At 34.9% G+C, this 72,089-nt stretch overlaps 2 protein-coding genes across 9 annotated transcripts; one reads left to right on the top strand and one right to left on the bottom strand.

The window, feature by feature from the left end:
• Positions 1 to 29,699: 29,699 nt before the first annotated feature.
• On the top strand, positions 29,700 to 52,078 carry LOC114318905 (putative UDP-N-acetylglucosamine--peptide N-acetylglucosaminyltransferase SEC). 8 transcript variants are annotated; one of them, XR_014335375.1, is made up of 30 exons: positions 29,700 to 30,373; positions 34,783 to 34,928; positions 35,051 to 35,149; positions 35,247 to 35,297; positions 39,087 to 39,203; positions 39,284 to 39,340; positions 40,395 to 40,514; positions 40,641 to 40,703; positions 40,799 to 40,877; positions 41,343 to 41,452; positions 41,552 to 41,605; positions 41,693 to 41,760; positions 41,906 to 42,008; positions 42,275 to 42,477; positions 42,588 to 42,684; positions 44,011 to 44,082; positions 44,176 to 44,252; positions 44,333 to 44,443; positions 48,240 to 48,324; positions 48,434 to 48,601; positions 48,825 to 48,935; positions 49,030 to 49,116; positions 49,213 to 49,340; positions 49,430 to 49,512; positions 49,693 to 49,798; positions 49,955 to 50,101; positions 50,457 to 50,577; positions 50,913 to 51,192; positions 51,551 to 51,783; positions 51,906 to 52,078. XR_014335375.1 is itself a non-coding variant. In XM_028265885.2 (28 exons), the coding sequence occupies exons 1-28, from the start codon at positions 30,178 to 30,180 to the stop codon at positions 51,015 to 51,017; spliced, it is 2,964 nt and encodes a 987-aa protein (XP_028121686.2). In that variant the 5' UTR covers positions 29,841 to 30,177; the 3' UTR covers positions 51,018 to 51,215. The 8 variants fall into 8 exon arrangements, 1 of the variants encoding a protein (XP_028121686.2); XR_014335374.1 differs by having other exon boundaries at positions 51,366 to 51,783; XR_014335373.1 differs by having other exon boundaries at positions 51,551 to 52,078.
• A 12,312-nt stretch (positions 52,079 to 64,390) lies between these two features.
• Positions 64,391 to 66,474, bottom strand: LOC114311554 (protein FAR1-RELATED SEQUENCE 5-like). Its single transcript, XM_082880765.1, has 4 exons — positions 66,342 to 66,474; positions 64,871 to 66,221; positions 64,542 to 64,788; positions 64,391 to 64,465 (listed from the first exon to the last, which is right to left on the bottom strand). Exons 1-4 carry the CDS (start codon positions 66,472 to 66,474, stop codon positions 64,391 to 64,393), a joined length of 1,806 nt encoding a protein of 601 aa, XP_082736891.1.
• Between the last annotated feature and the right edge of the window lie 5,615 nt (positions 66,475 to 72,089).

The following is a 72,089-nucleotide window of genomic DNA, read 5'->3' as shown; positions in this document are numbered from 1 at the left end:
GAGCAAATCATCAACTCACGCAACCGGAGAAAAACATCTCAGTTTAAGCTGAGTAAATCATCAACTCATTCAACCGGAATAAAACATCTCGGTCTAAGTTGAGTAAATCATCAACACATTTAACCAGAGCAAAATCATCTCGGTCTAAAATACAGAGTTGAGCAAATCATCAACTCGTTCAACCGGAGTAAAACATCTCGGTTGAAATCACAAAGTAAATCAACTTGTTCAACCGGAGTAAAGCATCTCGGTAGAAATCACAAAGTTGAGTAAAATCATCAACTCGTTCAACCGAAATAAGACATCTCGATTAAAATCACAAAATAAGCATCGAAAACAACAGAATGCTTCAGCAAGAATAAGTCACTTCTATTATATTGACAAAAAGGGTATTACATTTTAAAATGTAAGGCAAACAACTCCTTGCTCAAAAGAATAACATAAAAACTATGAAAAACTGTAAAAATAGTACAGTTTGAGGTTGGTTGCATTCCATGGCCGGGGTATGCCTTTGCCATCCAAATCTTCCAAGTAGTATGCCCCCTTGCCCGCCAGACCGGTTATCCTGTAGGGTCCTTCCCAGTTTGCCCTTAGCTTGCCTTCGCCTGGCACCAGGTGTTGCCCATGACCTTCCTTAAAACCTAGTCGCCTACTTTAAACGGTCTGGGGTGCACGTTTTTGTTGTATTTCCTGGATAATTCTTGTTGGTACGCAGCCACATGAATCAAAGCTTTTTCTCGGCGCTCTTCAGCAAGGTCCAATTCCAGGGCTACTGCTTCAGAGTTCAGCTCCGGCTCAAAATTTACACTGTGGATGGTGGGCATGCCGATTTCCAACGGGATGACCGCCTCTATGCCGTATGCCAGGGCAAAAGGAGTTTCCCCGGTAGATCGCCGTGGGGTCGTCCAGTATGCCCAAAGGACACTTGGGAGTTCCTCGGCCCATTTTCCTTTGGCTTTCTCAAGTTTTTTCTTCAACCCATCAAGAATGGTCTTGTTTGATACTTCGGCTTGGCCGTTGGACTACGGGTAAGCCGGGGTGGAGTTGTAGAATTCGATCTTCAATTCTTCACAAAATCCTCAGAATAGGTGCCCGTCAAATTAGATGCCATTGTTAGAGATCAGAATTTTAGGGACGCCAAACCGCATTACCACATTCTGCCAAACAAATCGTTTGACGTCTTTCTCTTTGATAGTTGCTAAGGGCTCAGCTTCAACCCATTTGGTGAAGTAGTCCGTAGCCGCGATGAAGAACTTCTGGTTGCCTGGTACCGTTGGGAGTGGTCCCACTATGTCCAGCCCCCACATCGCAAAAGGCCAAGGGCTTGTAAGGGGAAAAAGTTCTCTGGCTAGCTAGTGAATTTGGCGGGCGAACTTCTGGCACTTCTCACATTTGCGAACATATTTCTGAGCGTCCGCTTGCATGCACAGCCACCAATACCCTTGCGAGATAGCTCGGTAGGCCAAAGATCTGCCCCCGATGTGACTGCCGCATATGCCTTCATGAATTTCGTACAGGAAACTTCCATGCTATTTGGGTGTACACACTTGAGATAAGGGCCGGTGAAAGACTTCTTGTATAAAGCGCCAGATGGAGAGAACCAAAACCGCTCTGACTTCACCCGGACTTTATGCGCTTCCTTTTTATCAACTAGAAGGGTCCGCTCCTTAAGGAAGAGGATAATAGCGTCCATCCAAGAAAAACCTAGCTCGGTGCAAAGTACCTCTGTCTGCTCGGTTTCCTCGATGCTAGGCCGAGGAAGAAACTCAATCAATAGAGGGCTGGGAGATGTTTTATCGACCATGGAAGCTAAACCGGCTAACTCATTCGCACGGCCGTTGTCTTCCTGGCCAATTTATTGGACCCTAATTGCCTGGAATCGCTTGATGTGTTCTCTCACAAGAGCTTGGTACTTCGCCATTCTGTCATCTTTAGCTTCGTAAACCCAAGACACTTAGTTGACAATGAGTTGGGAATCGCTATAAACCATCAGCTCGGATGCATGCACCTGAAGGGCACTTTTGAGCCCGGCCAACAGCGCCTCGTATTCAACCTCGTTGTTTGATGCAGGAAACCCGAGGGTGATGGAGTGTTCAATGGTCAGAACATCTGGTGAAATCAGAACTATGCCCAGCCCGGCACTGTGACGGTTCGAGGCTCCATCTACAAAGAGTTTTCACATTTCGCCGACAAAGAGCTTCCAACACTCTGAGGGGTCCTAGGAGGCTTGAAGGTTGATGGGATCTCGGTCACTCGGTTGTTCGGCTTCAGGTTCAATGCTAATCAGTTCAAATTCCTCCCCCCTCGGCGATGCGGCACCGGACCCAACAGGTTGGTCTATTATGCCCAAGTCCGTCGCCACATCGCCGGTCTGTAGTATCATGCCGGCTGGATGTTCTACAGCGAGGCGCGCAGGTTCCGCGTTGCCAACATCGCCCTGCTGTGTAATTTCGGTTGAGCCTACATTCACCTCCTCAATTGCCGTGGCAAGATCCACCGGGCATACCGGATGAATGTCAGGTGAGAATTCAGCAACGAAATCAGCCAAGATCTGTGCTTTTATAGCAGTTCGTGGTTGGAACTTGACGTCAAATTGTCCCAATTTGACCGCCCACTTGAGGATTCGATCGGAGAAATCTGCCCGTTCGAACAAGGCTTTGAGGGGGAACTCGGTCAAAACGATGATTGTGTGAACATGAAAGTAGTGCGCCAATTTCCTTGAGGCCATCATCAACGCCAAGGCAAGTTTTTCCAGTGGCAAGTATCTCGACTCTGCTGGTAGCATGGTTTTGCTGACGTAAAAAATAGGGAAATGCTGGATGCCTTCTGACCGGACAAGCACCGCGCTAACAGCATGCTGAGAGACGGCTAGATAAAGGTAGAGTTCTTCACCGGGCTTTGGTGTCACCAATAATGGAGCAGAAGACAGATATGCCTTTAGCTCGGCCAAAGCCTTGTCGCATTCCTCGTCCCATGGAAACTTGGATTTTAAGGCTCGAAAGAAAGGGCGACAGCGATCTGATGACCGACTTATGAATCTGTTAATCGCGGTTGCCATACCGGCAAGATGCTGCACGTCCTTCGCCGAGTTTGGCTGCTTTAACTCTTGTACGACTCTAATTTGTGTGGGGTCAGCCTCGATGCCTCGGTTTGTGACTAGGAAGCCCAAGAATTTTCTGGATCCCACACCAAAGGCACACTTGGACACATTCAGGCGTAGCTTGTGCTGTTTGAGAATGGCGAACATCTCGGCTAGGTCGGGCAAGTGGTCTGCTTGATGCCGGCTTTTGACCACCATGTCATCGATATAAGCCTCCATCGTCCGGCCTAGCAGAGGAGCGAACATTTTGGTCACCATCTTTTGGAAAGTCGCCCCGGCGTTCTTCAAACCAAAAGGCATGACTCGGTAGCAGAAGAGTCCCCTTGGAGTAGTAAAGGAGGTGATTTCACGATCGGGGCCATGCATGGCAATCTGATGATAACTGCGGTAGGCATCCAAGAAACTAAGCCTGTTATGTCCGGCCGTTAGATCCACCAGCTGGTCTATTCGGGGCAGGGAAAAGCTGTCTTTAGGGCAAGCTCGGTTGACGGTCTTGTAGTCGACACAAACTCGCCACTTCCCATTCTTCTTGGGCACTACGAGCGTGTTTGAAATCCACCGAGGGTAGTGCACTTCCTGAATAGCCCGTGCCTCAAGTAAGTTCTTTACCTCCTCCGCGACTACCTCGGCGTAGTGCAACGCCGATCTTCTCGTTCTCTGAATGACCGGCCGTGCACCGGGGAAAACATTGAGGTGATGACAAATAAAGCTTGGATAGATGCTAGGCATGTCGTAGGGCGACCATGCGAAGAATTCGATATTTGCCATCAAGAACTCTACCATCTCGGTTCTTTCTTGGGCGGTAAGGCTTGATCCGAGCAAAAACAACTTGTTCGAACTTTCCGTGTTAATCCGCACTTCTACCAACTCTTCAATAGCTTTGTCCTCAGCCTTGGCGCCCACATCTTCAAGGACTCCCTAGTCCTCCGGTCTTTCGATCATCTGGACGAAGCCTTTGGCAGCCTGGCTCCCGTTCACTGCCACGAAGCATTGCTTCGACATGACTTAATCGCCCCAAATTTCCTCAATTTCCCCCAAAGCCGAGGGGAATCTCATAACCTGGTGGTAGGTCGACGCTACAGCTTGCATAGCGTGAAGCCATCCCCTACCGAGGATCAGATTGTACGTAGATGGCACCTGCAGCACCCAGAACTCCACCTGCTTGACCATGGTTCCGACTTTTACTGGTAAAATTATCTTTCCCAAAGGCCATTCCGGTTGCGAGTTGAAACCTACCAGTGGCGAAGTCATCGGAGCCAAGTCTGTATCACGGAGTTTGAGTTGCTTGAATGCATCGTAGTACATAATCTCAACCGAACTTCCCTGGTCAATTAAGATGCGCTTGACATCGAACTCTTTGACGCGAAGAGTGACCACTAGGGCGTCATTGTATGGCATTTGAATGCGCTCCAGGTCCTTGTTAGAGAAACTAATCACGTCTTTTTGCTCAATCTTCCCCCTTTTGATCGCGGGCTGGACTGACAAAACTTCCCTCATGTGTTCAGCCTTTTTGATCATTCCTCGGAGCTCGCATACACACGCCGGCTCCACTATGCCGTAGATCACATTAACCACTCCTTGAGGGGGCACCTCCAAGTCAACCGGTCCATGCGGATCAACCGGGGCAGAATGTGCGGCCGTAACACCCCCATCAATGTAAAGATCCAAGTGTCCGGTTGCGACTAACTCCTCCAAGTGTTGCTTCAGAGGCAAACAGTCCTCTGTCCGGTATCCTCGCTCCCTGTGATATGTACAATGGTACCGTGGATTGAAGCCCTTTTGCGCGTCGCCTAACTTAACAGGAAACCAGACGTAATCCTCGTCACGGATTTCACTAAGTATGCGATAGATTGGAATTTTAAAGACCGTGGTGATGCCCGTCCGAGCTTTCAACCTTCTGTTTGCATCAGCTATGTCATCGCACGGGTATTCAGCTTGGTCATTCCGACAGCCCCTTCTCCAATTTCGATGATTTGACCCATGGTCAGATTCCTCGGCGCGATCATTTGGACGGTTTGACTCCTATCCGACCGCATGTACCTTACCAGCCGACCTCTTGTCTGTTACCACCGGAGTTATTCTCACGGTGGATGCCGTCGCATCATCCTCTATCCGGATGTTCTCATTGATGCGCTGCATTAGTTGGCCCATGGTTGTCTGGTTCATGGTAAGCGAGTTCCGCAGCCTATGTCCGACCGGGAGACCGCCCTTATATTGGGTGATTGCCAGGTTGATCGGGCAATCTAAAATCTCGTTGAAGGTTTCCCAGTATCTAGAGTTGTATGCCTTGAGTGTGTCGCTCGACTCCATTTTGACACTGAGAAGGTGGTCCACATCCTTCGGTGTTTTGGTGTTGGCCTTGAAACGAGTCACAAATGCTTCCGCCAACTGTTGCCACCTTTGGATGCTTCCCTCCGACAGCCTCTCAAACCATTTCAAGCCCAGCTCACCCAAACTTGACGGGAAGATAAGGCACATAAGAGCGTCATTTGCGCCTATGTCCGGCCATGACTTGCCGGAAGTGGCTTACATGCATATATGGATCGGTCTTTCCGTCGTAGAGCGTAAACTTGGGCTGGTGAAAGCCCGTGGGGAGAGGAGTGGTTTCTATCTCAAGGGAGAAGGGAGTGGCGCTCAGCCGCGCCAAATCTGTGTCTAGATGGAGAGGCACAGCTGGGCAGAGTGGTGGCATTATGACCTCTTCACTAACGCGACCCCCGTAAGATAGCCGCTGGAGCGCCGGCACCCTTTGAGTCTCCCCCCGGTGAGCCCGCTCCTTCAAGACTGCCCGAAAGTCCTCTGAGCGAGCGGAATAGGAATACCTCGACGTCGTTGCCGGACGTGAGGGTTGATAGGTACTATCTTGCGCGCTAGACTTCTCTACAGGCGCGTCGGATTCTCCAACCCTGTAGCTTCTGGTGATAAAAAGGGAGGGAGTGTGCCACTACCTCTGACTGCCTGAACGACGTGGTTGGGTGCGCTCACTGTGGTCTCCCACTCCAGCAACACCCTTCCCTTTGACATGCCATTTGAGATCTTCCATCTCCGCCGCCATTCTCCGGATAACAGCGTCTTGGTCCCTTAACTTGTGCTCCAGACGCCTAGTGTGCGATTCTCGTCGCCTCTGGTGCCCGTCTGGGCTCCGAGAGTTACTAAAACTTCTACCGCGCTTATCCCGCGCGGCTCTTGAATGTCCTCCTGGTGAAGTCTCCAGGCCCACCATGTTTGGAACGGTGGGGAGTCTGTCTCTCCGTCTGGCTGACTCCGGGGTAACACCATCGATGGCGGATAACGGTATCTCGTCGTTGTTCGCCATGGAAGGTGATCAGATGAGCTTGGAAGACAAGGTTTTGTCTATCAAACTTCCTACAGACGGCGCCAATTGTACGGGGAGCAAATATTCGTCGCTGTCCGTACTCCTTTCGTCCAAGCTCCGTGTCTATCCGATCAACCTGAAAGCACAACGACAGTGAGCTACCCAGCGGTGTGTTGCCGGAAACCCCTCCGACGGTCAAGTTAGCACACACTCAGAGAGAGAGAGAGAAAGAGAAAAACTCAATGAATGTAAATCTATCTCACCAAATGATGTTCCATTGACAGCATGGGGGGCGCAGTCATGCTTGTATACTTTCTGCGCTCAAATCTGCTCCCATTAGCCTCTTGACACGTAAAGCTGCTCTCCCATCTGTCAGCACAAATCCCACAATCACCACCTAACCATACCGGCAGACTACATTAGTGGGAGCTCAGCAGCCCGGCGGCATCACCTCGGCCTCACACAACCGTACTGGATAACGAGTCCGAGTACTCCACTCGTCGAGCTCCATAACGACCATACTCGGTTGCATTCCGGCATAACCGAGCTCAAGACAGGTCGAGCTTGTAAACCGAAGCCCTTCCTACCGAGCTAAATGCGCGAACCGTGGAATCTCGAATGGCAAGGATCATCTCGGCCGAGTAGCTCAAGTAGCTCAGTTCCCACATGGACAAGCCCAAGTAGCTCGGTCCCAACATAGCCCTGTGCCTCAACCGAGCAGAACCATCTCCGGACAGGCCCAAGCTATCACGGCCCAAATGCGCTCGGCCCTCAATTTGCCTGGCCTTTACCATGGCCCATTCCAGCTAATAAATCTCCCTCTCAGCTACTAATTAAACATATTTTTAGTCTCATTTATAATAAGCAAATTAAAGCAAAAAATAAGTAGATCATCTACACATAGGCTAATACTCACATGTATATTCTCACAAGTTTTATAATATATACACTTATCACATTCATTAGTCTTATAGCCATTCTCAAGCATGTGGGAATCAAATTTTTCATGCCATTGTTTAGGAGCTTATTTTAAACCATAAAGGGATTTAGTTAGCTCACACACCTTGCTTTCTTGGCCAGGCTCCACAAAGCGCTCAAGTTGGTCCATGTAAATCTCCTCATCTAAAACTCCATTTAATAATGTTGTTTTCATATCCATTTGATGAATTTAAATCATGAATTGCAATCACTGCTATCAACAATCTAATGGATGTAACTCTAGTAACCGGAGAAAAGTATCAAAGAAATCAAGATCAACTTGCTGCTTAAAACCTTTAGCAACGAGCCTCGCTTTACATTTATCTATGGTTCTATCCAGTTTAAGTTTTTTATGGAGGGCCCATTTACACCCAATATTGTTACAATCAAGAGATAAATCCACTAGCTTCCATGTTTTATTTGAAAGTAGTAAATACATTTCATCATTTACAGCCTCTCTCCAGAAAATAGTATCAGGTGATGATAAACCTTCTTGCACCGTAAGAGGAATTTTCTTCCACATTGTAAAGAAAATAGTTAGAGCCAAAATCTTTTTTAACTCTAACTTGTTCACTCCTTCTTGGTTGGATTAGAGAATATTCTTGTTTTTTAAAAACTTGAGATGAAGTAAAAGAGCTAGGCATGGATAAAATATTTTCAGAAAATATTTGACCCTTACTATTTCTAAATTTAAAAGGAAATTTATTTTCATGAAAAATAGCATCACTTGATTCAAAAATAATATTGTTTTCCATATTAAAAAATCTATAAGTTGTACTATGCAACGCATACTGAAGAAAAGTACAAGTGGTAGCTCGTTCACTCAATTTAGGTCGTTCAGGATCTGTAAGCCTCACAAAAGCTAAATAGCCCAAACCCTCAAATAACCTAGTTTTGCTTTATACCCCTTCCACAACTCATAAGGTACAAGTTTAGTCCTTTTGTATGGCACTCTATTTATCACATGGCAAGCTGTCAAAATAGCCTCGTCCCAAAGATTTGAGGAAGCACCTTAATCAATAAGCATAGCATTTGTCAAATCAATTAATGTTCTATTGCTTTTTTCAGCTATGCTATTAGATAAAGGTGAATATGGTGGAGTAGTCTCATGAATAATTCCCAATGACTGAACAAAAGAGTTGAATCCAAGAGATTCATACTCCCGACCTCTATCACTTCTAATTCTCTTAATCTTTTTACCGAATTAATTTTCAACTTCAAGAAGGAATTCTTTAAATTCCTTAAAAGCATCACTTTTATTTTTTAATAAATATACATTTGTGTATTTTGAAAAATCATCAATAAAAGTGATAAAATATCGATTACCACCACGGGTTAAAATTCCTTCACACTCACACAAATCAGTATGAAATAATCCTAGCAATTCAGTAATTTTCTCAACACTTTTATGAGGCCTCTTCATAATTTTTGCTTTACTACAAATTTCACATTTCTCAAAATTTTTTGTCAATTTAGGAATTAATCCTAAACAAGTCATGATTCTCACATATTTACTGCTAATATGACACAACCGAGCATGCCAAAAATTAATAGATGACAACATATAAACCTAATTAGTAGATGGTTTATTAGTCTCAACATTCAGTTTGAACATTCCATCACAAGCATAACCCTTATCCACAAAAATACCCTTCTTAATAATCACATATTGATCAGATTCCATAATTTGCTTAAAGCCAGCCTTATTCAACAAATAACTTGACATCAAATTCTTCCTCATAGACGGTGTATAAGCACATCTTTTAAAGTAAGCACACGTCCAAAGGTGAACTTAAGGTCAACCTCACCACTCCTAAGTATTTTGGTTTAATTAGAGTCACCAAGCATAATTGTTTTCTCACCATCAAAGGGAGTATACATCTTGAACCAAGCTTTATCATAACAAACATGACTATTAGCACTAAAATCTGCCCACCAACCTTCCACATAATTAACCATGCAAATGTCTATAATCATCGCTATAAATGGCTTCTCGATAATGTTAGCCATTAGGGCAGGTGCACGTTTTCGAGATTTGTAAATTTGAGCAATATGCCCACTTTTGCTACCGACAAAGCATATATTGTGGAGGTGGTGGACCTTGGTTCTTATTTGGATTAATCCATTTATTGTGATAATTCTTCATATTCTTTCTATAAGGCTTCAAATAATCATTCTTGGAATTTTGACCTTTGGGTAAGTTATTATTTGTTGAAAGAAAATTTACCTTTGTAATGGAATTGGCATTACTCTCTTGTGTTATCAATACATCTTGGCTGCCAGCCTCTTCTTCGACTCGGATGCGAGCGATCAATGCCTCTAAAGAAGTCTATTTTTGTTTGTGGCACACATTCTTTTGGAATTCTCTCCAAAATGGTGGTAAATTGTCAACAAGTCCTGCAACTACCAAGTTGTCACTAATCTTGATGCTTTCAGATCTTACTTCTCTGCAATTATCATTTGGAAACCTTTTGCTTGCTCTACAATAAATTTTTCATCCACCATTTAGAAGCGAAAAAATTGGCTAGTTGTATACTTCTTCACTCCTGCATCTTCAGTATCATACGACATTTATACTCATCTGTATTGTATGAAGCTACTTTTGCTTCATATGCCTCGTAGTCTTCATCATTCATCTTTTCAGTTGGGACTTTGTTTGGGTTCTTTTTTGTAAGAACATAAGAAACTTGCAAAAGGCTGAGGTTAAAAAAAAAAATTCCTTTCCACCTCTTAAAATAAACTTCTTTGAACTTGAAAAGCTTGTTGAGATCTTCAATTCCGCTATTGTTTTGTCCTACTCCTTGTTTCATTTTGATCTCCTTAAAATTGTTGGTGAAAATACCAAAAAAATTATATTTTATTGATAAATAATGCAAAAAAAATGAGATACAAATAGACACGCTAAGGCACGGATATCTCATTTTCTTTAAGGAGATCAAGCCCACTGTGGTAGAAAGAACCCAAATACTGATGCAGCAGTCACTAAACTCTAACTTGTCCCCTCCAAGATACAACAGCCCGACTACTTGTCGTATGATCTAGGCCAACTCTACACAAAATAGTGAACTCAAAGCTCCACCAAGAAAAACACTGTTCTTTGGCTAGTAATCTCTTAATTGTAAAAAGAGTTGGTGTAGAAATGAGTAGATGATAGGAACAATTTATAGGCCACTAGGACCTTACAAATTACACCAAAAAGTAATGACCATTAAACTAGAGAAAATGGAGAGTCCCAAAACCTCCAAACACTGACTCACTACCAAGCCCATGACCTTTCAATATTCTTCATTCATGGACAAGACAAAAGGTCAAAAAATAAAATAAAATAAATAAATAAATAACCAAAAATATTAAAATGGTCCAATAGGGACCCTTCTCATCCTTGGAGAGGTCATTTCCTTGGACAAAGTAGTTAGAGAGAATATTTCCCCCATGTGCCTTGCATATGGGACTCCACCATTTAAGTTGTCTATATAAAGAGCACTCCTCATAGCTTTAAGGAAGAGAAATTTTAGAGAGAAAGAGCCTTTGAGAGTTCTCATCTTCCTTTTTTACGAGTGAAAGTGGGATCTATGGGAGCTATTCATGATTCTCTCTCTCTAGCTTCTTTGCTTTCTTCTTTACCTAACCTTTTATTCCCATCATCTCTTCTTTATATGAGTTCCCATTAGTTGTGATCATTGAAGAATCTTAGCCTCTCCATATTTTCCTAGGAGATTCAAAGTTTCCAGCGACATTCAAATTTTCTGGCTAGCCTTCAAAGATTTCGGCGATCTTCTTGGACCCCTACATACAAGGATGTGATTGAGATTGGTAATAACTTGAAAGAATACCATTATATATATATCAAATTTGTTGAAAATGATATAATATGTTTTTGATTAGTTATGCCTTGATATTGTTAAGTTGGAATAGTTTAAAAGAGATAACTATTATTGTTATAATTTAATGAAATTGGTATCGACGTTATTGATAGAAACAAAATTGAGAAAATAAGAATTTAAAATGTTAAACGCTTATACATTGAATGGAGTGAGAATCATAGGTGAAGTTGGGAGTATTATGAGTAATGTGTTGTTGAATTAGTCTTTGCACTATATGTCGTTAGGTCGATATATATATTGTTTAAAGATATCTGTTTTGATAATCGGTGGAGGATTGCATTACTTGTTGTAGAATTGATATGGAAATTAGTTGAATTGAAACCTTACCTATTTTGTAAGTGTGTCAATTAATAAGCAAATGGAAATGGTATGGTTTTATATTGAGATATGTAATGAAAGTGCTATAAAAAGTTTTCAATTTCCTTCCGGTTAACATTCGGTAAAGTGGATTATGCTTTGAATGAAAGGTTCCAATTTCCTTCCAGTTAGCACCTGGTAAAGTTTATTGCGCTTCAAATGAGAGGTCCCAAGTTCTTTCCAGCTAGCGCTTGGTAAAGTGGTTTACACTTGTAATGATAAGTTCCAAGTTCCTTGTAGCTAGCGCCTGGTAAAGTGGATGGTAATGGCTTGACGAAGTCGGATTACGTTATGTGATAGTCCTGTTTGTTTAAATATATGTATGTGTTGCAATGGGTGTCCAATTGCTACTCTGTGCTTATGGACAGAAAATGAGGATGATGATTTTAGAGATATTATTGTGTATTGGTGATAGTTGGTTGTAATTCCAGTGGAATATTTAATGTTATAGATCATTGAAACCACTCATAGTTCACTTAACATGGTAAGTATTAAATTGTAACGTTGTTGTTGAGATTGTTTTGGGCTGTTTGTCATAGTAGATTTGTGAATGCTTATTGATATAGTTATCTTTTTTTTTAAAAAAGTTCGTAGTTAGTAAAATTCTTTTGAAACATTAGGGATGAAATGATGAGATAAACAAATATCTCTTTTTTAAATGTTAATGAATGACTTTTGGGGAAAAGTATATCTGTATATGTGTGTTTTGGATAACAAAAAGGTTAACATTATTTATATATGTAGTATACATGTATAGGACTATATTAATTAGAATTATTGGAATCCCTATAGGATTATATGTTCATCTCACATTGCTAAATCTTTTTCGGGTGCAGGCACGGAGGATTTCACTTGAGTTGAGAGGTTTTTCTCATGTTTTCCAACCACGAAGCCTTTTATGTATAAGCGGAGTGTCATTGTATTTTATCAAGGGTTAAGCCCTTTCAATTATGTAATTGTAATCCTAAGGGGAATTTCTATCAATTGTAATTTATTGTTGCATCATATGTATAAACGAGAGGGAACTTATATTGTTTGATTGAGTTAATGATTGTAGCTTCTGCATATTTCTTTATGAAAATAGATAATAATTAAAGGACAAGGTAATGTGAATTAGGTTTAAAATACGGGGTGTGACAGTCTCATCATAAATTAGAGTTTGAAAATACTATTATTGTAGAAGACTAAGGTAACTAAGCTCAATTACAAAACTCAGTACCTACAATGAATGGTACAAATTTAATTCATTTGAGAGTTTTAAAAGAGTCGATTCTAGAAATTGGTATAAAATCTGAGATAGAGGCAACATATCATTTTTATAAGGGGGACTTATATGTAGATCTTAATAGGTGGACTTATTATCAAGTAGGTTCTATGATAATTAATGACTTTTTCATCAAACACGATTAAAAAACATCAACAATTGTTAATTTTCGGCGACAATTTGAAATTTGTGTCACAAAAAAGTCACTAATTATAAGTTTTAGCAACAATTTTTAAAAATCTTCACAAAAAAATGTCACTAATTTTCAACTTTCAGTAACATTTTGAAAAATTCATCACAGAAAAACGTCACTAATTGTAAGTTTTAGCGACAATTTAGTGGCAATTTATAAAAACCATGACAAAAAAAAGTCACTAATTGTTAATTTTTAGTGACATATGCAAAAAATCGCCACAAAAAATCATTTTTAGCAACGATTTTACTAAGACTTATTTTCAATAGAATTTGATGAGAATTAAGTCTAATTATTAGAACCTATTGGTAGTTTAATGAGTGCTCATACAAAGCTAGTTTTAGTGCGCATAAAAGTAAGGAACATAAAGATAGGAGTGGTAAGATAACAGATAGGATCTTTTGTTGCTCTTGTGAATGTAAACGGGAGAAGGATAAACAAGATATTAATGTGAAATACCATCATCCTCAAACAAGATTCAGTTGTTTGGCAATGATGATTGAAAAATATCGAGTTGCTAAATTTGTTGTTAAGCATAATCATAAAACGTGTACTCCAAGTAAGACTTGTGTAGGTCTTTCACTTATGCCAAAACAACTGAAGTAGATATAGCATATTTAGGAATAACTCCAAAAGTGTAATAACCCCAATCCACAATTAGCCACTAATCGGTAGTTAAGGATGTTAATTAAGTGAATAAAATAAATTATCGGTTTATTATGTGATTTGCATGATATTTGGCTTACTATCTGTTACTTATAGAAATATCTGTTTGGAATTTCACTTTAATATGTAAACTGAAAGTCTTATCGGCGCCTGAAATCGAAATTGATTACGCCGATATGTTATTTGGAATTTTTAGAACCTTAGGGCAAATTTTATTAAAAATTGATTCAGTTTGATTCATTAAGTCATGTTTGGTTAGCCTAATATTCTAATTAATGTGTTTTGGCATCATAAACATATTTATGAGTTATAAGCTCATTTGAGCTCATTTTCTTTCATCTCCCTTGAGTGGAAAAATCTGAGAATTCATTTTAGAGAGAGAGGGAGCACAATTCTAGAGAGAGAAGGGTAGAGATTAAGGAGAAATTGAAGGCTATAGCTTGAATTGGTCAAAGATTGTGCTAAGACAAGAGTAATTCAAGACTCTAGGTAAGGATTTAAGACTTAATTATGAGTTTTAACCATTAAGTAGATCATTTCAAGAAGAATTTGTGATTGTGTACAAGAATTGGACCAAAGATGCTGAATTTAGAGTTAATTCATGCATGCATGTACATTTTCTTACAAATCGAGCATGATTTCCATGAATCCTCTCTTGCGTGTTTGAAATTCATCTTCATTTAGGGAAATCATCAAGTTTCAAGTTGTTTTGTGGTGTTTGATCATGTTTTGAGAAGTTTGATACTAGAAAAATTCATGCATGTTCTGCTCATGAACATTCATCATGTTTTAAGTTGAAATTGTGAGTTTTTAACAAACTCTTGGGCCATGATTTTATGAAATAATTCTTAATTCATCATGTTTTACAAGTTTACTATGTTATCTCAAGTTTTGGGACCCAAGAGATGTGTTTTGGAGGTTGGAATTCGAGTTTTGAGCTTGAATGTGCAATCTGAAAATTCCAGAATTTGCATCTACGCTCGAGCGTGGGAGTTCACGCTCGAGCGACCACTCTGAGTGCGTGCACTCCACTCGAGCGACCAAAATTCCGCTCGAGCGTGAATTGCAAACTCCCAAAAGTTTCATGTCTTTTACAGATCGCTCGAGCGAAGGAATGTGCACTCGAGCGACCATTCACATTTTACATGTTCGCTCAAGCGAGGAAAGCTACGCTCGAGCGTGGACCTTATTTTCAGAAAATTTGACTAAGTGTTCCAAGGCATGTTTTGGCATTCTCATTGCATCTTAGGCATTCCTAAGCCTTAATTAAGCCATAGTAATGAGGTTATGGGTTAGAAACACACTAAGACAAGAATGTACTCAGTTATGAGATTCAAGAGTGTGTTTTGAGCAATGTGTTAAGAAAGAACAAGAACCAACGTAATGAAAGCTAAGCCTTAATGGCCACTTGAATGTGTAATGATAAGACGTGCTTGTGTTATGTATTTTGTGATTGTAGGTCAAAACTCGAGGATTGATTGACCGCTTATTGGAACCACTGTGAGTAACGTTATCGTAAAGAAACGTTTATATGAATTATGTTCCAAATGAATCAACCCATGTATTGTCAATCATTTTCTCGAGTTTAACCCTTCCCTTCCGTCAATAGAAGGAGGTGGTGAAAAAGTATGAATGAAGTGGAAATTGAGTCTTTATCAGAGTGATGAGGTTAAGTAGAAGAAGTACTAGAGAACGTAGTGAAAGCTGTGAATCCTACCGCACATAGCAAGATCAAAAGGGAGAATTAAGTGTGGAAGTGAAAAGTGAACCAAGGGAGAAAACTCAGAATTTTGTGGTGGGAAAGACGAGCAATTCCAGGTAAAGTTGTAAGAAAAGTAAGTTATCCTAGTATGTTATATGTCACAAGATCTATCGGGGACTGTGTCATCGAATTACTGGAATGTGAGAAGTTGGGGCATTAAATAGAAGACTATCCCAAAACCTAAGAGAAAGCTTAAATAATTTAATTGGTTAAGGTCAGTACTTATGTACAAATAGGACTGCTTGAAGTTAACAGTTTATGTGTGGGCGTTTCTTCTTCTTTTTTTTTTAAATAAAGTTGTGTTATAATATTTTGATAAAGTTTTGCTTTGCTTTGTTTTGGAAGAGTATTTAATCTAGCATGAATGATTATCCATTAGTTTCTGTATCAAGTGTTAGCTTTGTTTTGATGTCATTCTTGAAAGGTCGTTTCGTGCTAAGGGACGTTAAGCTTATGTAGCATCTTTGTTGAGTTATCTCCTTGCCATCGACGGTCATGTACAGATGGTACCACCGACGGTTTTGTACGGGTGGGTTATGTTCTGCCACCGACGGTCTTGTACAGGTGGGTTGTCTAACCGATTCCAGGTCGGCCACCGACGGTCATGAACGGGTTTGCTTCAATTCCGGGGCGGTTATTCCTCTGTTCTGTCAAGAATGTCATCCTTTGTATTATGTATATGTCAGTAAATAGCCCTAGAGGCTTTGAAAGATTTTGATTGAGGAACTCAATTCATCCCATGTTTTGTTACCAGTTATGTTATGTGTTATTTGATTTAGACAGAACCCATTTGTTGGAATCATTTAGAACTCAACCGAGGTTGCTAAAAAGGAAATTATTATTAGAGTATCGCTAAGATTTGAACTAACTTAAAGACTAAACGATTTGAGCCAATGAAAATTTTCCTACTTGATATCTGAAGAAGTAAGACTTCATTTACTGAAATTATATTATTATGGAACTAGTGAAAACATTGATAATGACTAATTACGTTATATTGAATTATAAACCTGGAAGAATTAACGGGGCTGGACTGTGATTAATGAACGCTTTGAAACCCACTTCTTGATATGAACAATTACATACCTGCGCACCCACATGTGAACTTACTTGGAGAATGTAACATTGTATATGACCTGAAACACTTTGACATGAACTACTTTGATACATAACTCTGATGTGATTTGAAAACCGGGGAACTTGGAACAACTGTAGAACTACTGACTATGCACCTAAGCGAATGGAGTATGAACTATAGAATTAATATACCCCGTTTAGAAATAATAAGGCTAGAACCTTTACCTGATCTAATGTCATAGAACTATGGTTTGATGAGACCTTTGTTTACCTGACAGAACTTCTGTTTGATGACTCACGCTTGAACTTTGACTTGATATGACTGGGTAGAACTTCCATCTGCTATGACCTGGTTGAACTTTCATTGATTTGATCTGAGGAGACCCTTATTGAGAGCTATTATCTGATTGATTACATTATGGGGGATTGTGAATTGCTTATGATTGAATAACAGGGCTGTGTTACTAAGGGAATTAATCGAATGAAAACTTGAAGCAACCTCGAACACTTAGGAAGAATGTGAACCGTCAACAGCAGACTATGTGATGACGAATAGCTTCTTACTATATGCCTGTAACCGATTGGGAAAACACGTGAATGAGATTATGAAATTTGGTAACTTGTGCTTGGGGAATATGGGAATACTGTATATATGACATGTGATTAATTACCTGGTATCACCATTTTGACCATGAACTTGTTTGACTAGAGAATGATTGCTTTGGTGTTACTGTACTTCAAAACTGATGGGATTTGTGACAACAGACTGGTTTGATTATAAACTCTGGCTACCTGGGGGTATATGTAATCAGTAGGACTGCTTCTGTATTAACACATAGTACGATTGAATCTGTGGAAACTGAGGCCGATGAATAGTATATGAATGATTACCTCGGAATTTTGTTTACTGCTATGGGGTTAACGTACGAAATTGCCTTGTATTTCTGTTATACTTTGGATGACCTGGACCATCTGTAATGGATTACCGAATTGAAAACCAAGTTAAACAAGGACCGGATGAATGACTCGGGAGTGAATAAATCAAGTCTCTGTGACTTAATAGCGGGAAACAGTGTGAATCTATGACCCCAATAAGTACTTGATAAGTAATGAGTGCAATAACTTAATAAAGTTATGTCCAACTGTATTTATTTTTCTGTGTGATAAAATGAGATCTGTTTTCTAAAGTGCTATGTTCTGTACAATGAATAATTGTCCAATCTCTGATATGTATTTGTGTGACTCTTGGTATTATGTGATATCTGTTAGCTGTTACCCGGTATCGGAGGTTCCTTTATGGAACTTAATCTGTCAGCACTTTGTTACCCGTACCGGAGGCTCCGTCATGGGGGCTCAGCTTCTGTTCTGTATCTGTTCTGTTGCCCGGATCCGGAGGTTCTTTTATGGAACTGGTTATTCGTAACCTCATGTGTATACGTTCTATTATGTTCTGTTCTATTAATGCTAATGGATGTATCACGTAAACTTAATCATGACTTATGATTTCTGTCTATATATGATCTGGACAAGAATGTGAATATGAACATGTATATGAATTTGTTTCTGATTAAAATCTGAATGCGTATAAGACTTGGTTTTGATACGAACCCTAATCTCTGTATGTGGTTTATGATTCTGTTTCTGTACGAAGCTAAGGTCGAGATTGGGTTATGAGCATATTTATGAGTATGGTTATGCTTCTGTTTTGTAAAGAATTGCAGTTATATTCTCGATGAACATCATTTCTTTTTATGAACATCATTTCACTTTAATATGTAAATTGAAAGCCTTATTGGCACCCGAAACCGAAATTGATTACGCCGATATGTTATTTGAAATTTTTAGAATCTTAGGGCAAATTTTATTAAAAATTGATTCAGTCTGATTCATTAAGTCATGTTTGGTTAGCCTAATATTCTAATTAATGTGTTTTGGCACCATAAACATATTTATGAGTTATAAGCTCATTTGAGCTCATTTTCTTTCATCTCCCTTGAGTGGAAAAATTTGAGAATTCATTTTAGAGAGAGAGGGAGCACAATTTTAGAGAGAGAAGGGTAGAGATTAAGGAGAAATTGAAGGCTATAACTTGAATTGGTCAAAGATTGTGCTAGGACAAGAGTAATTCAAGACTCTAGGTAAGGATTTAAGACTTAATTATGAGTTTTAACCATTAAGTAGATCATTTCAAGAAGAATTTGTGATTGTGTACAAGAATTGGACCAAAGATGTTAAATTTGGAGTTAAGTTATGCATGCATGTACATTTTCTTACAAATTGAGCATGATTTCCATGAATTCTCTCTTACATATTTGAAATTCATCTTCATTTAGGGAAATCATCAAGTTTCAAGTTGTTTTATGGTGTTTGATCATGTTTTGAGAAGTTTGATACAAGAAAAATTCATGCATGTTGTGTTCATGAACATTCATCATGTTTTAAGTTGAAATTGTGAGTTTTTAACAAACTCTTGGGCCATGATTTTATGAAATAATTCTTAATTCATCATGTTTTACAAGTTTACTATGTTATCTCAAGTTTTGGGACCCAAGAGATGTGTTTTGAAGGTGAGCTTGAATGTGCAATTTGGAAATTCCAGAATTTGCATCTACGCTCGAGCGTGGGAGTTCACGCTCGAGTGACCACTCTGAGTGCGTGCACTCCACTCGAGCGACCAAAAGTCCGCTCGAGCGTGAATTGCAAACTCCCAGAAGTTTCATGTCTTTTACAGATCGCTCGAGCGAAGGAATGTGCGCTTCAGCGACCATTCACATTTTGCATGTCCGCTTGAGCGAGGAAAGCTACGCTCGAGCGTGGACCTTATTTTCAGAAAATTTGACTAAGTGTTCCAAGGCATGTTTTGGCATCCTCATTACATCTTAGGTATTTCTAAGCCTTAATTAAGCCATAGTAATGAGGTTATGGATTAGAAACACACTAAGACAAGAATGTATTCAGTTATGAGATTCAAGAGTGTGTTTTGAGCAATGTGTTAAGAAAGAACAAGAACCAACGTAATGAAAGCTAAGCCTTAATGGCCACTTGAATGTGTAATGATAAGACGTGCTTGTGTTATGTATTTTGTGATTGTAGGTCAAGACTCGAGGATTGATTGACCGCTTACTGGAACCATTGTAAGTAACGTTATCGTAAAGATACGTTTATATGAATTATGTTCCAAATGAAATGTGATAAGCTATGTTTTCTGAAATGATATCTGTTTTTGTGAACGAATATTCCATATTTGAAATCTATTATGGCATCCATAGATAGTCCCAAGTCATGGGGGACGGCATGAAAATGCGGGTCCGTGACATTCATGTGTTTACGAGATCTCGTTAGTCACTTCATTGTGGTGATATGTGTTTAATCGGTATCCGGAACCGATTACTCTAGTCGGAAGACGTTCTGTGATGTGTTCTATGGGATGTACTATTATTATTTTCTGATATGGAAATGATTATGCTATGATTTGTTTTCCACTTATGATATGTTCAGATTTCGTTCACTAACCCCTTTACCTTAATGTTATTCATTGGGTTTTAGCTCATTGTGTGTATATATATGTATAGGTGAGCATTCTGGAGCCCGAGCCTCAAGGCTTTTGTCTGGATCTGTGTCCTGTTGTCAGCCAACCATTGTGCCTCACGTAGAGGTTCCCGAAGTGTCCTGTGTTCAAGTTCTGTTGGTTCTATGTATATGTATGACTTGGTTTAATTCTGTTGGCTGGGCTTAAGATACTATAATGTGTGTGGGTATAATGTATGAATGACTTTTGATTATATATATAAAGCTTTTAAATATTCCGTTTCATATAAGTCAGCAAAGCTCATTGGACAATTATATTTATGTATTTGCTTCCGCTAGCCCTTTAATCTTGTTAATCTGTTCAGAGGCCTTCGATAGTCCAAGGATTACTGGCCGGTTACGATGCTAAACCTATAGGGGCGGGTTTGGGTCGTGACAAAAAGTAACAATTAAGTTTATGGCTGTTAAAGATCCAACTCAAAATCAATTGGCAATGAGTGGACAGCCTCTTACATTATACTAACCAAGCTTGGGTGGCTAAGATTGGCGATGTGGATTTAAGTCTAACATTCAACTTCACGTGTTGCCAGATAGTACGTAGAGGTGATTGAGAAGTCCAATAGAGAGATGGACCATTTGTACCACATGATGTAAGAGGCCACCCAAGACGCATTTCTGATACCATGTTAAACCCACATCGCCAATCTATGCCACTGAAGCTTAGTTAATATAATGCAAAAGCCTCTCCACTCATTGCCAATTAGTTTTGAGTTGGGTGCTTTAACAATGGCTAAACAAGTTGGGAATGAGAGAATCTTGGATTTATTTCTCAAGATTACAAAAATTATTTTTGTTCCAAGAGAACTAAACAAATGAAGATGGTTGATATAGGTGGTGTACTGGAGTATTTGCAAAAAACATAATTAGAAGATCCTAAATTTTTTTATGCCATACAAATGGATGAAGATGATTTGATCACCATTATTTTTATAGGTAGATGCAAAGATGATGGCAAACTATGCTCATTTTGGAGACGTGGTTTGTTTTGATACCACATATAGAATAAATAAAGAAGGGCAAATCTTGCAATGTTTGTTGGGGTCAACCATCACAAGCAAACCACTATTTTTTGAGCTACTTTGTTATATGATGAGTCAGCTAATACTTGTATGTGGTTGTTTGATACTTTTGTCAATGCTATTTGTGGAGGGATAAAATATTGATCAAGGCCTAAACCAATTAAGCAAATGACCCAAAAGAGAAGAGCCCAAATAAATCTTTTAAGGAGCCCATCAGAAGGTAGCTGGCAATAAACTGGTGCGTGGTTATGAGCATGAGGAACAATAATAGGATAAAGATCTCCTTCTAGAAAAAGGATCCGCGGAATGTAAGAGGAACGTCGGATTCATTTTTATCCAACAATGGAGACATCAAGCAACAAATATAGGGACACTAGTCAGGCCTACTAGATGATGCAACTATCCGATTAGCTTGATTGGATGAACATAACACTTGGCAAGTTGGCCACTAGCATTTGACATGATCTAAGCTGTCCATGAGAGAATGATCCAATGATCAAAGGTAAAGGCCTCGTTTGGTAGAGCTGTGGGAAAGTGATTATAGCTTATAGTTTAACAACTTATACCTTATAACTGGGAACATAAGCTGATTTTTGACTTATAAATTAAGTTTCTCCTCCCCCACTCAAAAAATAAGTTAATTTTTTACTTACAAAAAGTTATAAGATGTATTGTTAAGCTGAACAAAACACATCAAAATAACTTAAATTAAGCTAAAAGTTGAAATAAGCTAGAAATAAGCCCTACCAAACAGGGCCAAAGCCAACTTGGGCACCTACGCGACCAGATCCAAGAATGGGCAGAACTCTCGAATCAAACATTGATTAAATGAATGGAATTTAAGTCAGGAAAACTATAAAAGGCGAAGCAAGTGAAGCAAAGAAAACAAACCAAAGGTAACACAAGTAACCCTCAATTAAATATAAAAGTCAAATATAGTTGATCAGTATTTTGACTTAACCATCAGAGGGTCTTCCTGACCAACATTGGTCAGGGGTGATCAATGAAGTTTTGATTTCTTTTATCAGAGTAAAAGAAGGGACGGGTCTTCTTGTTTTCTCCGTGGAGAAAAATTCTACCTTCCACATTATGTTTGGAAAAACACCGAGAACCATCCTAATAGATCAAGATGTAGTGATGGTAATACAAAGAGTTGTGTCGCTCGTATACTCATACTCAATTGGCAACTAGTGTTGCTGATACAGAAAAGGCCTATAAAATTGCTTCGGATGGCCTTAACAAGATATTGGAAGAGATGAATGCAAGTAAGTTCAAGAGGAGTTGTAATTGACAACATTTCTTGGGATTTCACATGCCAACAATAGCTTGTTTAAGCATAATGAAACCACCTATGTGGATGGCATTGGCATAAGAATAACATGAATTAAACTTAGAGGGAAAACTAATGGCAAGTCGAACAAAAGGCTAAGTTCTCTTGAAAAAGCTGTTAAGAAGAAAAAAATCTCGTGAGAGTCCATCATCAAATGTTGTTAATCCTATCGATAAAGTCACAATCTAATCACATAACTTAAGGATGTCTTTTGACATATATGCGGCCACTTAGATATATGCAATACATGGTTCTAAGTAAAAAGCTTTTAATTATAAAAGGAACAGTCTCCATGGTAATCAAAAACTACCTTTACAATCATTACATAGTGTGATATTTTCTTCATATATATATATATGACAAAAGAATATTCATTTATTCCAAAATAAAATAATATCATATATTTCTGACAATCATAATGATAAATGAAAAAAAAAAGGGACAAAAACATATATAAATCCCAATCAATCTTACAAACATTTTTTAAAAGAAAAAAGATGTACAAATAAATCCCATCCATTCAATCATTTTCAATGGTTTATTAAACTAATTTTTGTTTTTGTAAAAAAAAAAAAAAAAAAAAAAAAAAACTTAGAAATTTGATTATAAAATTGGAACCAAGCAGAGCCCAATTTTTTTTTTTTTTTTTTTTTTTGAATACTTGGAAGAAAATTTAACATCATGAAATATGATATGTTTAAAAACAAAACTCCACTTAACGTGCCTAATATATTATATTGTTACTTTAATCTTTTTTTAATTTTAGTTTTTTTTTTTTAAATTTGGACTAAATGCTTTGAATATGGGTCTTCTGCAATAAATAAAATAAAAAATAAATTTCATATTTTTTTCATATGTCATATGTCAAATTTAATTGGAGAAGGGCAATAGTAAATAAAACTCTAGTCTTTGGGGTTTGCTTTTTTATTGGCTTATTTTTGTCTTTAGTGAATTTTTTTTTTTTAAATTCAAGGATTTTTAAATTTTTAGATTCTACTTGACGAGAGGAACCGAAAAATAAAAAATTCTAAAAGAAGTTTAGAAAATACAAAAATAAGCCAAAAATAGTATGGCTGAGAAAAAATCAAAAAAATTGTAAACCGGTCCAATTAAGACCAAATTGCACAATTTAGTTTTTTTTTCAATGCATGGTTTGGTCTTTATTCTTAAAATAGGCAAATCTTACTTCACGAGTTGATTTGTTATTTTATTGTTACATATCCAATTTGGAACCGAACTATTTAGATATATGCATATATATATAATTTGTCACATACAGTAAACACTCAAATATCTTATTAGTATCAGATATATACATAAGTTGTAACATTTTACTCTTGCAAGGTTTTTTTTTTTTTTTAGTGGTGGAATTGGTTTTGAATACCTAAACAATTCTTAGGTTATCAATAATATTTTGCGATCATATTATAAATGATGACAATATTTTTAAAAATCATGGTTTCAAAGCGAACTTAACCACAGTTTACTAATTCAATTTGATTTGGTTCTAGATTTCATGGAACTATAAGTAATGGTTTGGTTCTGATTTACTCCTAAATCGAACTAATCCGAACCATACTCATCTCTAAAAAATAGTAGACTTTTTTTTTGGCTTATTTTGACTTTTTAATTTTTTTTATAGAATTTCTTAATTTTTTTTTTTTTTTATACTTTTCATATTCATCTACACAAGATAGACCCCAAAAAAAATTGATTTAATTTTGAAAAAACTTGCTAAAGATTTTTAAAAAAAAAATTCAAAAAAAATGTGACTTATTTGAAAGTTTCCAAATTGCCACTTATGCCCTGTTTGTTTGGCCAACTAGGTGATGCACTTGGACAATTAGTGAGATGGGCTCCATGTATGGCATGTTTGTTTGGAACTGTAAAAAAACTATTTGATTCTTGATTTACTTTAAAATTGGACCAATTTGATTAGTATACACCACTAGTTTTGTTAAAGATGCTTGTAATATTGTTGGCTACATATTTTGTACAAGTCAGTTACAATTCGACGCGTGGCAAAGTAAGGGTAGTACGGGAAGACTATTCAAATTTTCGATCCTGATCGTACACGTGACAATTAGTATTGGTTGTTACGAGATCTGAGTAGCAGTGGATCAACGAAAGAGATACAAGGTGATGTGACATCAACGGTTACTCACATTCAAAATTCAAATTTAGGAAGGAAGCCTTACTGCAAGTAATGGCGTAATGGAGCTAATTTTGAGACAACATGATCAGCGATCATGGAGGAGCAGTTCGACGGTTGGAAATACAGTTCGATGGTCATCCTCGAGTAGTATAAATAGCAGAGAAGGTCCCAGAAAAAGCCCCCGGACTCAGATCTAAAAAACCAGTCTTATTCTACTTTACTTAGTTTTACATTTTTCTGTTCTTTACATTCCTGTTCTTTATATTCCAGTACTTTAAATTCTGCACTGCACTTCATTCATAGGAGTAGTCTCAAGTAGATTGTCGCTGTAAACTTCTACGAGGCTGAGTTTGAATCATTGTAAGTTTTTCATTTTAATGAAATGTTTCAGTTGTTCTTTATTTGATTAATATTTTGCTTAATTCTCCTAAATCAAGCTACCAGTAAAAGTCCTCTTCATTGAGGCTGAGAGAACTAAAAAACAATCGTCTGATAATTGGTTGGCCATTAAATTTCTGTAAAGACTGATTGATCCTTCCTGGCACACTCGCAATTACAATAATAACCTTCGAAAGCCAAAAAGCCAACAAATATATAATTTTTTTTTACAAAATGATGTGATAATTAAATTGTTTCTATTACAATTTTGTTTTTAATATTTTTATATAATTTTATTTTGGAAAATTTTGGAGTGTGTACCATATGCACTTTTATTACGACTTTCATATCTTTGGCTATGACCTATTGTGTTGTTAGTTATGACATATTATTATATTGATTGTGGCATTATTTTAGTTACAATCCAAGAATTGTTGGTTATATCTCATGTAATGTTTAGTGATAACTCAATTATTTTTTAATGTCATGACTCTTGGGTCATGTTTGATTCACAATACTAATAGTGAGGTATTAATAATCCTATTAAATTAGTGTGGTATTAACTATCCCACCCCTACCCCATTACTAATAATCCTACAAATTTGTTGGATTAATTATCCATTAGATTAATAGTCCTAAATCAAAATGTCAAAACAAACATAGGATGATTGGGCCCACGGATTAATAATCCTAATCCCATGCTTTAATCCTTCCAATCAAACATGCCCTTACAGTATTGAGTTATGTCATTTGTGACAATCAAATTCATAAATGACATAACTTGCTTATGTGTACTAGAGCTATACCCTTTTTTTTTCTTAATAAATTTAAGATGATCTCCATATGGGGAAATTCTATGCTAGGCACCTCTTTCTCTAGGGTGTATATTATATGTACCTTTAGTTATAGTCTTTGAATAAATAATTATGACTTATTGTATTATTAGTTATAACTAGCAGTTGACTTGTGTAATGCACTTATTATTTTTTTTTAAAAAAAATATTTGATGGTACGATTTGTGTATTATAAGAGAATAATTTTAATTTTAATTTAAAATTAAAATTAAAGTATGATTTTTATTATTTATTTTGAAATATTAGCTCTATCGTTTTATAAAAGTGTTACTTGAATACTTATATATATATATATATATATATTAATTTTAGTTAAATTATTTGTGTATTTTGATAATTTTAGTTTTACTGTATTATAAAAATTATTATATAAGAATTTTATATATCATATATTAAATTATAAGATAGTAAAATAAATATTCATTTTGATATTAAAAATAATAGTTAAATTAAAAGAAAAGTTGTAATATAAAATTCAAAATAATTCTAACTATTTAATTTTCTTTTACATTCATTTGAAAAATAAAAATATGTAGAAATAAAAACTACATAAAATTTTATTGAAAAAATTAAATATAAATATGTTGTAGTTGAATTGTCATATAATGATTTTATATGATATATATTAAATTATAAGATTGTAAAATACACCCTCTTAATTAAATTAAATTATCAACTATATAAAATAAATTTACCAACGATTAACCAAGAAAAAAAATCTCATAACAACTGTTGGGTGAATAAAATCTCATACAGTTTTGCTATATAGCTCGAAACCATGCCTCCCCGAATGGCCCGAATGTGTTGCATCCCATTTTTTACTTTTGACTCAGGCCAAGTTTGGCATGATTGAAAAAAGACAAAAAGTTAAAAAGTCACTATCCTATTTAAGTCACATCATCTTATTTAAGTCACATCACCTCTCTAACACATCACTTCAAACCCAACCCAAACCCAACCCATATTTCATAAAAAGTTAAAAAGTGCACTTATTTAGTCTTCCCAAACTAGGCCTCAATTGCCTCAATCATGCCTAAAACTCACACATTTTCAAAATAAAGAAAGAGAAGAGAGAGAGAGAGGGGACCACCATCTTTGATTCCTCAAAATCCACCATTAATCCCAACCTTAAAAGTAGCTCTCTTCATCTTCATTGTTCTTTCACCAACATAATTTTTTCAACCCATCACATAAAGAGAGAAAGAGAAAGAGAGAGAGAAAGAAAGATCATATAAACCAAAAATAGAGAGAATCAATATTCAATTTTGATCAGTCTTTGTTTTCACTCTCACTATGAAAGTTTTGTATACCCATCAAGCTTTGTTCTTTCTGCTATGAATCTAAAATAAAAAAAATCACACTCAGTCTTTCTCTTCACATATAGTTGTATATCCATCAAGTTTTGTTCTTTGTGCTATGAATCTTAAAAAAAAACATATATTTTTTTTATCCTTCGAATTTAAATCCAAACCCAAGACCCCTTTGTCTTCTTCTCCTCTCTTGCACTTATCATTCATACACATAAATAGATATATATATATATATATATATAGAGAGAGAGAGAAGATGAGAGGCAAATTTGCAGGGGAGAAATATCATACAAATCCAAATGTATTTGCAAATCTTCACCAAACCCAGAGACGAAAGAGATGAGGGCTTTGGTGGCTTCGACGTCGGAGATGAAGCTACCAATTTGTGGGCTTTGACATCTCCGGCATTGATTTGACAAAGACGAAGCTCTTTGAGAGAGAGCTTTGAGGCAGTGTTTACGTTTGAGAGGAGATCGATTTTAGGGATTTGGGTCTAATAGAGAGAGATGGAAATAGAGAGGAGAGACAAAATGGAGAGAGAGGGTGCCAATACATTCGGGAGTTACAATTTCAGCTACAAATCATTTTTCAATCTCATAATAACATCTAAATCAAAAACAAAAAAAAAAAAATTTGAAAACTCTAAACAATAGATACATCTCAGTGTGTAAAGTGATTAATCATTTATAATATGATGTCAAAATATAAAAGAATTTATTGTTTAGCAATTGAAAAATTAAATCAACCAGTAAATTCAAATTTCAGAGATTCTTCAAGAGTATATAAAATAATGTACAATCATTAAAGTATACAATAATCAAAGTATAAATTGTTGTAATTATATAAAATAATGTAAAAAGAATTTGTACAATCGAGTATAATCCATTATAGTTAGATTTCGTGTAAAATTCAAATTAGGTTTGTACAAGAAGTACTTGTCAAATAGAGTACATATAAAATTGACATTGAGGTTGTGAATTATCTAAATTTATGATAAAAAATATATGAGAAATAAATATTTGTGAGATAAAATCCATATAAAATGGATAAAGTTACTAATAGTATAATTTAAATTGAGTTTGAATTTGTATAAAATCGTATAACAAATGAAAAATATATATTGATGTGACCTTTTTTTTTTTTTAAAAGAAGAAGTAAACCTTTTAATGTGCTACTTAAAAGAGAGAAAAACTTATATATATATATATATATATAATCTGATATATTATAATATTAATTATGATAAAATTTTAATTATAATTTAATAATTATTTGGTAACGTAATTATTTTTTAATTATAAAATAACATAGAGTGTGGTGTGGAGTACATTGTACTTCCCTCCCATCTAAGGTCATCTCAAACGGTTCACCAAACTTTACATCAAATTTGAAATTTGGTGAAAAAGTCACTTTTTGGAGCTTTAATGGTTTCAGCAAATTGGTATCAAAATGAGAATGGAACAAAAAGTTTATCAAAGTGAGAACAGGCTACAGATTTCACTACTTTACTGTGCGCTACTGTTGGGGGAGACCAACTGGCCGACCGGTTCCCTTTCAAATAGGTAGGCTCAAACACGTCGAAAGGTTCAAACAGGTAAAAAAAAAAAAAAATTAGTCTTACCGGTCGGCCCTTCCCTCAATTCTGCATATATTTTGTTCGACATGTTTGATACTCACCGTTGGAGGAAGCCGTATCAAATTGAGAAAATAACATATTTTTTACTTAGATTTGGTGAAAAAAGAAATGAACGGTTGGAGATGCTCTAAGGGGTGTTTTGAAAATACGGTTAAGGCTACTTTGCCTTCGTTTAGAGAAGTGGATTAACTTTTTAATTTTTTAAATTTTTTAATTATTTTAGTCTGAAGTTAAAAAGTTTAATTTAAGAAGGATTTTTAATTTTTTTTTAACTTTTTTATGAGAATAAGAATCTAATAATGATAGATTGGATGTAAAACTTTATTTTATTGAAGCCTCGTTTGGCAATAGGCTGATTTAGCCAAAAAGCCAAAAAGTTACTAAAAAAGCCAAAAAGCCAACAACCCATACCAAAAAGTCAAAGATTCTCTTTTCTCTCTACTTTTTGCACATCTTTTCGTAAAAAGCCAAAAAGTCATCCCAAACGTACTAGTTTTTTTTAGCTCATATTTTAGCCAAATAGTCAAAAAGTTACTAAATTAGCCTATTCCCAAACGAGGCCTGAGTTAAAATATCTAAAACATCTATTTTATTTTTTATAACCATTTTAACTTAAAAAAAATCTCAAAATACAAATGAGTTAAAAGCTGATATGTGAGTTTTAATCCACTCCCCCCAAATCACTCCTAACTGGAATCAGACGCAAGATGCTTAAACACGTGTCAACAACATTAAACCGTCACAAGTTGTCAAAATTGAACTGTCCAGAGGAAGCTCCGATCCTCCGCGACCGACCTAGAAAAATTTGACAAATTCCGCAACTCAACGAGTCGTATGAGAGCAACACATCAGATTTACTTTGCAGGAAGCCTCCGACAAAATACACGTGCTATTCAGTAATTGGCTACTATGATAGACAACGAAAAACCCGGGTAGCTGGGGATAATTGTTCGACTTGTAACGCGGACGACTGTTTTTCTTTACAAGTTCTCTCTCTCTCTCTCTCTTCTGAACAAACAAAAAGAATCGATGAACGAAGGCGAGAACTGAGACGCGAGCGAGTGAGATAGAGAGAGAGTCTCTCTAATCCGGATTTTCCTACTTGATTACTTTCCTTGCGAGAAAATCCAAATCAATCCCGGAAAATCTTTCCCTTTTTAAAAAAATTTATATATATATATGTCTGATTTTGTTTTCCTTTCCTGAAACGCCACCTCATTCAATGAACAAGTTGTAGAATTTCCCTTTGCTTTCTACAACCCGTCCGTAGATCCTCGGTGCTTTTCTTTTTTGTTTCTCGGCAACCAATCATGCTTTCGATGCAGACTGATCTTCGGCAACACCATCTGCAACAACAGCAACAATTCCAGCAGCGGGAGTCACAGGTGCAGGTTCCTAGGGTTTCATACACTGGCGATCAGCGTGACGATTCCTTTGTTCTGCATTCGGAGACTTCCTTGTCTTCCTCCACTCTCAATCTCTCACAGGCGTTGGAGCCCCGTGAAGGTTGGATTTTCCCACTTTTTCGTGTTTTATTTAGTAGGGTTTACGTTTCGATCACTAATTTTCACAGGGTTTGATGTGTAAGGTTTAGGGTTTGATCACAAATTTTTGTTTTTGTTCGGCTTTGGATTTCAATTTGTCAGTTTAGTTTTTCATGTGTACATAGACCCTTATATATGTGTATGTATATGTTGAAAGATCATTACTTTTTTGAGAGAATTTGATTGTTGTATTTTAAAATTTTGTGGATTTGCGGAATTGATTAGTCTAATACGTGAAATAATTACTTCTGTACTGTTGATATCACTTATTTACTTAATTATTCAATTCAAAAGGGTCTTTTTTGTACCAGCAAGATGATCAGATGACACGTTGTCTTTTTATTTGGATTAGATTGTTTTGTTTTGTAATGAAACGTGGTTTGTTAATTAGATATATAAGGGCTGCAAATTGTCATTGCTAATTTGGATAGCTGTTTGGCCTGACAAGATTCCATGAATCTGATCTGCATTTGAATGTGCTGTTGTAAATTTCAACACTCTGGTTGTGGTGTTATTTGTTCCTTTGGTTGCCGATTTATTGTCCTTCGTTGCATACATGATTATGTGCTCGAGGATGACTTAAAACTGCATGCAATGTTTCAATTAGTTTCAATCACTCTGGATTTCATGTTATTGGGGGTTAATCTATCTGCTTTAGGGAAGAGGTTGTAGGCTAACAAGTATGGACACAGACATGCCAAATCAAACCAAATCAAGTGGACATAGACATGTCGATATAACAATTTTTAAAAAATAATAGGCCACAACACGTGGGAGACATGTGCCAAATATATAGTTTTATTTATCTATTATATTATATGTCATATAAATAAATATTTCATTAAAAAATAATAAAATAATGCAACATATCACCAATTCCTAATGTCTAAAGGAGGATAGATAATTTACATTGCTTTCCTTTTATTTTTGGATCCTAAGTTATTTATTTATTTTTAAACTTGTAATTTAATGTTGTCGAAGCGATTAATCAGTATGTATCTCAAGAGTCTGGACTTCGGAGCATGTTTGTGTAAAAAAAATTAAAAAAATAATAGAACATGTTTGGACGTGTGTCCGACATGTGTTAGGAAGTCGGAGGATTATTGGTGTATGATGTGGACACAGAACTTTTTAGAAGCGTATGCACTTCTTAGGTAATAGGAGTCTTTTGATAATCAAAATGGTGTATGTGGTCATTTGCATGAATATAAAATTTAAATTTCAAAATAAGGTTTTTATTTGGTGGTTGTAGTCTATGTAAAGGATTGACTTGGGCTTAGAGGTTCGGTAGAGAGTGGCAACATGGGGGTGACTGGGTGAGAGACAGAGCAGTCTAGTAAAGAGAGAGAGAGAGAGAGAGGAGGAGGGGGGAGGGAGATGGCGGAGTACTGGAGTCCATGGACAAAAGAGTCTAAATTACAGGGATGACCTCTCAAGAAGATGATGTATGAAGAACTTGTGATGTAAAGAGTGTTGCCTTTTATTTATAGAAGGTTGGTCATGTGACAGCTACAATCTTTTCGAATATTTCGGGAATTATGTTATATTGTTAAAATGTTTCAAGTTGTTAGGAATTGTCTCAATCCTTGTAAGTCTGTACACAAGCTTAATAGTGCTGTCACTCTCTCAAGGATTGGACTAAGGGAGTGACACCAGCTGGGCATTGCACCGAGCAAAACCTTTGTCTCTAGCCACCAAGCCACAATACCCCAAAATCCTGCAACCAAATCACTAGTCCTAGAATGCCATGGTGCATGCTGATGACTTTAGCATATCGAAGTCTTGCCTCTTAGCTTAGGTATATGAGATTGGTGGGTACAACAATAGCGGTAATGAAAGAAGGTCACTCTGCCTCAGTCAAGTGCTGCGATGAGCAGTATAACTACCACATTAGTGGGTGATATACAGTGGGAATTTTCCGATTTTTTGTGCTTTCCACTTATGGCTTGCATATCAACCCCAACCCCCCCCCCCCCCCCCCCCCCCCCCAAAAAAAAAAAAAAAAAAAAAAAAAAAAAGAAGCCAAGAAATGTGGATTTTGAGTATGAGAGTGACCTTGGTTGTTGAATTTTCTAATCCACTTATAGAAATACAGTTCAATTCAAAAACTTCATTGTGCTTATGAGGCTTAAATTGCTGAAGTCTTTAGAGTGCAATGAGAATATGAATAGCGACACACATGGAAGGGTCTTGTTTTTGTCTTGTGTGAACTAAGGAGCATTTGAAAGTAGCATTATTGTTGCACCTTTGGCAAAGAAGAGTTGTTGCTCTTGAATTGGATTACTTGAGTTCTTTTTTTTCTTCTCTTTTTTTGATCATTGGGATGCTCACTAAGTCAATGCGTTCTTTCGCAGATATAGGAGCCTGGTTCAAGTTTAAATCCCTGTAGGCTGTATTAACCATACAGCTGATTATAATTGATAGAGAAAATTACATAAATAACCCTAGGGTTTGACCCTTAACAAAATTACATAACTCTAAATTTTTTATTTATTTTTTTCATATTCAAACCTAATCTTTTAATTGTACTCAATTATAATAAGGGGGTAAATGGAGGTAGAGAGGATGGTTTTGTTAGGAGCGCTTAGTGGAGATGGAGTTGGAAAGGAGAGGAGGGAAGGCCAATAGGAAAAAATAGGCGGGCAATGGGGAAAGGCTGATTGGGGAAAGGAGGGAGGGGAACTGCCAGGTTGGGAAAATGGTGGGATTGTCAAGGGTGGCTTGATTATGACAATGGTAAAGAGTTCATGTTATAGAAAAGAAGAGTTAGTTAGGGAATTGAGGATAATGAATATTATGTTTGGAAGGGAAATAGGAAAATGAACTTGGGAATTCGTTCAATGTGGAGAAGATGAGAAAGATGGGTTAGAGTAGTGTGAATCATTAATGCCCTTACAAGTTTTCTTGGCATCATGCCTTAAACATTGTTGTAGGAGTCCCTTGTTGAGTAATTTCTTGATAGATCCTTTCAGTACTTCTACACTGCCAGTTTGGGGGTTGTGGGTAGTGGAAGTAACTAATAAACGAACATGATGGATGGCTTCTCTGACGATGACATTGACTACCACTGTAGTTGGCTTCTTGAGAGAAGGTCTTGGAAGGTATTTCCGAGTGAATTTTAGTGTTCATACTTCCCCTTTCTAAATTAGTTGGATTACCATGATTCTTGTGCTATTTCGTGTTTTTCAATTTATGCAAATGTAACTGCATACCTTTGTTGGATCTCACTGTTTTGGTGTTCCCATATGCTATATTTGTATTATCTGCAATAACAAATCTTCTCAATATGCTTTATGGGTTTCAAGGTGTTGATGAAGGTCAAGATTCTTTATTGTGCGTTGTTGCTATGACATGAGGCTTGAGGTGATATCCTTTTATGGGGCTTTGATGGGAAAAAGGAGGCTGTTTTTTTCCCTTGGAGTGGCATTTGGATGGTTCGGGCTCCATCCAAGTTTGTGTTCTTTGTGTGGATTTCAGCTCACAAGAATATATCGACCATTGATAATTTGATTAGGAGGTGCTGCCTTTATAAGTTAGTGTTTCCTAAAGATGTTGCAGGGTCTTGCATGGCAGGTAGGGAGTGAGGGTGGGAACTGTAGAGTCTTGATTAGGAGGGGCTTTTGCGTATAATTGAGAGTTTCTTTTTGGCAATTTTGTATAGCCACTTCAGGGAAGGTTTTTCCTACTATTGATCATGTTTTAGATTTTTTCAATTATTTTGATTTTGAAGAATTTGTTAGCCTTTGTTCTTTGGAGTGTGTAGGCCCCTTCTTTTGTTCAAATGGTGAAGGTTATCTTGGTTTAACCTGTTTTTGTTGCATGGGTAATATCCCTTTTAATGCTTTTTTTAATATAATTTGTTTTACTTATATAAAAAAAAGTTTCTGAAAATGTTAAAACATATTTAAGAGGTATTTTGTTTCTTATTATGATGATGTCACATTTCATGACCTTTGCTGAGATTCTTTTATAATTTTTCAGAGATCAAACAGTAATTAGATTGTATTAGCTTGTCTTGTACTTTTGTGTGTGAAAGCATGGAATTGAATAGGAGCTTATTAGAATGTATCAGTAAGTTTTATAACTTTGGGTTTAGGGATGCAGATTGTTAATGGCATGTATAAATGCTAGTTGTCTGTCTTGCAGCAGACTTAAACCTACCAAAAAAAAATGGGTTTAGAATTAATGGATAAAAAGCTGGGGTTGCTCTGTGCAAAATAGTTCCCTAGTGATACTTGGGAAGGAATATATTCAGTTAAGCATTTTGAAATGCTTTTTCTATGCATTGCACTATAATCTCTTTTCTTTGACTGACAAAGGTCTGTTATGGTTCATTGCTGAGGTTTGCATTCCTTCCTGTGCTGCATGCAGTTGATGAGGACATGCTCTTGGCCCTTGCTCATCAAAATTACAAAGCTGGGAACTATAAGCAGGCTTTAGAACATAGCAATGCTGTTCATGAAAGGAACCCACGGCGTACCGATAATCTTCTTTTGTTGGGTGCTATTTATTATCAGGTTAGTATACACGGGTATAATTTATTTATTTATTTTTATTTTTTTTTGCTGCTGTCCCACTCTGGTTGTCTGTGAGATCTATATACATCTGACCTGGAGTACATGGTGTTATTTGTTTTTAGTTGCATGATTTTGATATGTGCATTGCAAAGAATGAAGAAGCTCTTCGAATTGACCCACATTTTGCCGAGTGTTATGGGAACATGGCAAATGCTTGGAAGGTAACTTACAACACAAGTAACTTTGGTGGTTGCAGTTTTGTTTTGGTAAAGCTTATGAGGATTTAATATCCGTTATCTTGTATTTTTTTGCCCACAGGAAAAAGGCAATATTGATTTGGCGATACGCTATTATTTGATTGCTATTGAGGTTTGTAGATAGCCGTCAACCTGGTTATTCATGTTCAATTCTTTTCTTGTAAGACTGCTAGAATGAATGCTTGATGCTGGGAGCTTCTTATTCTCCTGTTTTTTCCCTCTTTGTTTTTTCATATTTTGGGTCTGTCTGAACAATTCTTTTTTGATTTATTTATATTTTTTATTAATATTTTTCTGAGATTTGCTGCAATATATTTGTGGTGATTCACTGTTTCATTGTGTTGGTAGTAGGGAACTGTGGGTTCTAAACTATACTATGAAACACCGACACTTCAAAACAAGTGCCGTATCCGTGTCGGACACACGGACACTTTGGGGACACACGTATGGGACACACCACATGGTGTGTCCCCTTATTTAATTAATTTATTTTTAGGGGACACGCCAAGGATACTTTGCAGACACACTAGGGACATGTCAAGTTAGTTTAAAAGTGTAGAATTTTTTTCAGTGCTTTTTATGAATGTTGAATACTTATTATTTTTTTCTTTGATGAAATGATCATCCATAAAAAAAAAATATAAATTGTAAGTGTTAGTTTAAAAGTGATTTTAAAAAAAATAAAATTAGAATTAGTTTTTGTTAATAATGATTATTTGTGGATGTAATATTAATCTAGATAGCAAATAAAAATATATAAAAATATATTTTTTTGCCGTGTCTCCACCTGTCCGTGTCTCCATTTTTTTTGAAACCGCCGTGTCCCATATCCACATCTGCATCTGTGTCTGTGTCCACATCTATATCTGTGTCCATGCTTCTTAGGTTCTAAATTACATTGTTATCTAACCACATTGTCAAGAGAAATAATCACTTTGTTTGGTTTGAGTTTTCTGGATTAAGTTTTTTGAAAACTGAGTTTTTTGATTTTCGTGTTTTTTTGTTTTTAGTGAATATTTTTAAAATTTTAAACATTTTTTTTACTTTTTTAGATGCACCTTACTTAGATGTGTCTAAAAAGTAAAAAAATTGTGAAAAAATATTTTAAAAAATTAAGAAATACATAAAAATACAAAAAATGTACTAAATTCTTGTATTTTTTTGTATTTTTGGTATTTAGTGAATTTTTAAAAGATTTTTTTTACAATTTTTTTACTTTTTAGGTGTATTTATGTTAGGTGTGTCTAAAAAGTAAAAAATTTGCATAAAATATTTAAAAAATTCAGTAAAAACAAAAAAATACGAAAAATAAGAGTGTAGAATTTTTTGAAAATTGTTTTTAAAAAATGGGAACCAAGCAAAGTGAATTGTGTTGCAACTAACCTTCATTCATGTAGGGTGCATTATTGCATGGCAAAAGAACTTATGTTTCTTATCCACAAATTATCTTATTGGTGTATATTATATAGTCTTGTGCCTACATCTCTGTCCACCATCGTGTTCAACTTGACAGCTGGGTGCAGGAAATTCAGAATCAAATTGTTTATATTTGTTGGTCTATGTTAGTAATGGTTCTATGAACTGGCCTACTAATGCAACTACCCAATGAGGTAGGTGTAGTGTAGCAATAAAAGAATGTAGATATTGCACATTAGGATAAAGAAGTAAACAATTTATAACCATCTTGTGTCCACTTTTGCATTTTCTTAAAAACATTTCCTTAAGGAACATGACAAATTTTCAAAATTGCAAGACCGTTTGTATCTGGAGATCCCTTCATGCATGCAATTTACTGTAGTTGGGAATGGTTGCTGAAAGTGACCTGACATGGGATTTGGGCATTGCTAGGATGATGCAAAATCTGCTTGGTGGGGGTAAGCTTAAGGGCATGTTTGTGAAAACTGTGGTTTTTGTGCATAAAATGCTTGCTTTCCAGAAGGCATAATGATTGGAAGTTTCTATTTAGTAGTCTTTTGAGTTGGGAAATGATTCCCTTTCTTCGTTAGGATTGAAGGAATAAGGATACTACTTCTTCTTTGAGCATTATTTTATTAACTCTAGGATAAAGTGATCCAATATAGTAATAAAGCTGATATTTTATTTGCTTATTGGTAAACGTATGTATCTGTAACTTCAGACATTGTCTGTCTTGCAGTCTGTTGGATTCTTACTGCAGAGATAGTTGTCCTAGTCTTTTAGTTCATTGGTAACATTGAAATTATTTCCTTGTATTGCAAGACCTTCATAGTAGAAATGAATGATGGGACTCCCTTTTTCAGTTCTTTGATTTTTGTGACTTTTTTTTCTCGTTAGAGAAGTTGATTACTTTTTTCAATAATTCATATTGGATGACGATGTTTGCCCAATTATACATTGACCTGTGATTTGTGGAAGAGGTGGTTCCACCATTGAACCACACATGGGCTGATAGATGTCCCAGTTGGGGTTTCACCTCTTTATGGCATTTAATGCTCTTCTGGGGAATGGATGCTTGCTTACCACCAATACAGATGCTGGCAAGAGTAGAAGCTTGCCTTAATCTGGTTGATGTTTCATCTCATTGACCTCACTAGCAATAGCTTTGCTAAAAACTGACCTCATTATGGCATTTAATTCTCTTCTGGGAAATGGATCCTTACAACCAACACAGATGCTGGCAATAGTGGAAGCTTGCCTTGATGGTGGTTGCCAAGGCTGTGTGCCCCAAGGCACATTTAGCCCTGTGCCCCTCAAGCTTGTAACCATATTGTTTTGTAAAGTTGAGACAGCTCCTTGAGCTTGGAGCATGTTGTCGGTATGGGATGGCTCTGTCTGTCCTAGCTTGGAAACTAAGTTGGGAGCTAGCGATGGAGGTTTAAGAAGAAGATGCTTTCATGTTCTTCTCAGGTCAGGACACAAGTCATGCACATTGTGTTCCATGTTTTCTTGGTGGTTGGTCTGTTTTGTTGATGCAGCAGCAGCAGCCGCCTAGTCTGCTTATGCTGTGTAGCCCTGTATGTTAATACTCCCATTGCTGATCCAATTTTGCTGGCCTTGTAAGCTAGCTCTCACATCCTTGGACCTATGTAAGGCCCAAAATGTCTCATATTGACGGGCTATACGCCATGGGATCATTAGAATGGAAGCCATTCTCAAGTGGCCTAATAAGTGTCGAACTGTATTTTTAGTTGTTGATAATGGAAACCGAAAGAATAGATAATGTTTCCTACCAGTATTGGCAAAATTACCAGTGTGTATTGTATAATATTTAAGCCCAAAATATACCACGTCAGCGGGGATCTTTTGTAAAATTCTAATAATTTGTTGGAAAACAGTGTTGTTATTTTAAAAACTGGAGTCTGGAACAAACTTAGGTATCAGTGAGTTCTCAGAAGTCAAATCTGCTCCCCCCAAAAAAAGAAGACAAAAAGAATCAGAGGTTCAATTCTTCAATCTCATAACCTAATTTTTGATTCTCTACATTGTGGCTGAGGTTGGTATGTATTGTGGTGTGTATATGTAACTTGATAGGATTTCTGATGCATTTGCATCCTAAAATGGTTGGATTGCATAATGTAGAACTTGACAAAGTTAAAAAGGTAGAAATTATAGGGGAATTGCAGAACAGTCTTCTGTGATGTTCTGTTTAGAGTATCAATAGCATGCTTAAGCTGATAGCTATTAATTCAGTGTTATTGTTTATGCTACTCTTTCCTACTGGGGATATCATCTTTCAGCTTGCTAAATATCGGTGGATCTGTTCTATTTTCTTTTCCAACTCTTGTCTTGAGTTTTACGTTCAATCCCATTTTTTGATTGATTTTATTATTATGTCTTCCCTTCATGTTTAGATTTTGTACTGGTCTTGTCTTTTATTACTATTTGGGTGTTTGACTTTGGTTGTAAATTTTGTATATTGCAGTTTCGACCCAATTTTTCTGATGCATGGTCGAACTTAGCTAGTGCTTACATGCGGAAGGGAAGGCTTAGTGAGGCTTCCAAATGTTGTCGCCAGGCTCTTTCATTAAACCCTTGTTTGGTAAGTCCCTATCTATGTTTCCATAAGTTATATAATGGAAATTTTGTGATGTTACTATGTAATTCTATTCATTGTTGTAGGTTGATGCGCATAGTAACCTTGGGAATCTGATGAAAGCTCAAGGTTTAGTGCAAGAGGTAATAAATTCTCCATTATACTTTGAATGACAATGGGTGTGGCATACAATGGGTGTGCTAAGGGGTTGGAACATGTGGGATGCCCTTTCATGATTCAATTGATCAATTGTGGAGCACAAGATAGGATGTGACTGCATGCATCTTTTGTCAGAAAAGGTTATGGCTGTGAATGTTTGTTTCTGAAACAGACACTCAATGGTCATACCTGATAATTAAATTTTTTAATTTCGATTTCTGTTGTTATTGATGTTGATTGGAAGTTAGGAAGCACAGATACGGATACGGAATAGTGATACAGATACTGCGATACGCCAAAATCTAAAAAAGTAGAATATGGGTACGGCGGGGATACATTCATAAAAAAATTATTTTTTATAATTTTAATAATGTAATATGCATGAAAATAAAATCTAAAACAAATTAATAAATAAAGAGAGGGATTCCTATTAAATAAAGAAATATTGACATTAAAGTTCCCAAAATTAAAAATTTGGTAAAGAAATACTTACATTAAAACAGTGTAGGGGGAAAAAAAAAAGTGGAAAAAAATTTAAATAAAGCAGCCTAATAGATAAGGAAAAAAGAGGGAAAAAAAAAAGGAACGAGAGAAGAGAGTACTGACCATTGAAAAAATATAAATATAAATTAAGAAAAAAATTGGGAAAAAATATATACTTATTTAGCGTATTAAAATATAAAAAGTAAAAAATAAGAAACAAATTAGAAGAAAAAAATGGACACTTATTTGGCGTATCCCTCACATATCCTGCTGTATCCCTCAAGTATCTTTCGCATATCCCTCCCGTATCCAAAATCAACAAAAAAAAAAATAAATAAATAAAAAATTGGATACTTATTTACCGTATCCGACACTTGTACGACACCTTTTTTTGGAGTATCCGTGCTTCATAGATTGGAAGTAATATGCATGTAAAATTCAATTTGGATTTGCATTTGTTGTTCGGTTTTTTCCTTGATTGCTTTTGCAGATATTTTAGATTGATTAATCTTCTTGAACTCTTAAGTTCTAAATGATTTGAGTTATACTTTCTAGGCATATAATTGCTATGTTGATGCTCTTCGTATACAACCAACGTTTGCTATAGCATGGTCCAACCTAGCTGGCCTTTTCATGGAGGCAGGTGATCTTAACAAGGCTCTTCAATATTACAAGGTAAGACAGGTTATGTGTCTCGTATGTGCTCTGGTTTGTCTGGGATTTGGTTTCTAAATTCATACATGTAAGCAACTGAATATGGTTTTGTGTACATAGAATTGATGAAAGCATATTTATTTCCAGGAAGCAGTTAAGCTTAAACCAACATTTTCAGATGCCTACCTGAACCTGGGAAGTGTTTACAAGGTAAGCTCATGTACTGTCCAAATATGGTTGGGGTAGCTGCAAATGTCAAAACAGGAATCTGGAGTAAAACAATATCTTTCTTTTGCATTTTTCAGGCTCTGGGAATGCCTCAAGAGGCTATTGTGTGTTATCAGTGTGCCCTTCAAGCTCGTCCAGACTATGCTATGGCTTTTGGTGAGTATAATAACATTTTGTTTTGTGTTTCTATGTTTAACATTTATCATTATCCATGTGTGCGAAAGATTAGTGTTTGTCCATTTGAACTTACCTAACATTGAACAAATGATTCTTCCAAATGCATTTCAACCTATCCTTGCTGAGGGCAGAGTTTGAGCAGGTTGACTTCAGAAAAAAGTGTCATCCAATTGGTGATTGTATCTTTAAGGGCACAACAGTTGAACATGAAAGACCCAAAGTCGCATTAGTATAACTTGTTCTAATTTAATTTTATTTCTAATTAAAGGTTGGAATGATTGATCATTATGTGCTATTCACCCAAAATCACAATGGAGCACATATCTTAATTCTATATTTTGTGAAGTTAAAATTGCATATCATTAATTTATAATAATCAGCTCGAGTGGCTTGGTGATCTGTTTAACCTGCTTATGGTACATTGTGCAAAACCAAATTATGCAGGCAATTTAGGTAGTATATATTATGAGCAAGGCAAACTGGATATGGCAATACTCCATTATAAGCAAGCCATTGCTTGTGATGCTGGATTCTTGGAGGCATACAATAATTTGGTTGGCCCTTTATTATCTTTTTCTAATTTCTGGATTGTTTCTATGTACATTGTAATTTTATAGATGAAATTTATGTTTTTTTGGTTGTACTATTACAAGGGTAATGCACTGAAAGATGCTAGTAAAGTTGAAGAAGCGATTCACTGCTATCGTGTAGGTTCTATTCTACTGTTGTGCCATTTGTTTTTCCTTTTGTTTTCTTTACCATTAAATCTGATGACAGTTCTTTGTTCCATGAAGCAATGTCTGGCTTTGCAACCCAGCCATCCACAAGCACTTACTAACCTTGGAAATATATACATGGAGTGGTATGTACTTTTAGATATATTGTTGAGTTTCTTTTTCATTTTGCTTTATATATATCATTGTTCTGATTAAAGGAAACATTCATGAACTTCTGGTATGTGAATAGGTGGTTGGTGGTTTACAATGAAGAGTTTTTTGATCTTGCAGGAACATGATGAGTGCTGCTGCACAATGTTACAAGGCAACGATATCTGTGACAACAGGACTCTCTGCTCCTTTCAATAACTTGGCAATAATTTACAAACAACAGGTAATCTCTCTCTCTCTCTCTCTCTCTCTCCACACACACACACACACACACACACACACATTCCTGAATCACAAATTATGAAGATTCTTGGGTTTCATTATTAGCACAAAAAGGATGCTCAAATAGTACTCGTACAGGAAAGATAAAGTGATGGTATTATTTCCATTAGAAAGCATTGTGATATTTTGGATTATTCTTTGCTAGATTTTAATATGAGTGCTGACTTCTTTTATTTTATTTTTTTTTACTTTTTGATCATGCTACAGGGTAATTATGTTGATGCTATATCTTGCTATAATGAAGTTCTGTGCATCGACCCTTTGGCAGCTGATGGACTTGTCAATCGGGGAAACACATACAAGGAGATTGGTAGAGTCAGTGAAGCGATTCAAGACTATTTACGGGCTATTGCCATTCGGCCAACCATGGCTGAAGCTCATGCAAATTTAGCTTCAGCTTACAAGGATAGGTGTATACTTTTTCCCCAAGTGTTCTGGGTCCACTTATATTGGATTTTGTTTATGATTCATTCATAAAATTATCTTACACGTTTAATTCTTTGATTTGGACAATCTGTAGTGGGCATGTTGAAGCAGCTATAAAAAGTTATAAGCAAGCCTTGTTTCTTCGACCTGATTTTCCAGAAGCAACTTGTAATCTCCTACATACCTTGCAGGTATATCTGGATATGCATCATCTTTGGTGTTGATGTTCAATTTTAGTAACTAAGAAGAATGATATATTAAGCATTTTAGTTATATAAACCTAGAAATGAGATGTTATAGGTGACTCTTATCTTATCCAATAGATTAAGGGAAATTGTTTTGTCGAGTTTTGAGCTGATATTTACTGAGGCCATAAAAGTTGAAGCAAAGTTGATATTGATAGTTTTACGCTGTCAATGTAATGCATAGCCTATTTTGTCCTTGGGCTACATATTGACCTAAGCACAGTTGATATTGATAGTTGAAGCACAGTTACATTGTTAGTTTTATGCTGTCAATGTATGCGCCTGTTTTGTCCTTGGACTGTGGTCATATAAGAATCATGCCTCCATTTGTCTGGGACAAAAATATAAATGTTTTCTGCCTTTGAAGCAGACTAGTATTAGGTCATGAAATGTGCATAATAGTTTCACTCTTTTAATATTTTACTTTAAATTATTGTTTATTATCCAATACAATTTATCCATATATTTATTTTCAATCTTCTATTTGTTAATTGTTCTTATCCACTCTTTTATCTTACACTATTTCCTAAACTTCCACTTGAAATGGGACACTGCTATCTTCAAAAAATAGGATAGGGACACGGCAGGGATAGGACAAAAAAATATTTTTTTTTATTTACTATGCATATGAATATAGGCATTGATGTATGTAGGAGTGTATTTTTATTTTTGTCTACTCTTTCCCTCTTTCTTTCCATATGTTTTACTTTTACCCCAAATCAACCAAAAACATAAGATTTGAGATTTCTATTGTTTATCAAATCATAAGACTCAAATGCATGTTTATCCTGAAAAGGTGGTTTTTCTAGATACATAAAACTTTACCTGGCTTCTCACCAAAAATGTTTTTTTTTTTAATATATTTATTTATTTAAACAAATGTATATTAAACATTTTTTTACATTGAATAAAATACATTTTTTTATATTGAAGAAAATAATGATGTGAAATCTCCGTTGGATATAGAAGAAGGGAAGAAAACAAAAGCCAATATTTGTTCTTTTTTCTTTTCTTCTTGTTCATGGTTTTGCTACTTTGTTGGGACCTTTAATAATGGGGTTCTTCTTACAAAGGTTTTTCTTTGAGTTCTCATTATAAGATTTGCAATTAGTGGCAGAAAATTCTTGGGATTATTGAAATGAATTCTATTGCAGTTTAATTGTTGTTATTTGGACAAATTCATCCCCTGCATTATTGGAATGTGCTGTTTGTGGTCAATCTCAATGAAACTTTTTCTTTTTTTTTTTTTGTAATTTGATTTTATGTTTACAGTGTGCTTGTGACTGGGATGATCGCAGTAAGATGTTCATTGAAGTTGAAGGGATACTTCGGAGGCAGATAAAGGTTTCAGTGAATCTGTTTAATTATAAATATTAATGTCTGAAGTAGTTTCCTGTTATTTTTGTTGATTGACTAACAACATTTATCTTCTTCTAGATGTCGGTTATTCCCAGTGTGCAGCCTTTCCATGCTATAGCCTATCCCCTTGATCCAATGCTTGCTCTGGAAATTAGGTGAATTATCAAGTTTGGCACTTTTGACATCAAGTGAAACATTTCATATAATTTTCTAATTGTTTTCTTTGTTCTTATAGTCGTAAATATGCTGCGCACTGCTCTGTGACTGCTGCCCGTTACTCACTTCCTCCCTTCAACCATCCTGCTCCATTACCCATAAGGGGTGGGAATGGCCGTTTAAGGGTTGGGTAAGTTTTGAAGCACTGATTTTTTTTTCTTTTTTCTTTTTTCCCCCCACTTTTTTCTTATACTCGTTTTAGGGGCTTGGTCATAAGTCCAATTCTGGTACTTTTTCCTCAATTAGTCCACTCGCAAAACCTTTCAAGCTCTAAGGACAGCCTTTTTCAATGTGACTAAAATACCACCTAACCCTAAATCTCTATTTTGTCGTTGCATTCATCTCTCTCTATCTCGTCTGGCCATGGTTGTCAGAATTCCTATCTGGATCTTACAATCTATTTGGACAAAGTTGATCCGGATCATGTACAAAATCCCTTGTAGGTAAGATCTTTTGATCTTGATAGTTGGATCTTGGAATACCGAAATAAGATACTGTAAAAAATACTGTATTATTGATTGATATTGATTGATCTATTGATTCATTTTCTGTCTATTACAAATGGTTCCTTATATAGATGTAGGTGTAGTGGATGGTGTGTAGTGGATGGTGATAGTGGTGTAGTGGGTTAGGTTTAGTGGAGTAGGTGAGGTGGTAGTGGTGTAGTGGGTTAGGTTTAGTGGAGTAGGTGAGGTGGTAGTGGTGGTAGGTGATGGTAAATTCTAACAGCCCCCGCAAACTCAAGGAGGATAGAAACTAACCAACTTGAGTTTGAAGAGAGGAACAAAACAAGAAAATACATAAAAAAAGGATAGGAGACACTGTATGGTCGTGTTAGACCGTTGGTGAAGACACTGGATGGTGGTGTCATAACGTTGTAGAGGACACTGGATGGCGGTGTCAGACCGATGTAGAAGACAGTTTATGGGGTCATGTTGGACCGTTGTAGAAGACAGTTTATGGGGTCATGTTGGACCGTTGTAGCAGACAATGTTGTGACAGTTGTTGTGACAGTTTACGGAGTCTTGCTGGACCCTTGGAGAAACTATCCGGAATCAATGTCGGGACAGTTTACAGAGTCTTGTCGGACCCATAAAGGAGCTAACCGGAATCAATGTCGGGACAGTTTACAGAGTCTTGTCGGACCCTTGTAGAAACTAACCGGAATCTATGTCGGGACAGTTTACAGAGTCTTGTCGGACCCATAAAAAAGGCGCACCCTCAAAAGGTGTGCCCAATCTTTCAAAAGGCGTGCCATCAAAAGGCGTGCCAAATCCATAAAAAGGCGTGCCAGACATGATGGCGAGGCACGTGGGCGCCTTGGCTTGCGCGCCCGTTGGTCGGCTGGCGTTAAGAGGCGCGCGATGCGCGTGGCTGCCTTGGCTATTTAACCAAGGTTGATGCTGAGGCTGAGGCTGAGACAAAACTTGCTACAAAACCTCTGAAAAAACTCTGCGGTTGCTGAGAGAGAAACTCTGTAATACGCTGTAATACTCTGTTGCCCAGAAAATGGCTTCGTCTTCCCGTGGACTGCTCACCCTCTTTCCCGACCTCAACGAGTCAACAGGAGAGAGAACTGGTGCGGTGGCACTGGAACCTCAACCAAGCGCCCCGGAGTTTGCTCCGTTGAACTTTCCGATGCGGTCGGTGGAGCAAAGAATGGCAGTGCAGTCAGATGTGGAGGCCAATCAGTATACCTTGAAGTCATGTGTGGAAACCATGACGGCGGTCACAAATTTGTCGAACCGGCTGCAGAGTAGGACAAATGAGGTGCAGCAGTTAAACGCCCAACTGGCTCTGCTCCAACGCATGTATAAGGATGCGCGAGCAGAGATAAGTGTGCTGAAAGCAGAAAATAAGGAGCTGAAGCGGAAGGCCACCGTGATGTTCCGATTTGGAGGGCCGCCATATGCTGCAGTGGAGGAGCAGGGAGTAGTGATCATGCCCAGTGGAGTGGGAAACACGGAGGCAACACCGGCAAGGGCCGCCCAGGATGGAGGCAAAAAGAAGAGACCGGCGGCAGAGTAGGTCGGTGGGTGGCCGTCTGAAGAAAAGAAAACAAAGCTGTTGTTGTGGATTTTTGTTGTTGTTGTTGTTGTTTTTTTTTTTTTTTTTTTTTTTTTTATGTGGATCGGGGTTGATCCCGATATGAATAAAATGAGTGTATTGTGCAAATTTGTAAATTGGTGGCAATTGTTTTTTTTTTTTTTTTTTTTTTTTTTTGATGTGTCTATGGAGGTGGAGTACCCACGTGAAAGATCTTGAGGCATGTGGGGTGATTATTAGAGAGAGAGAGAGTGACAGTGTGTGCTATGTCCCCCCTGTGTTGTTTGCTCTTTTCTTCTTTATTCTCCTCAAGAGAATCTAGGTACTTGAAAATCTTTGAGTCTTCCTCGCTCAACAGCAGAACAACACCACCAGTAACAGCAGCAGTCTCCGATGGAATCAAATCGATCTCCCGAATACTAGTAGTAGACTGATACTTGGAACTACTACTACTTCTACTACTACTCTCTCCAACAAGAAACTCCACTTCAACTTCCTTGCTCACCACCGAATCTGCAAACGAGTAATCTTCTTCTGGAAAATCAACTCCAGTGCTATCAGTTCTCGGAGTAGATCGAACCGATTCGACTAACGATTCGGCTTCAACAGGTCCAGTATGTGAAATCAGGATATTACGAAACTCGTCCTCGAGCCTAGCCATGGCGATCTGCATCGCACCATTGACCTTGTTCTGATCATCGGTCACAGTCACCGATTCCATCGATCGTTGAATCTCATCAACGGCTTGCAAGTATCGATCGATCTCTTGACGATCGGAATCGAAGATCATACGCTCTCTGGCTTCCTCCAACGCCGTGGAGTCCCACCGGAGGATGATTTTCTCGGCTGATTCGATTGCTCCGGCGGTGTTTTCCGGCGGCTCCATAGTCGGAAATTGGTTCGATGACTGTTGCTGGTGGTAATACATCTGCTGCTTAATCATCCATGACTGTTGTTGTTGTTGGTATTGAAGGTGGTTCTGTTGGTGTGGCTGAACTACGCTCGTTGCTGGTTGCATCATCGTGAAAAACCCTAGCTTAGATGAGAGAGAGAAGGTATGTATAGAAAAACTCCAACGGGCAGTGAAGGCAAGGTTGCCGGCCGGCTGCCCGCCGGGGGAAAACAATATATAGGTCTAAATCTTATAGCTCTGATACCATGTAAAAAATACTGTATTATTGATTGATATTGATTGATCTATTGATTCATTTTCTGTCTATTACAAATGATTCCTTATATAGATGTAGGTGTAGTGGATGGTGTGTAGTGGATGGTGATAGTGGTGTAGTGGGTTAGGTTTAGTGGAGTAGGTGAGGTGGTAGTGGTGTAGTGGATTAGGTTTAGTGGAGTAGGTGAGGTGGTAGTGGTGGTAGGTGATGGTAAATTCTAACAGATACTAATCCCTTGTGTCTGATACATGTGGGGAAGTGTTGGCGTCAGACACGAACATTACACGGACATGCACCTTTTTAGAAGTGTCCATGCTTAGATTGTTGTCCAAAACTACTTATACTAAGCTTTATCCATTCTTTCTGTCCACCTTCTGTCTTCCATTTGTCTGTCAATTGTGTCGTCGTGCGCCATATATTGTCCTTTGTTCCATCATCGTCCTCCATCCTCATCCATTGTTTTATCATCCATGATGTTTTTTGTGCTCTTCAAAAAAGCAAAGTTGTCTGTCAAAAATCCGTGTGGCCTTAAACAAATACTTGTTAATAAAGAAAGGTACCAAAAATGTGTCCTTATGGCTGTAATAAATCCGCACTTGGACTAATTGCGTTATGCACATTGCAAGGTGGGTTTATGACCCATTTTTATTTTTGTTTTTTAAGTAAAAATTAAAAAGCATATGCTTGACTGGCTGTTTTCCCTGGTTTCAGATATGTCAGCAGTGACTTCGGGAACCATCCATTGTCACATCTTATGGGCTCAGTATTTGGCATGCATAATAGAGAAAATGTTGAGGTTTGCAAATTTAGATTGCTTTCATGTGAAGAAATAATTCTGCTTGAGACTTTTAATTCTGTCTATTTTGTGTCTTATGCTTGGCAAGTAACATAATGTGTCACATCAGGTGTTCTGCTATGCTTTAAGTCCAAATGATGGTACAGAATGGAGGCTGCGTATCCAGACAGAAGCAGAGCACTTCTTAGATGTGTCTTCCATGTCTTCTGATACAATTGCTAGGATGATTAATGATGATCAAATACAAATCCTGGTCAACCTTAATGGTTATACCAAGGTATCTTATGATATATACATTTTTTCGGTTTTTTTGCATTATCCTGATTTTATAGAAATTAGAAGTGTATTGAGGTTTGTTTTTTCCCATCTTATTTTCTCATTTTAGATGTAAGATTGTATACTACATGAATAGTTTTTGGAACAAATATTATTGTGGTAATTGTGTTCTGTCACTTATCTGAATTCTGGATTAATCTTGTGGCTCTCTACTAATTGTGCAGGGCGCTAGAAATGAAATATTTGCCATGCAGCCTGCTCCTATCCAGGTTTCATACATGGGATTTCCTGGAACAACAGGAGCGTCTTACATACATTATTTGGTCACTGATAAGGTTACGAATATATATATATATATATGAAAGCTTGTACATTGTGATCTTTCTTTATCTTTGTATTCTTTTTAACATGTACTTAATGATGTGGCAGTTTGTTTCGCCTAGTTGTTTCTCACATATATACTCTGAGAAGCTTGTCCATCTCCCTCATTGCTACTTTGTAAACGATTATAAGCAGGTAGAATCTATCATGTTTTATTCTATTGAAGATTTTTATCATGGAACATCAAGTTTTATTTTATGGTTAACTCAATCTGTCATACAATTTTATTAGAAAAATTGCGATGTATTGGATCCAAAATGCCAACCCAAGCGTTCGGATTATGGATTGCCTGAGGACAAGTTTATTTTTGCTTGTTTCAATCAGCTGTACAAGATGGACCCTGATATTTTTACAACTTGGTAATGTCTGGTTAGGCAATGATGTTACTTGTTCTGGTCTGTGTACTATCTACTGCCATACTTAGTCAATTGGGCTTACACTGTTTCAGGTGCAATATTCTTAAGCGTGTTCCCAATAGTGCACTTTGGCTTCTTAGATTTCCGGCTGCGGGCGAGACGAGACTCCGGACATGTATGCAATATGATCTAGTAGAAATTATTTACATTATACAGACATGCGAAACTTCTTTGCTCATGCTAACCACAAAGCATGCTTCCAATTTTCTAATCAGTTTATAATTGCCATTTTGTTAATATTTTCTGTGTGATACGCCTTATAAATTATCTAACCGAAAGGTTTCATTGTCTCCAGATGCTGCTGCACAAGGTGTGCAACCTGACCAAATTATTTTCACAGATGTTGCCATGAAAAGCGAACATATCAGAAGAAGCAGTTTAGCAGATCTATTCCTTGACACGTATATACAATGAACCTGTTTGCTCATATCTAGTTTATTTAACCTGCAGTTCATTGATTTCTACAATTGGCACTTGAACGGTTGCTGTTTTGATTTTAGTTATTACAGCCATCACTTCTAGTTTTGCGTAATTTCTTGTTTCTATTCTGAGTATAGGCCATTATGCAATGCCCATACAACGGGCACAGATGTACTTTGGGCTGGTCTGCCAATGGTGACCCTTCCCCTTGAGAAAATGGCAACTAGAGTTGCCGGTTCACTTTGTCTGGCCACTGGAGTTGGGGAGGAAATGATTGTCCACAGGTATGGATTTTGGTCACGTGATTACATAAGAATTTTGGTCAGTTGATGCTTTATTGACAGAGTCTTGTGATTTTTTTGGGATTTTGTGCTATATTTAAGTTTTGCCATTAGTAAAAACAATTGAACATGATTTATAGTTGGAACAAATTGAAATGTAAGATTTGTTTCTCAATGAGCTTACGATGGAGAGTTCCCATGATCACTTATGGTTTGGAATGGCAACAAACCTTCCCCATACACCATATAAAGTGGTGTAGGGGTTTATTTATTTGAACCAAATTGCAGTTTGCTGGCTTGATCTATTTTTTCCTAGTTTTCTGTTGATTGCTAACTTGCTGCATCTGGTATACTGAAGTATGAAAGAGTATGAAGAGAAGGCAGTGTCATTGGCACTAAATCCCTTGAAGCTCCAGGATCTTACTAACAGACTTAAAGCATCCCGTTTGACTTGCCCTCTATTTGATACAGCACGCTGGGTGAGTAAATCATATTTTGTTTTGTTTTGTTTTGTTTTTTTGGAGTACATGGAGGCCAATGGCCATAGCTTGGAGTAGGGGAGTTTTCCCGTGAGAAAAATTGAACTCTTGACCATTTAATGAGATGAAGGAATTTTGGCCAATTGGGCATACAGCTCAAGTTGGTTAATTATTTCTGGGTTTCAAACATTTGAGTTGTATTGTTTTGAACTTATCTTCAAATGTATCCTTTATTGGTGTTAGGAAGCTCGGGAGCTTAATATCATTGTTGAGCTTGTGATTTGATCATGTTGATGACAAGTGCATTCTGATTTACTCTTTTTAAATTGATCCAGGTGAGGAATCTTGATCGAGCATATTTTAAGATGTGGAACCTGTACTGCTCCGGCCAACATCCTCAACCCTTTAAAGTGACCGAGAATGATTCAGAATTTCCATAAGATAGATAGAGAGATATACTATCGAGAGTGACGGAATTGTAGATAAAGTTAAGAGAATGTTATTTTGAAGGTTATACTGGTTGACGGCAGTGGAACAGGATTGAGACTCTTGGGTATATGTCATGCATGGCTGTCAGTTAAATTAACTCTTTTGGGTACAAGTAATTGAAGAAATGTGAGTTGTGATGCTTACATCTATACTCAGTGCAATGCTTTTTTTCTTATTCCGGGGTGATTGTTGTTTTTTCTTTGCTCTGAGTTAATGAATTCCAGCAATGTGGGCAAATTGCAATGGAACTTCGAACAACCCTAACCCATTCTTAACATGCCTTTGTTTATGAAGTTCAGATCTTTTCACTCAAGTTACTGAAACAGCCTGGAGATCGTTGTCCTTTTTCCAACGTGACGTCCTGAAGGGATTGTGATGAAATTTTCTTGGTTTGGGTTGGGATGAAAATGGCTGCAGCTTTGGCAAATTGCCTTCTGCGATGTCCCTGCTTCAGTTCATTGACAAATATCGGATTTGCTTGCAGGTCTCTGACACTTTCAGACTTTGTTGATCTACAATGTATGCAGATGCATGAGCTGCTGCACAGAGGTTGAGCCTGAGCGGTAAGAAGGATCTTTCGCTTTTTACTTGCACAAAAGCGATGCTGGACCTTTTTATTCCCACGAAGCTGATTTTTGTTTTTTTGGGCCACTTTCAATTCATCTATGCGTGGTGAATTCCCAATGTGTGTGATCACTCACAAGCCAAAACACTCAGGTAAGTCAATGGTGTTGTTGATAGCGTTTTTTTTAGGATAAGAAGGGGTAGAGAAAATACCTCAAGCCAATGTTTGAGTATCAGGCGCTACCGCATTGAAGTAATTGAGGCCATACTTGCAGGAACATGCTTTCCAGTTTGCAGGGCATTTATACACATGAACATTTTAGGCACCTGTATCTTATGCTAAGTTTGTTGGGTGGAAAACATTTTTTGATAATGTTTTTTGTATTTTTCTAACATTTGTTACAACGGAAAATAAAAGGGAAACTTTTGGTGGTCAATGAAAAATAAATTTATTTGAATAGATAAGATTTTTTATTTGTAAGACACAATAATGTTTAGACCAAAATTTTACCAATATTACTGTTATTATCAACTCCACCACCATCACTGTGGCTACCATCAGAGTCACTATTGTCGCAACCACACCATTGTCACTTTCACCTCCACATTGATCCACCACCATCATCACAAAAAAAAGTGTTTTTGTTAAAAAATATATTTTTTTTTTTTGTTAAAAAATATTTGTTTGTTGAAACAAACGGTGCGGTTATACACAAGAACAAAGAACCAAAATTGATTCATTATTCTTGCACGTCGTGGTATTTTTATTCCTAATTTTCTCGTTCTTCTCTCTGTTATTATTATTATTATTATTATTATTATTATTATTATTATTATTATTATTCAGTGTGTTTAGTTTGAGTTTTATGAATTAAGTTTTTTGAAACTAAGTTTTTTGTTTTTTGTGTTTTTTTATTTTATTTTTAGTGAATATTTTTAAAATTTTAAACATTTTTTTTTTTACTTTTTTAGATGCACCTTACTTAGGTGTATCTAAAAAGTAAAAAAATTGTGAAAAAATATTTTAAAAAATTAACAAATACATAAAAATATGAAAAATATACTAAATTTTTGTATTTTTTCTTATATTTTTGGTATTTATTGAATTTTTAAAAGATTTTTTTACAAAAATTATATTTTTTATGTCTATTTATGTTAAGTGTGTCTAAAAATTAAATTTTTTTGCTTAAAATATTAAAAAAATTCAGTAAAAACAAAAATATATAAAAAATAAGAAAGTAGAATTTTTTGAAAACTGTTTTCAGAAAAACGAAACCAAACAAGCTGATTATTATTTTTTTTTTTTGGGGGGGGGGGGGTAAGCACTTTTGAAAATAAGGAAATGTTCTGGAACCTTTTGTAAAACAATAAATTCTTTCTAAAAATGTAGTTAATTTGAGCATGTGTGTCGGTTTTACATCTATATGAGAGGTTGAGTAGAATATTTGATAATTCATTTTGGGATTTATAATATTTTTCAGAAAATTAAGGAGAAACTTCTTAACGAGGAAATGACAAGAAAAGGCAATAAATAACGATTACACCTAACTGTTCGAAATAAATTACAAGTTGTAATGGAATTATATTGGCTAATGGATTTAAATGTGTGTGCATATATTAAGTGTACGGGCATCTCCATGTTGTTTTTATTTTTTTAATTAAAATAGTGAGTAAATCATTAAATTCACCACTATCAAGTTAATTATTTTAGTTTTTGTGGTTTTGACTTAACAAATGTAATTAGTGATTTTACTTAGTCAAACATTAAAAAAGTATTACTTTTTATATTTTGAAATGAATTGCGTTGTGTTTATAACAAATAATTCTGAATTAAAATGGGAGATTTGGTTAAAGTTCCTTCATAATAAAATTTTAATGCATTAAGGACAAGTAAAAAAATAAATAAATAATTTGAAAAGTCCAGCACACACCACTATTATCAAAATATCTTTAGTGACTAATTTAATATTTTAAACTTTAAAATGATATAAATTTTGATTTAGATGTTGATTTTTAATAAAATTAGTATTTTTAGAATTCTCTCATCAAGATCTATCAAATAAGATCAAGGTTGACTATGAAATTCTTTTTAAAAAAATTTGCCATCAAAATTGACGTAAACAATAAAATTTTACTCTATTTCACAATAAAATGTTATCTGATTCACAGTAAAATTTTACTATTATTACTAGAGTAAGGAAAAATCGCAACGTTATTCAGAGTAAAATTTTCTGTCGTTAAGCAGATCAACAATCAAAGTCTATGGTCGTTAACCAAAGTAAAATTTTATTATTACAAAAAATAGAATTCATACTAAATGAACGAACTAGAGTCCGGAAAGAATTGTGTATAGTTTTGCAGAGTTGAGATTTTTTATTGAAGATTGTTCCAACGAAAGCAAGATGGGTCATCTTATGCAAACCAAAACGATTTCCAATACTTTCATGAACTCATTGTTAATATATCAACTTTGCTAGATATGTTGAAGAACTGGTTTTGCCGATCAGAAAATAATGTTCAATGATGAAGACAATTTTAAATCCTTCTAATGATAATCTCAGGAGTAAAGTATTGAAAATGCTTGAGGGTATTCCCAAATTGGAGCTTTCCAATGGACATCTCAAGCTTAGCTCAAATCAATACAACTCACTGGTTGCTCGGCATGAACACCTTCGTCAATAACTTCTTCTACTCTCTCTTTCTCTCTCTCTCTCTTATATATGAAAGGGCAAGATTATCTAAAAAGAAATAAGAAAATGTTTTTGTGTACTCCATCAAGTATGGGCTTAGGGCGGTGTAAAATATCACCCCATCTGCTAAAACTATATTGATCTGCATTAATCCACACTGTTCTATCTGCTAACCGCAGTTTAAATTTTAAAATTTATAATCCGCTTTCAAAACTGTTTCGATCCGCTATAGTTAATACATATATATTTTTTAACCTATAATGAAATATCAAAGTAAAAATGAATGTGAGAGAAATTTAATATGTGAAATTTATTTCAAATTAGTAGTTATATATATGAAAAATATTATATAAAATTAATTTGTGTTATATATATGAAAAAGATTATGCAAATTAGTGTTATATATTATGCAAATGCTTGATAATTAGTTAGAATACTCTTCAATCCGTCCAAAATCTCTCAAGCCGCAATTTGTCAATCCGTCAATCCATTAATCCACCGTTCAATTTATAATTTTACTCTCAAATCACCCAAACCGCACGACACACACCCCTATATGAGCCCTAGGTGGGGGGTTTATGAAAGAAAAATTTATGGACTGTCATTTTCACTAAAGAATGGCCCAATGAAGGGGTTTTTATCAAATTTTCCAATTAAAATTAATAAAAATAATATATATAAAAAAAGAATAGTGAGTTTGTTGGACAATATATTTAAAAAAGTGTATAGCTAAAATAGAAAAAAATAAATTTTTAAATCAAAATATAACAAAATTCTGACTAGTTTAATGGAGATGTGTGATTTATGAACTTTTAAATCCCTTTCTTAGGTTTTTTTTTGGGAATTGAATTGATTTTTTAGCTTTTTAAGTGTTTAGCTTGGGGCTAAAAAGTTTATTTGAGTTGAATTTTTTAGTTTTTTTGACTTTTGTAAGAGAAAAAAATAAAATAATTATGATTTATATGCGACATTTTATCTTATTAATTTTTTAACTTATTTTTTTTTTTTTTTTTTGTGATTAAATTAACTCCCAACCTCAAAAAATGCTCATGTGAAACGGGGCTTAGTTTTGTTAACTAATATACATGCAACAATTTAATAATTGCATGCCATTAGACTTTGCTTTGTAGTTTAAGGGGTTGTTTGGGATGTCTTAAATAAGTGTACTTTTTGTCTTTTTAGATTAAAAAATTGAGGAAAAAAATATGGATGTTTAGGTTAACTTTTTGACTTTTTATGAAAAAATGTGTAATAAAAAATTGTAAAAATTGATTTGTAAGGAAAAATTAAGATTGAGAGTTGTGCAGCCGTAATTATTGACTTTTAGTGAATAGTGTTAACTTTTTAACTTTTTAAGTAATTTTTTAACTTTTTAATTTTTTTGTAATATGCCAAACTTGACCTAAATGAGATATTTCAACAATAAAAAAAGGTGATTAAAATAGAAATTAAGCACATATTTAACACACGTTTGGATTTTACTGTGTAAAGAGTAAAATCTGTATTTTATTATCCATCTAATTTTTTTTTTTCCCCAACTCACATAGGAGGTATAAATACAATAATAACAAAAAGAAAGTTTTTTACCATCGTTATTTATGAATATAATTTCTTAGAGTATCTCCAATAGTGTTTGTTAAAATAACATTTTCATTGTTATAATTTGACAATGAATAGTATTATTTTGTCAAATTATAGCAATGGCGCTCCAATGGTCACATGCTATTTTGACAAATCTTAACTAACTTTTCATTTAAGTTTGTAGGTGTTATATGGATATATGTTTTTTAGTGATTTTTTTTGGTTTATTTTTTTGTCTTTTGTGACCTTTTTTCAACTGTTTGTAAAAAAAATTATATATTTACATTTTACCCGACTAGACAAATATAAAAAATGAAAAAAAAAATTGAAAATTTTCCAAAAAAAATATATATAATTCACCCGTAAATTTAAATATAAAATACTCAAAATTACATTGAAAAAAATGACATTACAAAATTAAAAAATACATTCTCCTGTAATTATTTATTAGAATGGTAGGGAAAAATAGTAATTTGGGTTGCTGACATGTGCCGACCACTTGGCGAAAATCTCATTTTTGCGCATTATGTAATATGTTTTCGTCTGAGGGTCCAAACGAGAAATGTCCATAGTCATCATCAAACAGTCTTCCTTTTTTATCTCATGTTCTCTTATCTCCTGCAAATATTCTTCCTTTTTTATCTCTGGTTCTTTCATCTCCAACAATGCTTGAATTCTTTTTTCTTCTCTTTTAGCTTTTTTTTATTTCCTTCTTAACAAAGTGTTGGTTAAATGTTTCCAACAAATTGTTATATCTGTGGACTTCAACTTGAACAGCTTCACTTTTCCGAAGCAATTCTTTTGCAGATTTCCTACTTCTTGCAGAGACACTACCCTCACCGATTGGATTATTACCAACAGTTGGATTGTTACCAAAACTTGAATTGTTGTCGCCTTCAAGAGAAATGCAATTATCCATAGGGGATTCGGGGGCTGAATTAGAGGGAAACAGTGTATGTATCATTGACTTCATGTGTTCATAGGAGTTATATCTTACCACCTGATATTGTTTTGCAATATAAATTACAACATTGTTTGACAAGAAGGAATTCATCCTATTGCTCCCAACTAAATATGAATGAATTGGTTTAGTTATGTTATACAATAATAACTTTTTTAACACAAAATTTTCAGTGGAATTTTTTTTTTTTATATTCGTGCAATTTTTTATATTTTTTATTATCTCTTAGGAAGTTTTAGTCAAAAAGCCTTCCAAATCTGAAATGCAATAAATAAATAAATAAATAAATAGACCCAGTAAACACAAAGAAAATTGCTAAAATTCTCTTTTTATTTTTAGTTCCATTTAGACTAAAGCAACTATAAATTAAAAAGCAATTTGTGAAAATTAAAAGATTTTTAAATTATAAAGATGGTTCCCAGTTTGTTCTCATGGATCTGGTATTGTTCACTATCTTTTTCATGTAGTATGTTAAAAGTGCCACTGCTAGCCTAGTTTGCTACAGCCTTGTTCATTTGTCTTATCCATGAAAGTAACTCAGCAAAGGCTTCATATGGGCTGATGATGTCCTCTGTTTTTACAAGTAAAATTTTCATTTTCATATAATTAATTCTCCTTATTGATGAAGAAATCTAGTTAATTTGACGTCAATTTTTTGCTTCTCATACTACTTTATAGCTTTCTACAAGAGAGACATTGTTTTTGTTTTTTTATATATTGATTGTTTTTGTTTTTAAATTATTTTTGTATGGCATTTTTTTGGATTTTTAGTATGTGGTTGGAGGTAGCATTTTTTTCTCTCAATCCCCAAATCTTTCTAGAATACTAGGTATATGGTTGTCTAATATGTTTTGGAGTTTGTTTGTTTGTGGGTATGAATTTTGTGTTGTCACATATGCTTTGTTACTTATTTTTTTTTAAAGTAATAGTGGTCCCATTTGTAATTTTTATGTTCTTTCTGTCTTTTTCTTTTCTTTTTCTTTATCATTTATACACTTTGTTTGTTTTTGGAATGGAGGGACATCAATGGTTAACAAATTGTTCCATTGGTGGGTAATGGGGACTTTAACACTATTTGCTAGACAATAAATGGTTGAGTTTTTTGTATTATCTCATGCTTTGTTGTCTATATTTTTAAAAGTAAGATAATCTATGGTGGCTCCATTTGTGGTTTTTTTTCTTTTTTTAGTCTCATTTCTATTATTTTTTTGAAGTAAGATAGTCAATGATGGTCACATATATATTACCGGTTTGCTTTGGAGATTGTGTATATGTGACCATATGCTTTGTTACATTTATTTTTAAAAGCAATATAGTTCATGTGGTCCCATTTTTGATTTTTTTTGTTTTGTTTGTTTGTTTTTTTTTTTTTTTTTACTTTTTTTTTTTGTTTTTTTTATTTTAATTAAAGCAAGATAGCCCATGATGGCCCCATTTCTATTATTGTTTTTGTTTATAGAATGGAGGGATATGTAGGCTTGATTAATTGTCCTATTAGTGAATAACTGGGACTTGGGTGAGTAATCTTAAAAGAATATACATACATACACAATATTTATAGAATACAATGAAAGAACACTATAAAAAATTAATGATATTACTAATATGTTTTAATTGTAGTATTTTAATATAGGATTAAATTTTCATAGTATGTTTTGGAATTTAAATTTGGTCTAATGTATTTGTTGTTATTGTGTTTAGCTAATCATGACAACTCGGACAGCTTGAAGTCAGTTTATGAGTTAATACAATTGCTTCAACCATTACAAAAAGAAGCTATCAAATCAATTGGCTTTGGAGGTTTATTAGAGCTTAAATGCACGAGATTGCCACGACAACTCTGTGAATGGTTGGTTGGTTGTTTTGATCATACATCTCGGTGTTTATTCGTTCATGGTAAAAGAATAATTATAACACCATTTGATGTAAGCCACATATTAGGACTTTCTTGTGAGGAATCAATTATAAACGTAAATGGGGACCACACTGATATTGAAGAGTTGTCGAACATGTATGGTGTTAAGAAGTGTGGTTCTATTTTATTGAGTTCTTTAAGGAATGAGTTGTCTAATATGCAAGTAAACGAGGATGATTTTAAGGGAAGGTTTGTATTGTACATTCTAGGTTCTCTTTTGTGCCCTACATCGGAGTTGTCAATAAATCGTTATTTTCTCCATTCCTTGAAAGATATGTCTGCTTTACATAAGTTAAATTGGTCAAAACTTGTCTTAGACTTTTTAGTCGATGGTGTGCAAAAGTACAAGGACAAAGAAGAAGGAAAGGGACAACGAGGAATTCGAGGTTGCTTGTTTTTTCTCATGGTATGTTTCTAAATCATGGTAAACAAATGATTGTCTATTTAATGCATTCTTGAACTTACTAATCATTACATAACCATATCATGTAGTTATTCTACGTTGAGCATGTGACACCTACTGTGGATTTTGTTAGTCCATGTGCAAGTAGACAAGCACCTCGTTTAGTATATTGGACAGATGAGATGATTAAAAAGAGAATCTCCATGTTGGAAAAACTTCAATAAAACAACAAGACGGTAATCTTATGTGTTATGTAATTTAATTTGTATGCGTGTTGTAATTAAAGAATTCGTTTAACATGTTTGTTATTATTTTCTTAATAGGTTGGTTTTATTGTTGAAGATAATGATGTGAGTGTAGAGCCAAACATGGATGCATGACTAAATAATGTTGAAAAAGAAGTGAAAGATTTGAGAGGAGACTTGAATAACTTAGTCGTTGGTGTCATTCAATCAATAGAATCTGCCAAAGAAGAGATTTTGATAGCAATTGCAAAGGTAGCTAATGAGTCATGGGCTATTGAAAAGGAGAAACACTCTCATGATATCGATTGTCAATTGAAAAATAAAGATATCGTGGATGACAAATGGAGTCCCCCACCTTATGCTTTCCAAGATCATAAGTTTCCTATGGATAAACAACTCAAACAAGAAAATGAGGGATTGCCTAAGACTCCATTATGTGATCAGTTCACATCGTCCGTATCTCCATTTGCCTCCCTTTTTAGTGAACATGAGCTACTACCACCAAAGTTACCAAAAGTGATTTTAAAAAGGTCAATTCCGGTAGATGATGGTGCCGAGTCTTCAATAGTTTTGCATTATCATATGAAGCTTAGGAGGGAAAGCAAACGAAAAAAAAAGCAAACATATACTTTCACCCTATGATGTTGAACTTGGCAAGGTAAGATACATTATTATTATTATTATTATTATTATTATTATTATTTGTTTTGTTTTGTTTTGTCGTTAGAATTGAAAGTAGTTATTGATTTATTTGTGTTATGCAGAAATATAATATAACAAGCAAACAACTTGACATGTTGCCTAAATATGGACAAAAGGTAATAAATAATATTTGTACACATAACAATTTTTTTAAGAATAATTCATTACAAATGAACTTAGTCACCGACTGATTTATGTTAAACAGGAAGCTACAATGAAAAATAAACAAGTTGTTGTGTTTCCTGAACAACATTCGATAAAGGTATACTTATGTTTTCTTATAGAAACTCATTTTTAGGAGAATATTCAATTACATACTTTATGAAAATGTTATTAATTATTAGTTAAAAACAGATTTCTGAGTTGTTGAGTATGCCAACTCCCATGAAATGATTTGATTTGCCACCGCTTTCAGTTGAGGATAAATTGATAAAAAACTATTTGTTTCATCGTAGTAAATTAGAAAGGTTCTATTTCTTTCAAGAAATATTTTCTTTTATGTTTCATGTGTTTATGTTGTCACATTGACATGTATCACTTAATTAATATGATAGTGAAATTCTTATTAACTTTGATATTCAACATGGAACGCGCAAAAACATATGGACATTAGATCGTGGTTGTTGGCTTGATGGACAAGTAGTAAACCGTTGCACAAATGAATTTATATTGTACAAGATAATTGCATTTATTGATGAGTTATTATTTCTTAGATAATCACTTTAGTTGCTTTGCAATTTACATTGAAGCAAAAAGATTGTATCCCAGATGCGAAATATCCAGCGTGGTATCTACCTACATATTTTTCGGTAATTTACTTATGCATTTTATAATTGAAAGCATTTGACTACGTAGCATATCATGTTTATCTATACTAAGCTTGTGTTATTGATATTTATACTAATTTTTACGAGTTGTAGCAACATATTTTGCACCACAAGGTTCATAAGGCAAACATGCTCAAGTCCTATTTTGGAACAAAACGGTACACAGGAAAAATTGAATCATGTGAAAGGGTATTGATTTGTTATTATCTCACTTTATTTTTGTTTAATATGTTAATGAATATGATAGTGCTGATTATTGATTTAATATAGGTGTACATTCCAATTAATGATACGGGTGAACATTGGTATATGTGTGTGGTATACATGCGACAACAAGTGGTATATATCCTTGATCCGTACATATCAAGAAGAAGTAGAACTCGGCCAACTCAAGTGAAAAAAGTGGTATACATCCTTATATAATGTTGTTATTTGTATTTTGTATTGTATGTTTTCCTACTAATTAGTTATGCAAATAACAAGTTGAAGTATTACATGACTTATTGGGAATTCAGTACAAGAATGCATATACAAATAAAATCACTGAGTTTCCCATTAGAACACTTGAATGACTTCCACAACAAAGTAATGGCTATGATTGTGGAATGCACGTCATCAAGTATTTTGAATTGGTGCAATTTATTGATTCCGAAGCTTGTTTGCTTCAATTTGACTCGTGGGATGCTAGACAAAGATTAGCACTGGGCTTAGTTCGAGATGCAAACAATAAAATTGGATCAAGAGTGATAGACTTGGCTTGTGGTAGATAATTGTCATGTATCATTGATGTTGTTGCATGTTCATACTTGAATTATGTGAATTTCAACTGAATTTGTTTTGGGGAGGATATAGAGCAAATGGATTTTAGTCGTATGATTTTTTTCATTTTTTAGTAATTTGGATTTGGATTGTACATGGGCAGGATTTGAATTAATTATGACTTACCACTTTATTATACTTCAATGACTCCACTTACTATTTTATTATTCTTTACTTACCATTTTATTCAACCATACTTACTAGTTAAAAAGACTCTACTTACTAGTTTATTAGACTTAACTTACCACTCAAATAAGCCTCACTTACTACCACTAAAATAAACTCCACTTACTACTTTATTTCTCTTTGCTTACTATTTTATTCAATCATGCTTGTTAAAAAGACTCTACTTACTAGTTTATTAGACTTAACTTACCACTCAAATAAGTCTCACTTACTACGACTCAAATAAATTTCACTTACTACTTTATTACTCTTTGCTTATCATTTTATTCAATCATACTTACTAGTTAAAAAGACTCTACTTACTAGTTTATTAGACTTAACTTTACTACTCAAATAAGTCTCACTTACTACCACTCAAATAAACTCCACTTAGTACTTTATTACTCTTTGCTTACCATTTTATTCAATCTTACTTACTAGTTAAAAAGACTTTACTTACTAGTTTATTAGACTTAACTTATCACTCAAATAAGTCCCACTTACTACCACTCAAATAAATTCCACTTACTACTTTATTACTCTTTGCTCGCCATTTTATTCAATCATACTTACTAGTTAAAAAGATTCTACTTACTAGTTTATTAGACTTAACTTACCACTCAAATAAGCCTCACTTACTACCACTCAAATAAATTTCACTTACTACTTTATTACTCTTTGCTTACCATTTTATTCAATCATACTTACTAGTTAAAAAGACTCTACTTATCAGTTTATTAGACTTAGCTTACTACTCAAATAAGTCTCACTTACTACCACTCAAATAAACTCCACTTACTACTTTATTACTCTTTTCTTACCAGTTTATTCAATCTTACTTACTAGTTAAAAAGACTCTCTGCTTACTAGTTTATTAGACTTAACTTATCACTCAAATAAGTCTCACTTACTACTACTCAAATAAACTCCACTTACTGCTTTATTACTCTTTGCTTACCATTTTATTCAATCATACTTACTAGTTTATTTGAATCACACTTACCACTCAAATAAGCCTCACTTGCCACTACTCAAACAAATTTCACTCACTACTTTATTACTCTTTGACTATTCACATGTGACTCATATAATTCACAAGTGACTACTGAAAATGATTGATCATGACACTAGTACATATGACTATTGACCATTCAAATGATTGAACATGATTGACATGACATTAGTACATATGACTATTCACATGTGACTATTAACAATGATTAAAGTAATACTAATAGATCACATGTGACACCCTTATTTAACCTCACTTGTATACATCACACTTCACTACAAGCCTAAGTATTCAAAATGCCTAAACGAAAATCTGAAAATATTGCATCATCTAGCTCTACATTTAGTCATGGTAGTGATGATGATTTTCAAACACCTCTAACAATAGGTTCCTATACTGATCCATTAGGAAAGACATGGTATGGAACCAAACGTCACTTCCATAATAAACCTCTTTTCATGCATGATCCATGGCAATCAGATGTGGGTCACGTAATTGTTGGTCATGCATATGATCATCCACCACACGGGGTCAATGTTGACAGAAACAACTTACAATGGCAAGACCTCTTCGAAAAACGTTGTGAACTTGAGATATATTGTTGATGGCATGGGCTACGGGTTCCAAGGGCACGTTCAGCTGAACTATGCAGAGACAAATCATGCGATGATGCAACAGTCATATCAAGGCTACAGAGAGAGAATACACAGATGCAACGAAGATTGGATAGATTTCATTACATTGAATATGCCAAGAAAAAATCTCATTTTGATTGTGACAATGCTATCACAACAATCATTGAAGATCCATTGCTAGTTTCTGATCCAGACATTTCAGACTTCTTTGATGATAGTGATGATGACTTTGCAAACTATTTGCCAAATAGTTTATGTGTTCGTGGAAAACCATTATTTTGTTACGAACATGGTGAATAAAATCATAATGGTAATTATTGTGTTGATGAATGGTAAGTAGCATAAGAACAATTAGTAAACATTGCCTTATAAATATAAGTCATATAACTTTTTACATTTCACTTACTATTCAAATAAACCTTACTTACTACCACTCAAATAAACTCCACTTACTACTTCATTACTCTTGGCTTACCATTTTATTCAATCATACTTACTAGTCAAGAAGACTCTACTTACCAGTTTGTTAGCCTTGACTTACCACTCAAATAAATCTCATTTACTACCACTTAAAATAGACTCCACTTACTACATTACTTACCATTATGTTGTTATGAATATGATGAATGAAATCATAGTGGTAAGTATTGTGTTTGAGAATAGTAGAAGTCTTACACTATCATTTGTCTTATTCATATAAAAAGTCATATATCTTATAAATATAAGCCTTACACAAACGAGTAATGTCACACAAAAAATCAAAATATAAGGCTGATTTCTTTGATTGTCTCGAAGATTGTTACAATCACTTTGACAAGTCAATTGTCCCTCCTACGACACGGCCATAAATGTTGTCAGGAGTTTCTGAGCATGTACGTACCTACATAATGTAACTAATAATTAATAAATTCTTAAACATAAATTTTGTGAATAAAAGTTGAATAAAAAATTATTACCACAAAGTTAGGATAGATATTGGAATCGTATCCCATTATATTGTAGTCAATTCCAACAAAAGTAGGGTGCCCACTGGAATCATATCCCATTATATTGTAGTCACTATTAGTAAAAGTAAGGTCAACATTGAAACCACCTTCTTGGTGCAACATGCTTGCCCCTGATACATAAGTATCTTGTGTAGGAAAAGAATCAATATTCTCATTTTCTAGTTTTGGGCACTTATTCCTCGTATGACCAGTACCTCTGTAACAAAACACATTACACTTAGGATATAAATTTAATTATAATTCAATACACTTACTAGATAAATTAAATTGTTAGATACCTGCAATGACCACATTTTCTTGGCTTTGAAAACTTATCCTTTGCAACAGAACGACTCCCCTTCGTCTTTGTAAAAGGAGGATCACCAACACCAAAATGTAAACATGTCCCTTCAACATTGGCTTTTCCTTTTGTTCCATTTCCTTCAACATGTTGGACATACAAATCTTTCATTCGACATGTTAACTTTGTCACTGCATCTCTAGCTTCTTCGTATCCATTAGTTAAGTGTGAAGCATAATAGCACATCTCAGTATATGCACTTGACAATGCACCGAACCGTGTTGTTTGCGTAACCCATTCTGGAAAAGGGGTCTTACCAAGTAAAGTGAAAGACTTGACAATTTTTTTCCACCTTTGTACCATACAGCTAGAGGGAATTTCTTTCAAATGCTCCATTTTCATGATTGATACCATATGGGAACATGGTATTCCACATGATTCAAAATACAAACAAGAACATTTCATGGCATGATCACTTGGCCGATATTGTACATTCCATGTGGATTCTGGATGTGTATACATAGACAAATAGTATACGTGAATATCTTCCATATCAGTTTTTCCTGACATAAATAACACTTGCTCGGATTTTATTTGTTCGCGAAATTTGAAAAATATGGCACGAGTAAATATATCAGTTGCATGTCTTTCAATCCTTTTCATACCTTTAGAAAGAATAGGAGTGGTATTCTCAGTTTCAGATTGTGCCTTAGCTTCGTTATGGCGAAGTCTTGCAAGTGCTCTATCATATGCCCTTACAAATTCAAAGAGCCTTAGGCGCACCTTTAGGAATCGATTAAAAAATGCATTCATACTCTCACAACGTTGCGTACTTTTTGCACCAGCAAAGAAATGTCCATGGAGGTATGCTTCAACCCATAGAGTACGCTTGCAATATACATCTGCAATCCACTTGTTATTATGAAGGCCATACTTGTCTACAAGGTTCTTCCACTCTAATTCAAACATTTCTTGTGTACATTGCATTGACATGCATTTTTCAAAGCTATGAAGAAATCCCTCTATGTGGATATTGGAAAGAGCATTCATTTCAAGATGCCATTTACATAATCGATGTCGAGCAGTAGACATAACTATTTTGATTGCTCTACACATGGCCTTATCCCCGTCAGTGATTACGGACAGAGGCATCTTGTGATCCATCGCACCAAGAAATTTCTCTAACACCCATATGTATGTCTCTACTGCCTCGGAAGCTAACAGTGCACACCCAAAAACAGTCATTTGAAAGTGGTTGCTCACACTTTGTAGTATCACAAAAGGTTTGTTGTACGCATTTGTCCGATACGTAGTATCAAACATCAACACATCACCAAAATACAAATAATCTATTCGAGATCCACCATCAGTCCAAAACAAATTATTTAATCAATTTTCTCCATCTACATCATATTTATAATAAAACATTGGATCTTGCTCTTTTTTACCACATAAGTAAGCCAAAGCACCTTCTGCATCACCATCGACAACTTGCGCTCTACGCTCAGTCCCAAAATGGTTGTACATGTCCTTCTGTATGAACCCAACATTCTCATAGCCACCTGCTTGTTGTGCAGCAAAGTCCATAATGTGACTTGTCATCATACCAATATGATGCATTGCATTGCTTTGTGCCTTGTCGGCACTCGTAACATTCCGGTGTGAGCGAAGAAATTGAACACTAAGAGGCCCTATCATGGAATGATTGTGCTCCTTGAAAAATTCATTCACTTCATATTTGGAAGTACTCCGATTGTATTTGATACGAAAACAAGCACGACAACCAACTCTAGTTAATTGTTTTGGTTCTCTTTTACGTTCTTCAACCTCAAGGTATTTGGATTGTCTGTATCCTTCTTTTGAACATACCTAACTCCTTGATATAACCATATTATTCTTGCCCTTATGCAACTGATCCCTTCGAATACTAAAACCTTTCACCTTAGCATACGAATTATAAAATCTTTCTCCGTTTTCTTCTGAATCAAATGTCATTTCAAACACATCATTTTCAGTTAATTCATCTAGACGCTTAATATCTTTTTCAGTTGGAATATTATTAGAATTGACGATATCATCTTCATTATGAATATTATACTCACCATCATTACCGTCATCATCATCTAGTTCATATATAATGTTATTCTTGTTTTGCTCAGTGTTGTCTTCCATCTGCAATAAGCATAAACATAAACAAATTAATTAAGAAAAAGCAAGTAGAAAATGGTATGTAAAATACTAGGTGGTAAAATAGATGGTAAGTGGTAAGTTGAGTCACAAAATACTAGGAATGGCAAGTGTTGTGTTTTTGAATGATAATTAAACTCATTTAAACCACACTTACTACTCAATAAGACTATACTTACTACTTTATCAGAATTACACTTACTACTCAATGAGACTCTACTTACTACTTTATCAAACTTGACTTATCAGCCATTTAAACCGCACTTACTAGTCAATGAGACTGTACTTACTGTTTTATCAGACTTGACTTACCACTCATTTAAATCATACTTACTACTTTATCAAACTTGACTTACCACTCATTTGAATCACACTTACTACTCAATGAAACTCTACTTACTACTTTATAAAACTTGACTTATCAGTCATTTAAACAACACTTACTACTTAATAAGACTCTACTCATTATTTTATCAGACTTAATTCATTTAAACCACACTTACTACTCAATAAGACTCTACTTACTACTTTATCAAACTTGACTTATCAGCCATTTAAACCACACTTACTAGTCAATGAGACTGTACTTACTATTTTATCAGACTTGACTTACCACTCATTTAAACCATACCTACTACTCAATACTTGACTTACCACTCATTTAAACCATACTTACTACTAATAAGATTGTACTTACTACTTTATCAGACTTGACTTATCACTCATTTGAATCACACTTACTACTCAATGAGACTCTACTTACTACTTTATCAAACTTGACTTATCAGTCATTTAAACAACACATATTACTTAATAAGACTCTACTTATTATTTAATCAGACTTAACTCATTTAAACCACACTTACTACTCAATGAGACTGTACTTACTACTTTATCAGAATCACACTTACTACTCAATGAAACTTTACTTACTACTTTATCAAACTTGACTTATCAGCCATTTAAACCACACTTACTAGTCAATGAGACTGGACTTACTATTTCATCAGACTTGACTTATCACTCATTTGAATCACACTTACTGCTCAATGAGACTATCCTTACTACTTTATCAGACTTGACTTACTACTCATTTAAGCCACACTTACTACTCAATGAGATTATACTTACTATTTCATCAAACTTGATTTTTTTTCCCCTTACTACTTGAATCTCATAATTTTTCCTTTAATTAGGTGAAATGTTATTCCAACAAAACATAAAAATTTATAAATTCAAAATATAATGGAAGTAAAAGTAAAAAGAGAGAGACTTACCTAAGGAGTTCCAAATCAACAACAATTCTATCTTAAAATCTCCGAAAGTTTAGAAATGAACATCCTTGACTTATCAATCATTTAAACTAAACTTAAGATTACATTTACTATTTCATCAAACTTGATTTTTTTTTCCTTACTACTTGAATCTCATAATTTTTCTTTTAATTAAGTGAAATGTTGTTCCAACAAAATATAAAAATTTATAAATTCAAAATATAATGGAAGTGAAAGTAAAAAGAGAGAGACTTACTTAAGGAGTTCCAAATCAACAACAATTTTATCTTAAAATCTTCGAAAATGTTAGAAATGAACATCAAATTTTGTTTATGGAATCCTCAAATGAATTTGAAATTTTTCTATATTTTGTTAATCATATTTCTCATTAATTACATTTATTGTGGTAGATGAAAAAGATACTAGGTTTCATTTATTGCCATTCATTGCCATTAAGTACATAAATAAAAAAATCATATTCCATAAAATGTAAAAAATTATAATAAAATTTATAAATTTCATATTTATTTTGTATAATTTTTTTTTTTGTTTACATTCTATTTTATAAATTTTATATTTATTTTAGAGGTTAGGTGCATTTTATTAATGTTTGAATGGTAAGTGTAGTTATGTGGAATAATTACAACTATATCAAGTAGTAAATGTGTTTTGTTGTTGTAATAAATTGAAAATCACTCATTTAAACCATACTTACTATTTTATCAGACTTACTTACCACTCATTTAAACCATATTTACTACTCAATGAGATTCTACTTATTACTTTATCAGACTTGATTTGCTACTTATTTAAATAACACTTACTACTCAATGAGACTCTACTTACTACTTTATTAAACTTGACTCAACACTTAAATAACACTTACTACTCAGTTAGACTTTACTTACTACTTTCTCAAACTTGACTCATCATTTAAACAATACTTACTACTCCATGGGACTCTACTTACTATTTTAGTAAACTTGATTAATTAATCATTTAAACTAAACTTAAGATTGCACTTACTATTTCATCAAACTGGATTTTTTTTTTTTACCACTTAAATCTCATAATTTTTCTTTTAACTAGGTGAAATGTTGTTCCAACAGAATATTAAAATTTATAAATTCAAAATATCATGGAAAGTTAATGTAAAAAAAGAGATCAAGACTATAGAGACATAGATTCTTACCTAAGGAGTTCCAAATCAATAACAATCTTATCTTTAAATCTTCAAATATTAAAAATTTTTAAAAATAAACATAAAATTTTGTTCATGGAATCCTCAAATAAATTATAAATTTTTCTATATTTTATTAATTATATTTCTTCATTAATTGCATTTATTATTTTCAAGTGTGATAAATGAAAAGGAAATTAGGTTTCATTTATTGCTATTAAGTAGATAAATAAATAAATAAATAAAAAATCATATTTTATAAAATGTAATAAATTATAATAAAATGTTAGAATTCAAATTTATTTTGTATATTTTTTTCTTAAATTCTATTTTATAAATTTTATATTTATTTTAGAGATTTTGAAAATTTATTATAACTTAATTTTTTAAGTTTACCTGTTACCTGAAGAGCAGGTTAAGTGTATTTTATCAATAATTAAATGGTAAGTATAGTTATTAAAAATAGTAAGTATAATCACGTCAAATAGTAAGTATACTTAGTTATTGTGGTAAGTTGAAAACTACTTTTTGGTTTCAAAACCATTGAAAACTATCTTATTTTTTACGAAACTACCTAGATTTCTTAACCTGGTTTTAATTATTACCAATCAATGGTTAGATTTATTTTACTTTTAGATCTAATGGTCCAAAATTATTCATGTATGGTACATGAAAACCACCTTCATGTATCATAGAAAAATCCATCCCTTAAACCATCTCCCCTAAACCTTTCTCTCAGTCTCTCCTACCCTTATACCGGTCATCTTCCTCTCACTCTCTCTTTTTATCTCTCTCCTTAACCTAAACCTTTCTCTCCCTCACAGATCACGAAGCCCTGAAAGCCCTAATCTTCTTCTCCACCAAAATCGCAAACACTCCACAACTGAAACCCTAACCCCAAGCCCTTCGAATCACTTTTCCAAATCAGTTCTCTAATGGAGAAGATGAAGATGGTCACAAAGAAGATGAAGACAAAGAATATGATTGCTAAAATCTGCTGGAATATAAACAAAAAATGGCAAATCCAGGTATTTAATATTTGAAGTTTTGTTCATATTTTGTGGGATTTAGTGCAGATTCCTTGCGATTTGTTAAAATTGTGTCAAATTTTTATGAAATTGCTTGTTGAGATTTGTTGAAATTGTTTTGCTAAATCTGAGATTTTGTTGAAATTTATTGATTGTTGTTCACTGATTCTATTTTAAAAAAAAAACTTGCTGAATTTGGGTAAATTAAAAAAAAAATTGTAAAAAAAATGGTGAATTATGTTAAAAAAAAATGGTGAAACAAGTTTGTGTCAAATTTGTTATGCTGGGAGGAAAGGAGGGAGGGAAACGGTTATCTGAGTTGGCACAATTGGCAGTTGCCATATGCAACCATTGGAGCACCACTTTTAAACTCCAACTGCTATATTATAGCTTTGGCAACTCCAATGGCAAACCATATGAGATGCTCGCTAAAATAATATTGCCAAAACTATAATTTAGCATGTTTAGCAAAATGTCAAATTATAACAATGGTGTCACAATGGCAACATGCTATTTTAGCACGATATTAATAAAGTTTTCCTCTTTTTTTAGGTGGTATTTGGGTTTAGTTTTTTGAGTATTTTTTCGTTGATTTTTTTCATTTTCTGTGATCTTTTTATAACTTTTTCTGAATTTTTTTTTATATATTTACATTCTACGCGACGAGACAAATCAAGAAAAATAAATAAATATAGATAAAAAGTAAAAAAATTGAAAAAAATTACTTTTATTTTTTAAGATGTATTATAATTTTTGGTATTTCACAATTTTGTTTTCTAGTTGTGATGTGTTATTTTTTTCATGGGAAGATGTTGGATATGATTGTAGCTAGAAGCAAATTTGGCACAAATTATGGCAATGCTATAATTTGACAAGTCTTTTGGCAAATCATTGGAACTCAAAATTGAGCAAGTCTTGTCAAAATATGGCTTTGGGAGTTGTTTTAGCACACCATTAGAGATGTTCTTACCAATTGAATCCTATAAACGAATGGACAGTGTTCATGAACTACTACTAGTTTTTAACAGCGTTTCATTTAGCACATAGGTTGTGGAAGTTACGACTTCAATAATTCTACTAGTTAGCACTTTGGCAACATCGATGAACTTAATTTTGTCTGCCTTTTCATTGACTATCGTGGAAATGTGAGGGTTCTTTGACAAGGGTTATTGTTGTGGCAAAAGGATTCACCATGAACAAGGGAGACAATGATGATTGTGGCGTCAATGAATGATTTCTATGGGAAGGTTTTGACGATGATTGTATGTTATGGTGTTAAAATGAATGGGTAAAGTGGTCGTATAAAAAAAGTTTGGATCTGTTGTCATGAAAGTTAAAAAAATGAATTTATAAGCCAATAATTTAATATGGTGAAACTTTGTTGAACATTTTTCGCCAAGAAAAAAATGGTATTTTTGAACTTTACGTTCGTCTCTTCTTCCAAATCTCATTTTAAATTCTATTGGAGGCAATATAATTGTAGATAACTTAATAATTTGATTAACTGAGAAATTTTCAACAATATATATATATATATATATATTTGAA

Source organism: Camellia sinensis, chromosome 7 (genome assembly GCF_055761805.1).
Source record: "Camellia sinensis isolate YWXY chromosome 7, ASM5576180v1, whole genome shotgun sequence".
NCBI classification, from domain to species: Eukaryota; Viridiplantae; Streptophyta; class Magnoliopsida; order Ericales; family Theaceae; genus Camellia; species Camellia sinensis.
The sequence above is the reverse complement of the archived record's forward strand: the minus strand, read 5'-3'. Positions and strand labels throughout refer to the sequence as shown.

What these genes read in the sequence shown, in the direction of transcription:
- LOC114311554 (XM_082880765.1), bottom strand. Translation starts at nt 66,474, where the DNA reads ATGACAAGTCACATTATGGACTTTGCTGCACAACAAGCAGGTGGCTAT. An exon ending in TGTCGATGGTGATGCAGAAG is followed by an intron (nt 66,222 to 66,341) that starts GTGCTTTGGCTT and finishes GATCTCGAATAG; the next exon opens with ATTATTTGTATTTTGGTGAT. An exon ending in AGAAAATGTGGTCATTGCAG is followed by an intron (nt 64,789 to 64,870) that starts GTATCTAACAAT and finishes GTTTTGTTACAG; the next exon opens with AGGTACTGGTCATACGAGGA.
- LOC114318905 (XM_028265885.2), top strand. Translation starts at nt 30,178, where the DNA reads ATGCTTTCGATGCAGACTGATCTTCGGCAACACCATCTGCAACAACAG. An exon ending in CTCAAGGTTTAGTGCAAGAG is followed by an intron (nt 39,341 to 40,394) that starts GTAATAAATTCT and finishes TATACTTTCTAG; the next exon opens with GCATATAATTGCTATGTTGA. An exon ending in AAGCGATTCACTGCTATCGT is followed by an intron (nt 41,606 to 41,692) that starts GTAGGTTCTATT and finishes TGTTCCATGAAG; the next exon opens with CAATGTCTGGCTTTGCAACC.